This window comes from Lampetra planeri, chromosome 74 (genome assembly GCF_965212315.1).
Source record: "Lampetra planeri chromosome 74, kcLamPlan1.2.h2, whole genome shotgun sequence".
Lineage (NCBI taxonomy): Eukaryota > Metazoa > Chordata > Hyperoartia > Petromyzontiformes > Petromyzontidae > Lampetra > Lampetra planeri.
In genome coordinates this window covers 3,379,330-3,451,418 of record NC_136179.1, presented here as the reverse complement: position 1 = coordinate 3,451,418, position 72,089 = coordinate 3,379,330, and the positions used below count along the sequence as shown (strand labels likewise).

Genomic DNA, 72,089 nt, shown 5'->3' with positions numbered 1-72,089 from the left:
TCATCAGCGAGGCTCATAGGGAAACAGCCAAGTCTGTTTGAAAGCAGTTTTTGTTGCAGTTGGGTATTGTGAACTTGCTCAATACCAAGACACAATGCCACTAATGGTAAGACTTGTTATACATGCTTCACGTCACCTGATAATGCTTTTTGTGTACGTTTCGACAAAAATGGTGTTTTTGCACGAAGGTTCATAACCCTTGCGTGCAGACCAATGAAACACCCACATCAGTGGAACATGTTTGTGCTTATTGGAGATTTCGATACAAAATGCATAATGTCCCTCACCGGCATGAAAACTGTTTTTTGTATACAGACACAGGTGAAAACGTTAAGGATGAAGAACATTTTAAAGTGTTTATTTATTGTCTTTCAGGTAAAAAAAAACTGAAGAATTTAGTTAACAGACCCATGTGCCTAAAGAATTAATTTTACTGAGTCCATAATACCTGATACGAAATTGATTTAATTAAAATGTTTATTATCGTAACATAAAATACAAACTGAATAGTGTACAAATAAGCGTTGAGATATGAATGCTCTTATTAGGAAAGAGAACGAGGAACACATAAATTACATTGGTCAACAAATTAAAAAATAATTCTGGCCTGGACTTTTGCAGCTCTATCACATCTAATTTTTATGCTATCGGCATACCCCATTTTTATTGATTTTACCCGAAATTAACTCTGTCACTTATGAGAGCTAGTTGTTGCGAGTCAGTGACTGCTTTAGTGTTAAAATATGGTGCTGTATTTTTAGGATGGTGTGTTTATAATATCATTTTATGTAGATAACCACATTTATTTAATATTTTTCTTCTGCAGTTTTTATTGAAAAAACTATATTTGATATCTCGAAAACCTGGAATCAGCACCCCAAAATTACCTTAAAATCGTTGGAATACCTTGTGCCAGAAAAAGTGTGTTGACCAGTGTTAGAGATGATATGAACGTGAATGACAACATTCAACTTTGAGTAAGGTAAGTTTGTTTGGGCAGTACACGTCATTCGAACGAACGATGGTCAAGGATTATTAATGGATGGGCAGCCAAGGAATGAAATGCACTGAGGGGATGGAGCTATGCAATCAGTTCCTGTGCAGGTGCTAGGTCGATTATTAGATCACATGATCGTAAGAGGTGGCATTGTGATGCCACCGCCACGAAGCCGCTCGGCGGGCGCCCCATCCCCGACCTCGCCATCACCAAGTGACGGAGCCAACCCCGCGTCCCCCTCACCTCACCTCACATAAACACACTCGCACGCATTCCCCCCCCCCCCCCCCATAGAGCTCTGAGGGGAGGTCACCTGGCTGACCGGTTTTAACCCGAGAAGCCCTTATCGGGATAATCTTCACGGTTTCCGGCGGCCAGGGAATTGGACGACCTCCCCCGGTGCTACTTCGCACAGTGGCGCTGTAACCTGAGTTGAGAATACCTGGTCACGGGGGGGGCCACCCAGCCTCCACGGTTGAAACGCATCCCCACACGCACACGTATCGACGAGGCAGGCAGAGGAGGAGCGAGACGGCTGATTGGCATAACAAAGGCACCGTGCACCGGCGCAGTCAAGCCGACCACCCATTATTATGGGGGGGGGGGGGGGGGCATGAGAATGGGACTAATTAGAATGCGCGCCGCGCACAACCATTGTTATGGGGGGGCATGAGAATGGGACCGATTTGAGTGCGCGCCGCGCGTAAGCGCCGGAGGAGCGAAGAGGGCTCGGGAGACGGGGGCCTGGGACGGGGAGATAGGATAAAACACCTATTGTTATGGGGGGCATGAGAATGGGACTAATTAGAATGCGCGCCGCGCACAACCATTGTTATGGGGGGGCATGATAATGGGACAAATTAAAGTGCGCGCCGCGCGTAAGCGCGGGAGGAGCGAAGAGGACTCGGCAGGTGGGGCCCTGGCACGGGGAGATAGGATAAAAAGCGAACGTAGCGAGGTAGAGAGGGCTCTCACTCCAAGAAGCCAGCGTAAGAGGCGGCTCCCAGCTAGGCCATCCGGACGTCCGTGAGACGTGTCGAGGTGAGCAGCGAGGAAAACCCACGGAACGCTGAGTGCTTCGAACCGTGAGTAAGAAGGGTAAAAGCGTATTGTAAGCAGATAAATCGGGAATAGGCCCAGGGGTATCAGAGTAGGCCAGCCTCGTCGATTCACACTGATTTAACAACAATTCACAGGCAGCCGAGAATAAATCATTAATAGCTGATCGTGGCCTCGTGTGATCTCGCTGAGAAGTGTGAACGCGTGTGGTGCTGAGTATACATTTGCTCGCCACGTGGGAGCGCTGCGCAGAGCGGCGCAAGAGAAGGTGTTTCGTTTGGAGTGCGCGGAGCTATGTGTGTGTGTGCACGTACGTTCACTACGTGTATGATACAAGTGCGCAATTGTAACGTGGTTATTCGACGTGGAGGCGAGTGCTCCACAGGGCTGTAGGTGGGCACACGCTCGCAGCGTGCGAGAGCTGTACGTAGCGGTGTAAAAAGGGGAGGTATCGCGTTTGTTTGAAGGGGAAGTAATACCACTCGGCAACTAGCCATGCCGCTCACGCGAACCCGAGGTGGAGGGGAATCGTCGAGCGACGGCCCCCGCCCCATGGGTGATGAACCCAGCGGAGGTTCGCCTAGCTGCGAGGGGTCGAGTAGTAACGGTATCCCGGCAGTCGGCACTCCCCAGGGAGAGATCTCGGGGGCCAGCGACCCCAACAATTTGGTGTCAGAAGCGGGACGATCCCCCGCACCCCCAAGGGAAAGAGGCCCTCCAACCCAGATTAAAATAAAATGCACATTTCCGGGCAAAGGGATTCTATCATGGAAATCATTTGCCCGCAGCATCAGAGGGGCAAAAAAGGTTAATGGCGGGACAGATGCAGACGCGTTACAGCAGCTAGGGATACATTTGGATGGGCGGGCAGCTGACCTCGTGGAAGTTTTGCCCGCAAGCGCACAAACTCAGTGGGAGGAATTAATGTGCCAGCTCGAATGGCGCTTCGGCACGTATTATGAGGAGGAGGCGCAGGCGGCCTTAGAGGCATGCCGCCGCCAACCCGGCGAGGATTTGCGGGATTACGCCGAGGACGTACGCACGCTGACCCAGCTCACGTACCCGGAGTACGAGGCAAAAATAATTGAGGGCCTCGCCGCTGGGAAGGTCCAGCGATATTTGGCACGCACCCCGTGGTGGCAGCCAAATGTAGACGGTGCACGCCTCTCCTTTAACACCCTTGTCGAGCGTGCGCGTAAATGCGAGTAGCTCTCTGGTGAGCGCGCGCAGCCTCGAGGGAGGGGACGAGAGTACGCCGTAGCGAGCCTACTCTCAGACGAGGAGGAGGAGCTCGCCATCGCAGTAAGGGGATGGGCCAAGGAGCCCCAGAGACCCAGCGAGACAACCCCGGGGTGGGTAGCCGGGCTACAGACCGGCATAGGAGATATATGCGAGGAAGCGAATAAAAATATGAAGACAGTCCAGTCTGAGATGGGTGAACTACGTTCCACAGTAGGGGGGCTGGCCGGGAGGGTGTCCCAATTAGAGTCCGATTTGGGACAATTGCGTACTGGGAGAGGGAGTGGGCAGGGGGCCCACTACGGAGCCGCCACCCCTCCCTGGACGTGTTATGTGTGCGATCGTCGAGGGCATCTCATGAGAGACTGCCCTCAGCTCGCCCGTGCGAGGCAGACGCATGGGTTAAACGCCAACGCCCCCTAGAGCGTGGACCAACTAGGGGTGCAATCGACGCGGTCCCGATACAAATGGACGATAATGGCGAGCGAGTGATCTCCACACAGGTTCCAGCACAACACCCCAGAGCGTGGTGACTCCTGGTGACTGGCTGCATGAGCTGGTGGCGGGAATCACGGGGTCCACGTCGCTGGTGGAGGGGCAGGTCAACGGACGCCGTACCCAGATCCTGCTGGACACGGGGGTGGTAGCCTCGCTCGTGAGCGCGGCGCACTGTAGCATGATCGGGGTCGATGTGAGCCGCCTGCAGGCCCCGGACCGCGCGCTGCACACGGCAAGCGGAGCCGGAATGGGGCTACTGGGGAGAGCCACCCTAGAGGTCCGCATAGGAAGCCAGGTGTGCACCCAGGAGTTCTACGTGTCGAGTGTGTTATGTCACGAGTGTATTACAGGTACCGACCTCCTGGAAAAGCTGGGACTCAACGTGCAACCCCGCCAGCGATGCGCCACCATGGAGAGCAGCGGCGAGCAGATTCCGTTCCTGGGACGAGAGCCGACGCGCCCCCGCTTCGCACCTGTAGCTGCTATCCTGGTGACGGCAGTCACCATCGGGCCGCTCACCGAGATGCTGGTGCCGGTGGCAACACCCCCCACCGACCCCGCGCTCCGACCATCTGGTGAGGTAATGCTAACTCCTCACCCGGAGTAGCAAAACGATATGGGGTCGTGGGATCCGCCACGTTGGTAAACGCAGATGGGGGCCGATTGTTTATGCGGATGTTTAACCCTCACAGTACCCCGGCAATACTGCGACGGCGCACCCCGATAGCCACCATACACCCCCTGCACGCACGCCACTCTGACGACTCTGTGTTCGCACTCTGGGCTGAGGACCCCGGTCGTCCCGAGGGTGAGCAGGACCTGGCCTGGCGAGTCGGCCCAACTCCCCGAGCCGAGGTCGTTCCCCTGCTCGATTTACCTAAGGGGGAGGCCGATCAGCTGCGCGAGTTACTGCAGGAGTATGCCGATGTGTTCAGTGAACACGACTCGGACGTGGGTCGGACCGACCTTGTTAAGCACCAAATTGACACCGGTGCCGCCCGACCCTTCAAACTCCCTGCGTACTGAGTGGGCGCATCCGAACGCGCCCAGATCAAAGAGGCGGTTGGGGACATGCTTCGCGATAACATAATTCAGCCCTCGGCGAGCCCCTGGTCGGCCCCGGTGGTACTAGTAACGAAAAAGGATGGGTCAACCCGGTTCTGCGTCGATTACCATAAATTGAACGCAGTCACCCTCGGCGATGCCTTGCCCATACCCCGCATCGACGACACTTTTGACAGCCTCGCCGGAGCGCGATATTTCTCCACCCTCGATCTCGCGTACGGGTATTGGCAGGTGGAGATGACGGAGGAAGATCGGCCGAAAACCGCATTCACCACCCCGATGGGACTATTCGAGTTTCGAGTACTCCCGTTCGGACTCACCAATGCGCCCGCGACGTTCCAGCGGCTGATGGAGTTGGTGATGTGGGGTTTGCAATGGGAACAGTGCCTGATTTACCTGGATGATGTGAGAGTGTTCAGTAGATCTCTGTCTGAGCACTGGTCCAGGTTACGAGAGGTGTTCCAGCGACTGTGAGCGGCTCATCTCAAGCTCAAGCCGCGTAAGTGTTACATCGCACAGCGCGAGGTGGGGTACCTCGGACATCGCGTCAGCGAGGCAGGGGTGCGCACTGACCCGGAGAAGGTACGCGCCGTAGTGGATTGGCCACTGCCAAGGAATCTGACGGAGATCAGATCATTTTTGGGGCTCGCCACCTATTATCGTCGATTTGTAAAGGGATTCAGCGAGATTGCACGCCCCCTCACCCAACTCACTTCCCCTACGAACCCCTATCAGTGGACGGGGGCCTGCCAGACGGCCTTCACCACTCTCAAAGACCACCTCACCCACGCCAACACCCTCGCTTTCCCCGATTTTACCACCGATTTTATTTTGGACACCGACGCCTGCAGCAGCGGGCTGGGCGCGGTGTTGTCACAGGTGCAGGATGGGACGGAACGAGTCATCGTGTACGCCAGCCGGACCTTGAGTGGGACCGAGCTGAACTATTGCGTGACCCGCCAAGAATTGTACGCAGTGATTTTCGCATGTAAGCAGTTCCGGCCGTATTTGTACGGCAGGAAATGTCGCGTACGCACTGACCATTATGCTCTGCAGTTCCTTATTAGGAGTACAACCTGCAAATCAAGTATCGGGCTGGCCCGACGCATGCAAACGCTGCCGGCAAGCAACGGACCCCCGAGAGGCCGCGACCCCTGACCCCCCCAGCGAGAGAGAGAGTGCGGTGTGCGCCACAGAAACCCTCACAGGTGGCACCGAGGATCCCGTCGACCGCCCGGCAAACGCGGGACCCACGGCTCGGGACCCAGCGGACCACCCCACCCCGATCGGACAGATCCAGGAGGACGTCGGCTGCGCCTTCCCGGGCCTGAACGACGAGCAGCTGAGACAGACCCAGCAGCGGGGATCCGGATCTGGCGGCGGTGGAGGCGGCACTGCGGGAGGAGAAGAGCGCCTTACCAGGACCCTGGAGCAGTTTGTATGCCCGGTTGTGTGTGCAGAACGGGGTGGTACGGGAGTTAACTGAGGCCGGCCAGCCGGGGTGCATCTGTGTTCCTGCCCAGGTGCGACCCCAGCTGCTACGGCTGGTGCATGACCACCCGCTCGGGGGCCATGACGGGGAACGACGCACTCGGGAGACCCTGCGTCGCCAGTATCTCTGGCCCAAATTGGCACAAGACATGGCCGCCTGGGTACAGGGCTGCCGCGCCTGTCAGCAGTGCTGGCCGAAACCGTGCCGGTTTCGGCCCGCTGACGCGGAACGGCCTTAAGGGTACCGCGGAACGGCATTAGGTTTACCTAAGCAGCGAGGAAAACCCACGGAACGCCGAGTGCTTCGAACCGTGAGTAAGAAGGTAAAAGTGTATTGTAAGCAGATAAATCGGGAATAGGCCGAGGGGTATCAGAGTAGGCCAGCCTCGTCGATTCACACTGATTTAACAACAATTCACAGGCAGCCGAAAATAAATCATTAATAGCTGATCGTGGCCTCGTGTGATCTCGCTGAGAAGTGTGAACGCGTGTGGTGCTGAGTATACATTTGCTCGCCACGTGGGAGCGCTGCGCAGAGCGGCGCAAGAGAAGGTGTTTCGTTTGGAGTGCACGGAGCTGGGTGTGTGTGTGCGCGTACGTTCACTACGTGTATGATACAAGTGCGCAATTGTAACGTGGTTATTCGACGTGGAGGCGAGTGCTGCACAGGGCTGTAGGCGGGCACACGCTCGCAAGCGTGCGAGAGCTGTACGTAGCGGTGTTAAAAGGAGAGGTATCGCGTTTGTTTGAAGGGGAAGTAATACCACTCGGCAACTAGCCATGCCTCTCACGCGAACCCGAGGTGGAGGGGACTCGTCGAGCGACGGCCCCCGCCCCATGGGTGATGAACCCAGCGGCGGTTCGCCTAGCAGCGAGGGGTCGAGTAGTAACAGTATCCCGGCAGTCAGCACTCCCCAGGGAGAGATCTCGGGGGCCAGCGACCCCAACAGCATCAGCTTGTGAAGGCCTTTATACACGAGCGGATTGATAATGACAAATCACCATGAAAGAGAAGACCAAATGCACTTGGGAGTAATTCCACTCGCTTCCCAGTATTCATATTAATATTCAAGAATTAATACTTGCATTAGAATTGTATATTTGGCATTGTTGAATAAACTAACTTCAAATTTTGAACGAATATTACGTAATTTTAGATCCATCTGTAATAATATATGTGTTTGTGTAGAGTGTACGTGGTGGTTTTAGTTAATCCGGGAGGCCACCAGCAGATGCTAAATTCACGAGGTTAAAAATACTCGATTATTGCACTGAATTGTATCCCTGAATAGTGCTGAAGGATTAATCCGCTTGGGAATTGCATTACTTCAGCTGTCGCTTGGAGAAGTAAGGTTGCATCCAACAAACTTGTAAATTAATGTTTACTCATTAATTATACATTGTTCATCCTGAACACATCTCATACCTCTAGCCTTAACTCCCCTCTCTATGCCCCACAATGAGCCCACAACGTCACCAGTGAGGTATCTTTACCGGCCTTCCTCACTACGCGTCATCAGCGAGGCTCAAAGGGAACAGCACAGTATATTTGAAAGCAGTTTTTGTTGCATTTGGGTATTGTGAACTTGCTCAATACCAAGACACAATGCTACTAATGGTAAGACTTGTTATACATGCTTCACGTCACCTGATAATCATTTTTGAGAATGTTACGACAAAAGTGTTTTTCCACAAAGTGTCATAACCCTTGCGTGCAGACCAATGAAACACCCACATCAGTGGAACATGTTTGTGTTAAGTGGAGATTTCGATACAAAAGGCCAAATGCCCCACACCGGTATGAAAACAGTTTTTTTTATCGACAAAGGTGCAAACTTTAAGGATGAAGAACATTGTAAAATGTTTTTTAATTGTCTTTCAGGTAAAAAAATGAAGAATTAAACGTAACCCAAAAACCTTCATGATGAATTAAACGTAACAGACCCATGTGCCTAAAGAATACATTTAACTGAGTTCATAATACCTGATAAAAATGTATTTCATTAAAATGTTTATAAACGTAACATAAAATTAAAACTGAAGAGTGTGCAAATAAGCGTTGAGATACGAATGCTTCTAATTAAGAAAGAGAACGAGGAACACATACATTAGAGATGATATGAACGTGAATGACAACATTCAACTTTGAGTAAAGTAAGTTGGTTTGGGCAGTACACGTCATTGGAACGGACGATGGTCAATGATTATTAATGGATAGGCAACCAAGGAATGAAATGCACTGAGGTGATGGAGCTATGCAATCAATTCCTGTGCAGGTGCTAGGTCGATTATTAGATCACATGATCGTAAGAGGTGATTCCAAAGAACACAGGATGATATGTTACTATCCTTTGTGCAAGCACTTCCAAGAGTTCATGAACAGTGAGCCTGGTGAAATTTGGGGAGCGCATCGTCAGTAGTGAACCTTTGGATCCTAGGGTGTTTCGGCCTTTCATACTATACACCCTCCCCAAAGGCGGCCAGCGACAGGGTGATCAATCCTACGCTTGCGTCCCATTCCCAATTAGTCATAGGAGTTGCCTTGTTGTTGATAGCCAACATCCCATGGGACTATGCATGGCAGGGTTGTCCTCCTCCCTGAGTCAAGCATTGTTGACTGCATACCTCCTGGCCCTCTCACTTTGGGGCCCAGCTGGGGTCTTTCCTCTTCATCCAGAGCCACTGACTGCTGCCTTCTGCCGCCTCCGATACAGCTCTGATTGCCGAACGCTGGCTCTGGCCCTTAATTCCCAGGTCTCTAAGCAGTCTGGTTGTAGATGTTGCCACAAAACCTCTGCAGCCCACCTCCACTGGTCGGACTTCTGTGTTCCAGCCATGATGCCGCGCTTCGGCAGCTAGATCGGCATAGCGCAGATGTTTTCGGTGGCATCAGCTTGTGAAGGCCTTCATCCAAAAGCGGATTGATAATATCAAATCATAATTAATGAGAAGACCAAATGCTCCTGGAAGTAATTCCACTCGCTTTCCAGCATTCATATTAATATTGAAGAATTAATACTTGCATTAGAATTGTAAATTTGGCATTGTTGAATCAACTAACTTATATTTTTGAACGCACAATACTTAGTTTTAAATCCATATGTAATAATATATGTGTTCGTCTAGTGTATACGTGGTGGATTTAGGTAATCCGTGAGGCAAATTCACGAGGTTAAAAATACTCCATTATTGTACTGAATTGTATCCCTGAATCGTGATGAAGGATTAATCCGCTTGGGAGGTGCATTATTTCAGCTGTCGCTTGGAGAAGTAAAGTTGTATCCAACACACTTGTAAATGAATGTTTACTCATTAATTATACATTGGTCATCCTGAACACATCTCACACCTGTAGCCTTAACTCCCCTCTCCATGCCCCACAATGAGCCCACAACGTCACCAGTGAGGTATATTTACCGGCATCCCTCGCTACGCGTCATTAGCGAGGCTCATAGGGGAACAGCCAAGTCTGTTTGAAAGCAGTTTTTGTTGCAGTTGGGTATTGTGAACTTGCTCAATACCAAGACACAATGCCACTAATGGTTAGACTTGTTATACATGCTTCATGTCACCTGATAATGCTTTTTGTGTACGTTACAACAAAAGTGGTGTTTTTCCAAAGAGAGTCATAACCCTTACGTGCAGACCAATGAAACACCCACATCAGTGGAATATATTTGTGCTTAGTGGAAATTTATGGGTACAAAATGCCTAATTCCCCTCACTGCATAAACACAGTTTTTTTAATATGAACACGGTAGCAAATGTTAAGGATGAAGAACATTGTAAAGTGTTTTTTTATTGTCTTTAAGGTAAAAAAAACTGAAGAATTAAACTTAACAGATCCATGTGCCTGAAGAATATTTTAAATCAGGGCATAATACCTGATACATTTCAAAAACATGTTTATCAGTGAAACATTAAATTAAAACTGAATAGTGTACAAATAAGCTTGGGGATATAAATGCTTGGTATTAATAGCTCAGCTTATTGGAGAGTATATTTAGTATACTGATGATACTGATGTAGTTTATATTTTAGTTTTTTACGTGGTGGTTTAGTTGCTGCAGCTCCATACCATTAACATTCCTTCCCTTTATTAATGCTAACCCTACTCCATCCCTTTGATGCTGCTAATCCTGCATAATGCACGGTCATAATATGACTTTGAAACCCCCCGCCCACCTCCTACGCATTCCACAAGTAGTGACTAATCCCATATCTGCATTTCCCATAAATATGCTAAATTCCTCTTGATATGCAAATTCCTTTGTCAAGGCACTCTTCCCCCTCCAACCCAGCTTAAATATACGCTGCCAAGCCTGGTGGTGTTCATTCAGACGCTGTCTTTCCGACAGACCTGTTCTTCACCTGAAGACGGTTGCTTGCGTTGTGGGCGAAACGTCGTGAGAATTGTATTTTATTATGTTTTATTTTGATTATTTTGTTATTTCCCTTCTACGTGACTTTACCGAAAGAACCAAGAAGAAAAATGCTTTAATTAGGAAAGAGAACGAAGAACATAGATTAGAAATGATATGAATGTGAATGACAACATTCAAATTTGAGTAAAGTGGGTTTAGGCCGGAAAATCACGAGAACGAACCAAGGCCAATGATATCAATGGATTGGCAGCCAAGGATTGAAATGCACTGAGGTGACGGACCTTTGCAATGAGTTCCTGTGCAGGTGCTAGGTGGATTATTACATCACATGATCGTGAGAGGTGGCATCAGCTTGTGAAGGCCTTCATCCAACAGCGGATTGATGATCACAAATCATAATGAATGAGAAGACCAAATGTGAGTAAGTCTACTACCTTCCCAGCATTCATATTAATATTCAAGAATTTATACTTGCATTAGAATTGTAAATTTGGCATTGTTGAATCAAATAACTTCAATTTTTGAACGCACATTACATAGTTTGAATCCATGTGTAAAAATAGATGTTCACATGTAGTGTGTACGTGATGGATTTAGGTAATCCGTGAGGCCACCAGCAGATGCTAAATTCACGAGGTTAAAAATACTCGATTATTGCACTGAATTGTATCCCTGAATCGTGATGAAGGATTCATCCGCCGGGGAGTTGCATAATTTCAGCTGTCGCTTGGAGAAGTAAGGTTGTATCCAACACACTTATAAATGAATGTTTACTCATTAATGATACATTGGTTATCCTGGACACCTATCACACCTGTAGCCTTAACTCCCCTCTAAATGCCCCACAATGAGCCCACAACGTCACCAGTGAGGTCTCGTTTCCGGCCTCCCTCACTACGCGTCATCAGCGAGGCTCATAGGGGAACAGCACATTATGTTTGAAAGCAGTTTTTGTTGCAGTTGGGTATTGTGAACTTGCTCAATACCAAGACACAATGCCACTAATGGTAAGACTTGGTATACATGCTTCACGTCACCTGATAATCATTTTTGAGAATGTTACGACAAAAGTGTTTTTTTTTTCACTACGGGTCATAACCCTTGCATGCAGACCAATGAAACACCCACATCAGTGGAACATGTTTGTGCTTGGTGGAGATTTCGATACAAAAGGCCTAATGCCCCTCACCGGCATGAAAACAGTTTTTTGTATATCGACAAAGGTGCCAACGTAAAGGATGAAGAACATTGTAAAGTGTTTTTTTAATTGTCTTTTAGGTAAAAATAAAACTGAAGAATTAAAGTAACAGACCCATGTGCCTAAAGAATACATTTAACTCAGTCCATAATACCTGATACAAAATTTATTTCATTCAAATGTTTATGAACGTAACATGAAATTAAAACTGAAGAGTGTACAAATAAGCGTTGAGATATGAATGCTTCTTATTAGGAAAGAGAACGAGGAACACATAAATTAGAGATGATATGAACGTGAATGACAACATTCAACTTTTGAGTAAAGTGGAATTTAGGCAGGAAGAATAACTAGAAAGGACCAAAGCCAATGGATTGGCAGCCAAGGATTGAAATGCACTGAGGTGACGGAGCTTTGCAATCAGTTCCTGTGCAGGTGCTAGGTCGATTTTTAGATCACATGATTGTAGAGGTGGCATCAGCTTGTGAAGGCCTTCATCCAAAAACGGATTGATAATGTCAAATCAAAATGAATGAGAAGACCAAATTCTCCTGGAAGTAATTCCACGAGCTTCCCAGCAATGATATTAATATTTAATAATTACAACTTGCATTAGAATTGTAAATTTGGCATTGTTGAATCAACTAACTTCAATTTTTGAACGCACATTACATAGTTTGAATCCATATGTAATAATATATGTGTTTGTGTAGTGTGTACGTGGTGGATTTAGGTAATCTGTGAGGCCACCAGCAGATGCTAAATTCACGAGGTTACAAATACTCGATTATTGCACTGAATTGTATCCCTGAATCGTGATGAAGGATTAATCCGCTTGGGAGGTGCATTATTTCAGCTGTCGCTTGGAGAAGTAAAGTTGTATCCAACACACTTGTAAATGAATGTTTACTCATTAATGATACATTGGTCATCCTGAACACATCTCACACCTGTAGCCTTAACTCCCCTCTCCATGCCCCACAATGAGCCCACAACGTCACCAGTGAGGTATCTTTACCGGCATCCCTCGCTACGCGTCATTAGCGAGGCTCATAGGGGAACAGCCAAGTCTGTTTGAAAGCAGTTTTTGTTGCAGTTGGGTATTGTGAACTTGCTCAATACCAAGACACAATGCCACTAATGGTTAGACTTGTTATACATGCTTCACGTCACCTGATAATGCTTTTTGTGTACGTTACGACAAAAGTGGTGTTTCCAAAAAGTTATAACCCTTGCGTGCAGACCAATGAAACACCCACATCAGTGGAACATGTTTGTGCTTAGTGGAGATTTATCGGTACAAAATGCCTAATGCCCCTCACTGCATAAAAACTATTTTTTTAATATGGACACGGGTGCAAATGTTCAGGATGAAGAACATTGTAAAGTGTTTTTTTATTGCCATGTAGGCTCAGAGGGGATCATCATAATGTTTAAAGGAGTCGTCTGCGGTCGAGTCATCCAAATGTGTTCAATACCAAACACAATTAAACTCTTGTTAAGACTTGGTATACACGTACGACGTGACCTGGGAATGGTTTGTGAGAATGTTACGAGACAGTCAATGTTTTTTTCTTCCACAGACAAAGGATCACAGTCCTTGCGTGCAGACTAATGAAATTTTTTTTGCTAAGTTTAGATTTTATCGGTACAAAATGCATGTCATGCTCCTCACCCGTACAAAAATAGTTTGTTTTGTTGTAGTATGATTACAGGTGCAATTATTATTGACGAAGTACATTATACATTGCTTTTAAATAGTTTTCAGGCATCATTGAACACATTCAATATTTTTTTTCAAAATTCAGACCAATCGACTTTGTTCCCTTGAGTTGTGATTGCCTAAACAGGACCTACATTTATACCTTTTGAGGTAATGCATAATTTGTAACATTTCTCGTGGAGGCAATATAAATCTAAATTATTTCACCAACGAGTGTGGTGAAAGAGGAACACGTGGATTAGAGAACATGCGGATGTTTATGAGATCAATTAACTTTTGAGAAAGGTAAGTTGGTTTGGGCAGTACACTTTATTAGAAGGGATGATGGTCAAGCATATTAATGGATTTGCAGCCAAGGAATAACATGCACTGAGGTGACGGAGTGATGCAATGAGTTCCTGTACAGTTTCTTGGTGGATTATTAAATCACAGGATTGTGAGAAGGGGCAGCAGCTTGTGGAGGCCTTTATGCAACAGTGGATTGATAATGACAAATTATAAAGAACTAGCGGTTAGTACCCGGGCGTTGCCCGGGCGAAAAAGGCAGACACATGTAGTTACACACGCATATCCATTGATACACACACATAGAATTACACCTGCACAAATTTACTCACACATATATACATATGTAGAGAAGTTCCGATAGACGTACTCGTAGACGGAGGTAAGTTAAGGGCTTCTGCCAGGGTTTATTAAAGCTGTTACAATATTACACAGGGTACACAACTCCCAGGGGCTAGGGGTCCTACTCTGAGTCTGGGTCCCTACCGGCTAGCTCCGGTCTCTCTCTCTCGTGTCGGATCATGGACTCTGCCAACTCCAGACTCCCTATTCGATCCCTCTCTCTACCCCTGGTTCCCTCTTCACCCTGCTTACTTTACCCGTTCCCACAGTGACCCCGCTTACGTCACGGGGTATCCCTTAAGTACCCTAGGAGACGTGACGTCATTGCACTGAACGGCACACTTGACGTCACGTCCCCATTTTACTCCTCTACACATAGACTGAACAATAACCGCCATTCGCCACTAAGTGGCCGTGACGTCACAACAACGCTTGTGCCAGGCTATGTGCACCTTGAGGCCACGTGAAGTGTCGAACGCCCGCTGGCAAGAGGTCACAGGGCAAACCCAGATGGCACAGGTCGACTGACCGAGACGACTGGCTGATGTACCACCTGTGGCCCCTACTTTGGCAACTTTCTGTGCTTTAGCCACCCGGCGCTCCGCTCGTTGTTGTGAGCGTCGCTCCTCCACCCTCCGTTGTTGTTGGAGTGTGACTGCCTCCAACTGGCGATCTTGACACGGCTGGTACCAGTCATCCGCAAGTGGACTCAGCTCCAAGTCCTCCTGTAGCACATCACTCCATGTCTTCTCCAGCCCATGCCGCGCCCGTTTAGCCCCCTCGATCCGGCGGAACAAAAGCTGTTTAGGCATGTGGTGTCTTTAATATATAAAAAAAGATGAGAAAACCAAATCCACTTGGGATTAATTCTTTAATGAGAGAGCGCCATCTAGTGGGCACCAGCGGGTAACTGCACGGGCGCTATCGGCTAAGCGGTAACCAATCCTTTGCGGGGATAACATCTGGGCCAAAGGTGACGGGTGGAGTCAGAGAGAACGTTCGCGAATCATCGGGAAGGTTCCACGAGCAGGCGTGGCTAGAGGTGGAGCTTAGCTCCGCCAGAAAAATATAAGCAGAGGCAGGGGAGGACTCATAGTCCATGTAGGAAGCCTCGGGTCCGGACTGCGGCGTGGTTCAGCCTCTCCTCTCCATCGACCACGTGGCGGATCCCCAGCGGAGCTCGCCTCTTCTCCCCGCCACGCCGCCAGCCAGCGGCGGGATCGGAAGGAGGGTGGCGAACCTCAACGGTGGGACAAAGAGAACGCCTCGCCCACGGCAGTGATAAAAGGGAAAATAACCCAGAGGGGGAAGGAGCGGAGCTGTGCAGTAATTCCGTTACCAAAAAGAAGCACCATTCAAGATTCGTCGTGGAAGTCGTTTATTACAATTCCACTCGCTATCCAGCATGCACTAATGTATTACTATTTGCATTCAAATTTGGAATTGATTAGTCGACTGACAAATTGTTGAACTCACAATGCATAGATTGAATCCACGTGTAATAATATGTGTTCGTGTATTTTGATGGATTCAGCAGATGTTAAATTCACGAGGTTAAAAATATTCGATAATTGCACTGAATTATATCCCTGAATCGTGATGAAGGATTACTCCGCTGGGGAGGTGCATTATTTCAGCTGTCGCTTGGAGAAGTAAGGTTGTATCCAACACACTTGTAAATTAATGTTTACTCATTAATTATATATCAATCATCCTGAACACCTCTCACACTTGTAGCCTTAACTCCCCTCTCCACGTCCCTCAATGCCATCAACCTCACCAGTAAGGTCTCTTTATCGGCCTCCCTGACTACGCATCATCAGAGAGGTTCATTGGGGAATAGCACAATGTGTGTTGAGGAGTGGAGTGATGACGTCAGGTCACACTCGCCTCGGGGGGGAATGCCGTCAAGAAAAAGTGACGTCATGCCACCCGCGGTATTTGAGGGAAGACCCGTGACGTAGAGGGGGTCTTCGCGGGGAGCCAAGAAAGTGAGTGGTAGGGGAGTAGGGGGCTCCGCGATAGAGGGATTGAGAGCCAGGCTAAAGGGCTGTTTTACCCGGCTGGCCGAGTTGGATGAACCCTCGGTCAGTGCTGTGGGAAGAGCCTGATAGCCTGGTAGGGTGTAGGGAACTCCCAGTACCCTTCCCCTGGGGAGATCAGTTGATTACACTGTGTTAACCCCTTCCCCCGAGTTAGGCACAAGCCCCTAAATAAACAGTTCAGCATCAGCCCCTACACGACTGGCTTCAGCGTCGTTCTTCCTACACAACAACTTTGAAATCAGTTTTTTTGCAGTTTCAGGTATTGTGAAATTGCTTAATACCAAAACAAAATGAAACTAATGATAATTGGTATAAATGTGGCACGTGACCTGATAATGTTTTTTGAGAAAATTACGGACACAGTGGGTTGTTTTTTTACAAAGGGTGATAACCCTTGCGTGCGGACCAACGATGCAACCACATCAATGTAACATGTTTGTGCTTAGTTTTGATAGTATCGGTACAAAAGACAGGTAATGCTCCTCACCCGTGTGAAAACATGTTTTTTTTTTATATGGACACAGGTTTGGGTTGAACAACATCGTAAAGCGTTTGTTTAAAAAAAACTATTCAGGCATCCTTGTAACGGTGATAAAAGCTTTGGCGACCATCTACACTTTAATTCGAAAATTGCGTGCCGGCAAATACGTTCAGTAGCAGAAGTCAAATAAATCGGCATTTACCTCTTTGGTCTCTTGTGAATGTGTCCGGACTGCCACGGCAGCACATGTGAAATAAACCACTGCAACGACGATCTGGACTTGTGTCTTATACTGGTAGGAACGAAGTGGACCAGCCTACAATAGATAATATCGTCCGTCCGTCCGTCCGTGTAGCAACATCGCCCCCTACTGCAAACACTTGGCATGACCCTACAAAAACCTTTAGACTCAGTGACGCTTTCCTGGCTAAACAAGTGTAACATTCCCTTACAATTCCCTCAGATAGCTTTTAATTAAAACATTTAAATTAATGAGGCTTTCCTGGCTAAACAAGTGTAACATTCCCTTATAATTCCCTGAGATAGCTTTCAATTAAAACTTGTAATTTAAAATTTAACTCACAGCGGCCTAAAGCCTACAGCTAGGCCTAAAGCCTCGAACAACGCCTCAAACTCTCCCTTCGTATCGTTCCCCCGCGTGTGTGCAAGGGAGTTAATGTTTAACAATGTTACATTCCCTGATGCTTTTAAATAGAAATATTTAAATTTAAAGCTTTTACATAAATAATAAAAACAGTTACTACTGTTTTTATTATTTATGCGCTCCCCAAATTTCACCAGGCTCACTGTTCATGAACTCTTGGAAGTGCTTGCACAAAGGATAGTAACATCTCATCATGTGTTCTTTGGAATCTGAATATCTGGACTTGTCCAGTGACTGCTGAGAAAGATCAGCTGACAACAGGAGAAAGTCCTTGTGGCGGCACGGAGAGACGGCTGACAGGAGGGAATAGACCCCACTGGGACAGTCATGGGTTAGCTTCCCATTTCTGTAGTTTCCCATGCTTCGCAGTATGTTGGAAACACCCGCTTTAGCGACAGAAAGTCAACATACGAGAATACCCCTAGAGTCTGCGAGAGCGGGGGCGGAAGATGACTCATCGGCTGACAACATGGTAACGACTGGACCGGAAACGACTACGAGTAATGAGAGCACAGCACAAGAGAACACCACAGCAACTGTCACAAGTTCCGCTGCAACAATGGGTCACAAACAGATGCAGGAATGTGTCTGTGGTTGGAGGAAAGTTACATCACACCATGGGTTGAGGATCCACCAGGGGAAGAAGGGGTGTTTGGGTAAAGAGAGACAGAGGCCTCGCATTGATTACTTTCTGCGAAAGCGATCAAATCAGTCGAATGAAGCACAGCAACTGGACGCAAACCATAGTTTGCAGTGCATCAGTACCACTGTCATGGAGGACGTAAACTCAAGCACCGAAGTAACAACTGAGGTGGAACCAACAACAGGAGTGGAACTCACCCAGCCTCCCAGACCTGCAGTCGAGAGGAGACTACCAGGGCACAGACTGTATGTGAAGTGGCCTGGCGCCAGTGACAAGAAGTTGTGGGAAACAGTGAATACTGACCTTACCTTGACCCTCGAGAAACTTCGAGGCACAGTGGAGAAGAAGTTGGAGAGGATGGGGGACATCATATATGAGTACGGGGCAGAAAGCTTTGGAGTGCAAGAGGCAAAAGGCGGGAGAAAGGTTCCAACCCCACCAGTTTCCAGGAGGCAACAAGAAATCAAGCGCCTCGTTCAAGAAAGGAGACAGCTTAAGAAACAGTGGAAGAAGGCCTCGGAAGTGGAAAAGGAGGGCATAGAGGCACTTCAGGCTGACATCAAAACCCGGTTGGCATCCCTCCGTAGAGCAGAGAACCTACGGAAACGCAGAAGGAAGAAAGAACAAACTAGAACTCGATTCTATAAAGATCCCTTCAAGTTCCTTAAAAGTCTCTTCACGAAGGAAAAAAGTGGAGCTCTAAAAACAACAAAGAAAGACCTAGAGGAGCACCTGAGAACAACAAACTTTGACTCAAAGCGACATGAACATCTGGCCATCCCATCAGATATCCCACCCATTGAACCCCCGGAACATCATATTGAGACCAGCCCTCCGACATGGAAAGAGGTGGAAAACACAGTTCGACGGGCAAGAACAGCATCAGCCCCGGGGCCAAATGGAGTCCCGTACAAAGTGTATAAGAACGCACCAGACGTCCTGAGGTTCCTCTGGAGGCTTATGAGAACAGCTTGGCAAAAGAAGATAATACCCAAAGTGTGGCGTAGGGCAGGCGGGGTCCTGAACCCTAAGGAGAAGGATGCAGTGAACATCATCCAATTCCGCCCAATCTAATTACTGAATGTCGAGGGTAAAATCTTCTTTAGGGTCATTGCCCAGAGGATGGCCGAGTACCTGCAAAGGAATGCGTACGTCAATACATCTGTACAGAAGGCAGGAATTTCAGGGTTCTCTGGCTGCTTGGAACATTCCAGCATGATCTGGCACCAGATCCAAATGGCCAAGGTGGAGAAAAGGGACCTCCATGTAGTCTTCCTCGACCTCGCCAATGCATTTGGCTCTGTGCCCCATGAACTCCTGTGGTCTGCCTTCAGATTTTTCCACATACCGGACACCATCACAACCCTGGTGAAGTCGTACTTCCAGGATCTGCAGTTATGCTTCACCACCTCAGAGTTCACCACCTCATGGCAGTGCCTGAATGTAGGTATAATGGCGGGATGTACCATTTCTCCGTTGGCATTCATAATGGAAATGGAGGTTATCATCAGATCCTCAAAATGGGTTGCTGGTGGACAGCGAGTCGACTCTGGTTTCCACCTCCCTGCACTCAGAGCCTACATGGACGACATTACAACATTGACCACCACTGTCCCATGCACCAGGAGACTGCTCAGAAAACTCGAGGAGAACATCAGCTGGGCCCGTATGAAGATTAAACCATCCCAGTCACGCAGCATCTCGATTGTGAAGGGAGTACTCTCTGACCTGAAATTCTTCATCGGAGATGACCAAATCCCAACAGTGTATGAGCAGCCGGTAAAAAGCCTTGGAAGGTGGTATGATGCAAGCCTGAAGGACAAAGACAAGGTGCAACAGCTGCGCAAAGACATCAGTAGTAGCCTACAGTCCATCGACAACACCCAGCTACCTGGACAGTTAAAGGCCTGGTGTCTGCAGTTTGGTCTCCTACCCCGGGTGTTGTGGCCCCTAGCAGTGTATGAGGTTCCAATCTTAACAGTGGAAAAGATGGAAAGGGGAGTCACAGGCTACTTAAAGAAGTGGCTCGGAGTTCCACGATGCCTTACCACCATAGGCCTCTATGGAGATGGTGTCCTCAAGCTGCCCCTCACCAGTCTAACAGAGGAATTCAAGTGTGCAAAAACCAGGCTCCAGATGACACTGAATGAATCTCGAGACCCAGTGGTGAGCAACAACGCGCCGACCTTGGCAACTGGGCGCTAATGGAGGCCAGGAAAAGCAGTCCAGGAGGCAACAGCAGCCCTCAGACATGCTGACATTGTGGGTCATGTTCAGCAAGGGAGAGGAGGCCTTGGGCTAACTAGCCGTGCTGCTTGGAGTAAGGCCACTGCACTAGAGCGGCGGAAGATGGTAGTGCAGGAAGTACGCCATCAAGAGGAGGCTGCAAGGTGGGCCAAGGCAGTCTCTCTTGCCAAACAGGGACAGTGGACTCAATGGGACAGTGTGAAGAAGAGGAAGATCAGCTGGAAAGATCTGTGGGCCATGGAAGCGAGGCGGTTGAGCGTTTCCATCAGAGCAACATATGACGTCCTTCCAACACCAGTTAATCTTCACCAATGGTATGGTGAAGATCCGGACTGTGCCCTCTGTTCCATGCCAGCCAACCTCAGGCACATTCTAACAGGGTGTAAAACAAGCCTCACCCAAGGACGCTACACTTGGCGTCACAACCAAGTCCTTAAAAACCTTGCGTCCGCCCTGGAGGACAAGCGAGCTGCCACCAACTCCCTACCACCCCCAGCAGCATCACACCCCTTACGGACGACCTTTGTCCGCGATGGGGCTAAACCACCGAAGAAAGGCTCTACACCATTAGAGCGAGACCAACTGCGCTTGGCCCGCGACTGGAAAATGCTAGCTGACATTGGCCGGCAACTTGTGTTTCCTCCGGAGATCGCAACCACCACCCTAAGACCTGACATGGTGCTCTGGTCCCGTTCGCTCAAGAAGGTCTTCATCATTGAGCTCACAGTACCCTGGGAGGACTCAGTAGATGAGGCTTATGAGCAAAAACATCTGCGCTATGCCGATCTAGCTGCCGAAGCACGGCATCATGGCTGGAACACAGAAGTCCAACCAGTGGAGGTGGGCTGCAGATGTTTTGTGGCAACATCTACAACCAGACTGCTTAGAGACCTGGGAATTAAGGGCCAGAGCCAGCGTTCGGCAATCAGAGCGGTATCGGAGGCGGCAGAAGGCAGCAGTCAATGGCTCTGGATGAAGAGGAAAGACCCCAGCTGGGCCCCGAAGTGAGAGGGCCAGGAGGTATGCGGTCAACAATGCTTGACTCAGGGAGGAGGACGCCCCTGCCATGCATAGTCCCATGGGATGTTAGCTATCAACAACAAGGCAACTCATATGACTAATTGGGAATGAGACGCAAGCGTAGGATTGATCACCCTGTCGCTGGCCGCCTTTGGGGAGGGTGTATAGTGTGAAAGGCCGAAACACCCTGGGAACCAAAGGTACACTACTGACGATGCGCTCCCCAAATTTCACCAGGCTCACTGTTCATGAACTCTTGGAAGTGCTTGCACAAAGGATAGTAACATCTCATCCTGTGTTCTTGGAATCCCTTCTACGTGACTATAACGAAAGAACCAAGAAGATCAGTTGACATAGCAAAAGGTATTGAAAATAATACTATTTGTGTTATGCAGAAATGCATGAATTAATGTTCAATCGCAACTTAGAGGTGTGAAGCCAGCCAGGCTCAGATCTGACTTCAGCTGCATGTGTGTGCTGTGTTAACTTCTTGACTGTTTCCATTCTTATAAAGAGTTCCAGAGGAAAACAAAAAAAACTATTGTTGTGATATAACCTCCGTGTTCAATAGAGTTAATAGACTTAACTGCAAACACAAACTTTACACTGTCACACACTGGCATGGTTCACAGGTGGTGGTGTGTCCAGACCCATGCCTGGCTACCTTCATCCGCTCAGTATTAATGCTTCCTTATTCATCCAAGTAATTAATTGAGGATCAATCAACATCGCCAAGGCTGTGTGTCTCTCTCTCACCCCGTAGTGAGATGTTAACTACCTCTCTTGGCATACAGGAAGTCGTGGGTTCAATAGCGACCCTGACGCCTGCTGTATATTTGGAGTTTGCGTCTCTCTCTCTCATCCCGTGGTCGCGTGGATTTCCTCCAGATCCCCCGGTTGTCCCCACTCCACATGCAGAGAGCGAACACCGCCACGCATCCAGAGTGAACACCGCCACGCGTCCAGAGTGAACACCGCCACGCGTCTAGAGTGAACACCGCCACGCGTCCAGAGTGAACACCGCCACGCGTCCAGAGTGAACACCGCCACGCGTCCAGAGTGAACAGCACCACACGTCCAGAGTGAACACCGCCACGCTGTTGACGAGCCTCACCCTGTTGTTGTTGTTGTGGGCAGGTCGCTTCTGAAAACAAGAGCGGTATAGCAGCTCAAGCGGGCTTGTCCTGGTAAAAATAAAAACTGTGTTAATATTTAAAGTTAAACAAAGTTACAAAGTGGCGAGCCGGGTGAAGACAAATTCAACTTAAGCGAGAGAATTGAAGCAAACGCGATCAGGCGAGGGCAGGAGGCAAGGCCCCGCGTTGTAAAGTTCCAACCTGGACATCGCTTCCATGCTCGCTGCTACTCAATTGACATCCCTACGAGAGCTAGGCTCTACCTCGGTAAACAACAACCACCACCACCACAACCACCACTACAACCACCACTACAACCACCACAACAAACCACAACCACCACAACAACCACCACCACTACAACCACCACTACAACCACCACTACAACCGCAACCACCACCGCAACCACCACAACAACCACCACTACAACCGCAACCACCACCGCAACCACCACAACAACCACCACCACTACAACCACCACTACAACCACCACCTCAACCACCACCACCACAACCACCACCACAACCACCACCACAACCATCACCACAACCACCACCACAACCATCACCACAACCACCACCACCACCACAACCATCACCACAACCACCACCACCACCACAACCACCATCACACCCACCCCCACAACCACCACCACCGCAACCACCACAACTACCACCACAACCACTACCACCGCAACCACCGCAACCACCACCACCGCAACCGCCACCACCACCACCGCAACCACCACAATCACCACAACCACGACAACCACCACCACAACCACCACCACAACAACAACCACCACAACCGCGATGAGAATTTCTCACCTCGGATTTCAGTTCACGGGCGGAGCGGCAACTTCCTGGTTCCTCGCGACGTCACGCGCCAGCAGGTGACATGACGTCAATTGCGGGGTACGATGACACAATGAGCGGCTCGAAACTCGCGACTGCTTTCACGATACATTATGTTAATGCATCGCCAGTTACCGGGCGTGGCTTTGCCCAAATACGGATTGGCACTGGAACAGATATCGGCAGCGGCCGAGCAGAGATGACATCACGCTCAAGAGCGCAGTGGTGGGGAGGTGGGTGACATGACGTCACTAGCGAGGAACACCTCCCCCTGGCGTTTGACGGCGATGAGGTCACGCTGAGCGGTGACGTCAGAGAGTGGGGTCGGAGTTCAAGTTTGTTGACAGAAGGGGAGCGGCAGTGTCGTGGTGAGCGCTGCGCTCCGCACCGACCAGCCGAGTTCCATTCCCGCTCGTGACCAACACCGCCAGTGACGACTTTCTGAACCGGTCCTGAGCCTCCCCTACGTCGACTCAGCCTCAAACGAGTACCCGGTGCGGTGTGTCAACATCGCCACTGGGGAGACAAAGGCGGCCGGGCGTGGTGCTGGCCACCCACCCCCTCGTGCGCCGTCCCACCCTTAATAGGTGCTCGCGAACAGCACTTGCCCCTACAGTCTGTTAAGGCTATACGGGGGATCTTTGTGTGTTGGGAGCAAGTTTGAGTGGCGTGTAGCCGTGGGAGTTGAACGGGCGCCTGCTGCTACTGACAGTCGTTGACTCCGGTTGGACAGACGCTGATAGACAGACACACACAGACAGGACAGGCGGACAGACACAGACAAGAGGAACACAGAGAGAGACAGAGACGACATAGACACAGAGACAGGCAGAGAGACACACACAGAGACAGACGGACAGAGAGATGTTGAATCGAACTCACTGAACTCGCTCCATTGAAAGAGTTTCCTCGATCTTTGCCCATTCCCGGAAGTCGTTCTAGTTTCTATTTATTTCATTGTGTGTGGTGTGAACGTGTAAGCAATGTGGGATATCGATGTACACAGATATGAACAAGATCAGCAGACAAGACGTCTTTCATACTCTTTGGTTCTTTCAGTAAAGTCACGTAGGTAGAAAAAATAAAATAATAAATAAATCACGACGTTTCGATCGCAACACGAGCGGTCGTGCTCAGGCGAAAACATCCAGACATGAGGACCGCCTGTATGAAAACCAGCATGGAAGGGGCCCAGTGTGGGGCCGGCTATGCTAATGGCATAGTCCCGTGTGTGTGTGTGTGATGTGAGGTCTCATGGCAGCAGTCATTCTCCGTTGAAGTCCTGGCATCTGCTGCTCAGCTTCATTCCCCAGCTGTGGTCCCAGTGGCACCGTCTCTCTGCGGAACCGTGTGGTGTGTGTAGCGAGTATCACGGGGTGGGTAGTGTGGTGATAGTGGTCACGGTTAGCACCGATGCACGACCACCGCCACCACCCCTACTGGGCGGTGGACCTGCCACTACAAAGCAGCACGCGGCGGAGGAGTGAGGCGATCGCTCTCGCCACGCGAGCGAGGCCCCCTCGCTTCCTCTTCTTTTCGTGCATCTCCACCTGCACCTCTTCCATCTTCTCCATCTCATCCTCCTCCATGCCCTCTTCTTCATCTTCCACCACCATCTTCTCCTCTTCCTGCGCCACCTCCATCTTCTCCATTTTCTTCTCCTCCGCTAGCAACAGCTCTTCCTCCACCATCTCCACCACCGTCTTCTCTTCCTCCTCCACCACCATTGTTTCCCCTTTGTCCGTCGTCTCCATGTCCTCCTCCACGACCATCTGTTCATCCTTTGTTGTCTCCTTGTCCTCCATCTCTGTATTGTCTTTCTCCTCTCCCTCCGTGTTCTCCTCCATTGTCACCATCACAATCTCGTCCTCCTTTGCCTTCTCTTCCTCCGATTTCTCCTCCTCTGTCTCTACCTCATCCTCCATCATCTCCTTCACATCTTCCTTCGTCTCCTTCTCCACAACTCCTGTCTTCGCTTCAAAGGCCTGGACGAGTGAGGAGGAGGGCTGCGCTGGCTCAGATCTGTGAAGAGACAACACGACACCGTTCCACCTTGCTGCTACGGCAGACATCGCCATCTTCCCATCGTCCGTGGGTGGAATGTGTGGCGGATTAATTCGAGCTGAATAGAAACAGCAATAACGACATGGCCAGTGAGTGTGCTTAGTATTGGTGCTGTCATTCTCATGGCGCCAGGCTATCCTTGAGATAGGTGCATCTGTGTCTCACACAGACTGCTGTAGTTTCACAGTAGTGGGTGGCGTTGCTGTGCAAATTTAGCTGAATAATTTGAAGTGACATTTTTTTGGTTCTTTCGGTAAAGTCACGTAGGTATAAAATGAAAGAAATTAAATAACAACGTTTCGATTGCAACACAAGCAATCATCATCAGGTGGGAAAACCACAGCAAGAAACTTTCTTGCAATAACGACATGGCCATCGAAACGTCGTGATTTAATTTATTTTATTTCATACCTACGTGAATTTACCGATATAACCAAAGAGTATGGATCCCTGTAGTCACGACAACTTCAAATCTAGATTGACATTTTTCTATTTGTATATTCTAATTGACCCCTTGCACATAATGTCCTAAGCATTTCAAATGGCATCGATAGAGATCCTGAACGTCCACTGTGATGGAATGGGTGTGGATCTGTGTGGTCAATGCAGCAGCAATAATAGCCAGGGCGGGAAGCAAGATCTGAACTGTAAGCGGAGAAGAATGAGTGCACGAGCATTTGGCCGCTTCAACACATCCACGATTTCAAAAAAGTATCCGTCAGTGATTTGCGGTCGAGAGAGCAACCTCCCTTGACGTCGAAGGCATCTCAGAGTGCATTGCATGCGATGAGCCTCTCGCATATCTCATCTCATCGCGTTTTAAATTGGACACCCCTCTCAGTGGTAGCTGTCGCTGTGCATTACGAGGCGACTTGGCAGCTGGCCTGGAAACAGGCGATAGACAGCGAAAATCTCACGGTGGATGGAGGGTTACATGGTGAAGATATGCCACTTCGTTATGTGGTCTAACCCAGAAACCAGTTATGAAAAATAAATCTGTCCACAGTATAGCGGAATGTACACGTGGAGTTTGCAGTGTCTGTGAATTTTGAGAGCGCGACAAGGCTTGAGCACCTGTGCGTCACAGCAACATTGACCTGGGTTTGATTTCCACGTTTGGCCACATTCTCCATGTGGATTATGCAGCCACCTGTTCTGGGAAGGTTCTGCAGCTTTCTCCCTGTTACTGAACCCACACAAGCAATGCAAATCGTTCAATTTGGATCTCTAACAGTCGCAACTTTCTTGCAAAATGCGAGCAAACTTGGCAGGATCCTCCTGAAAAAAGTCTTGAGACCGAGTAAGGCTGATGCTGCGTGAGAAGCATGGCAATTAATAACAAAAAAAACACACACACAGGGCGCACACGCAGAGTGGTTTACCGTGGTTCAGCGACTCCGGAGTTTGCTTTATTTTCTTGGAAGCCCTCTTCTCCAAAGCTCGGAGCTATTGGGCCCCACACAGGATTGGAGGACGTGGCAGCGATGGTGGTGGCGGCGGCGGCGGTGGAGGTGGTGTCAGTGGTAGTGCTGCTGCTGGTGGTATCGGTCTGGAGCCATTGTCGCTCCATCTTGGCGAGGCGCTGCTCCTCCTCGAGGTGCTTTTGCTCCACAAGACGCTTCTCCTCCATCAAGTGCTCCTCCTCCTCCTCTTGACGCTTCACCTCAACGAGGCGCTTCTCCTTCATGAGACGTTTCTCCTCGAGGAGCTTCATCTTGCGAAAGCACCTCTCCTCAAGTCGCTTATTTTTTTTCTCAAGACGCTTCAGCTCTATGAGACGCTTCCATTACATCCAGCCATCTATCGGGATCCAACTGCATGGGATCGAAGGTGGAATTATCTTCAGGAATCATTGCAGCACCTTGAATTTCAGCTTTTGATTTCAGTTTCCTATCATGATGCCTGTCCATGCTTGATGACCATGCAAATTCCTTCCCACACACAGAGCAGAGGAATGGCTTCTCGCCCGTGTGTGTTTTCTGATGGTGTTGAAGAGTTGACGATTGTGCAAATGCCTTCCCACACACAGGGCATAGGAATGGCTTCTCGTCCGTGTGCGTTCTTTGATGACTCTGAAGAGTTGATGCCCGTGAAAAGGACTTCCCACACACAGAGCAATTGAATGGCTTCTTGCCTCCGTGTGCGTGGGGCTGTGGAGAGCGTCTCTGCTCCATGTGAGCGTAGTAACAGCAGCGGTGTTATTGAGTCAAAAGTACGCTATCGACCGCAAGGATGTTTAGCGTTGAGTTTTAGATTTCGTTACACACACGTTCCCACTGCTAAACAAGATCACGCGAGGCCACGCTTCGCTATTAATGATTTATTATTCGCTACCTGGTAACTAATGTTATCAGTGAGTCGACGAGGCTGGCCTATTCCACTAAACCTGTACCTATTCCTTATCTATCGGCTATTATCCTACTTCACCTTCTTACTCCCTGTTAGATGCCCACGGCGGTTCGTTGATCCCGTACTCGCAGCGTGCCTCGATGCGTCTCACGGACGTTCGGGTCGCTGGACTGGAGAGCGTCCTGTCGCCTGGCGCTGGAGATAAGAGAGCCCGATCTCTCATTTTTTTTATCCTCCCTACATCAAAGGGATGCGGCTCCTTTCCCTCCCTAACATTCGTGCCTGCGCGCTCAAGCGTAATTATCCCAACCATCCGTGACTATGCGCAAGAGCCCATGCGGTCCCGCTACTCATGCTGTCCCGTCCCTCCCCTGCTTGCCGATCGGGGTGCGCCGTCGCAGTATCGCTGGGGTATTGTGCGGGTTAAACATCCGCATAAACAATCGGTCCCCATCTGCGTTTACCAACGTGGCGGATCCCACGACCCCATACCGTTTTGCCAACTCCGGGTGAGGAGTTAGCATTACCTCACCTGATGGTCGGAGCGCGGGGTCGGTGGGGGATGTTGCCACCGGCACCAGCATCTCGGTGAGCGGCCCGATGGTGACTGCCGTCGCCAGGATAGCGGCCACAGGTGCGAAGCGGGGGCGCGTTGGTTCTCGTCCCAGGAACGGTATCCGCTCGCCGTTGCTCTCCATGGTGGCGCATCGCTGGCGGGGTTGCACGTTGAGTCCCAGCCGTTCTAAGAGGACGGTACCTGCGATACACTCGTGACACAACGCACTCGACACGTAGAACTCCTGGGTGCACACCTGGCTGCCTATGCGGACCTCTAGGGTGGCTCTCCCCAGCAACCCCATTCCGGCTCCGCTCGCCATGTGCAGCGCGCGGTCCGGGGCCTGCAGGTGACGCACGTCGACCCCGATCGCGCTGCAGTGCGCTGCGCTCACGAGCGAGGCCACCGACCCCGTGTCCAGCAGGATTCGGGTACGCACTCTGTTTACCTCCCCTTCCACCAGCGACGTGGCCCCCGTGATCCCCGCCACCAGCTCCCGTAGCCAGTCGCCATGAGTCACCGTTTCCGTTGGCATTGTTGCTGGAACCTGTGTGGAGATCACTCGCTCGCCATTATTCTCACAGCTTGTTTGTGTCGGGGCTACGTCGATTTGACCCCCCGGTGGTCCCCTCTCTATGGGGGCCTTAGTGTTTGACCTTAGCTCTTGTCTAGCTCGGGCGACCTGAGGACAGTCCCTCCTGAGATGCCCTCGCCGATCGCACACATAACACGCCCGGGGAGGGGTGGCGGCTCCGTAGTGGGCTCTTTGCCCACTCCCTCCTCCCCCAGTGCGCTGCTGCTCATACTCTGCTTCTAGTCGGGCTTTCCTTCCAGTTAGCCCTCCTACCGTGGAGTCTAGTTCCCCCATCTCGGATCGGATGGTCTCAACGGAGGATTGCAGCTTGGTCATATTCTCACCTACGTTGGTTATCTTACCGTCCATATCTCCTATGCCGGTCTGTAACCCGGCTACCCAACCCGGGGTTGTTTCGCTGGGTCTCTGGGGCTCCCTTGCCCGTCCCCTTACTGCGATGGCGAGCTCTTCCTCCTCGTCGGAGAGTAGGCTCGCTACGGCGCTGGGGAGATGTCGTTTGGGTGAGGCGCTGTGACTGGAGTTAGGTGATGTGACTGGGTGATCACACGGATTCCGAAAAGCAGAGGAGACGATACGATCCACTGCGCTCCATCTGACCACGTAAAATACGACACTCAGTTTAAATAATTCATGTGTATTGTATATAAGTTACAATGTATGATTGTTTTACTCTTTGTATGTGTATATATACTGTATATATCTATTCGATCATATTGATTCGACACATTCATCCAACAGTGAACAGTGTGATTCTAATACGACTAGCGGGATTTGAATGATTGTAATTCGATTCTATTCCTGCATATCCCACCCCCGGGTTCGCATATTCACTTACTATACGGAAATCCACAGTGTGATTCACTGAATATTCGCGTTATGATCGCGCACCTGTATCACACACGGAGTGAACACACGCGACACCCACTCTCGCACCGCTCTGCGCAGCGCTCCCCCGAGGCGAGCCGCAGAACTACAGAACCACTGTGTACACACGCTCACCCACGTGCTCAGCTCCGCGCAGCGCTCACTCACGTGGCGAACCAGTGTGTACACACACAATTGCTGTGTCGACAGTTAGGCGACTTTGCGTCCGGAGAGTTCGTGGCGACATCTTCAGACGGGTTTCAGACACCGATATACCGTGAATCTCCAAGTAAGTGTCTATTTTTGTGGATACACTCTTAAACGTGTTCGTCGTCAAATTAGCGGGAATTTTTTGCGTCTCGGTTAGACGCGAGTGTCGTTCTTGTTTTAGCAGTTAACAAAATCCAAAACTCAACGCTAAACACTTTAAATCGAGGCCGATTGCGTACTTTTGACTCGATAACACCGCTGCTGTTACTACGCTCACATGGAGCAGAGACGCTCTCCACAGCCCCACGTACACGGAGGCAAGAAGCCATTCAATTGCTCTGTGTGCGGGAAGTCCTTTTCACGACCATCACTTCTTCAGAGACACCAGAGAACACACAAGGGCGAGAAGCCATTCCTGTGCCCTGTGTGTGGGAAAGCATTTGCACAGTCATCAACTCTTCAAACTCATAAGAGAACACACACGGGCGAGAAGCCATTCCTGTGCCCTCTGTGTGGGAAGACATTTGCACACTCATCACATCTTCAGAGTCACCAGAGAACACACACGGGCGAGAAGCCATTCCTGTGCCCTGTGTGTGGCAAGACATTTACAAAGTCATCACATCTTCAGAGTCATCAGAGAACACACACGGGTGAGAAGCCATTCCTGTGCCCTGTGTGTGGGAAGGCATTTGCACACTCGTCAACTCTTCAAGACCATCAGAGAACACACACGGGAGAGAAGCCATTCCTGTGCCCTGTGTGTGGGAAGGCATTTGCACAGTCATCACATCTTCAGAGTCATCAGAGAACACACACGGGTGAGAAGCCATTCCTGTGCCCTGTGTGTGGGAAGGCATTTTCACACTCGTCAACTCTTCAAAACCATCAGAGAACACACACTGGTGAGAAGCCATTCCCGTGCTCTGTGTGTGGGAAGGCATTTGCACGGTCATCAACCATGAACAAGCATCAGAAGGTCCACAATGATAGGAAACTGAAATCAAAAGCTGAAATTCAAGGTGCTGCAATGAGTCCTGAAGAAGTTTCCACCTTCGATCCCATGCAGTTGGATCCTGAGAGATGGCTGGATGTAATGGAGTGGCTCGAGAGTCAACCAGAGAGCTCGGGGTGACTGAAAAAATATTATGTCATGTGGTTATACCTATTAATCCGTATCGAGTATTTTTGTGTGTAATTTTAGCCATTTTAGTTTTACAGTTTTGTGAGTTTAATGACGTGCACAGTTGTGGTTTGTAATGTTATCGGATTACTTGCCGAAGTGGTGTAATGAGCACTGGTTGTGAGAGGGTTCAATTGTAGTCGTTAAGTGTTCCTGTTGTGCTAAAGTTAGAATGCATCTGTAGGTACATCTTTGCTCAATATTTTAAAAAAAATTTTGTCAAGTGTACAGCTTTTTTTGATTGGTATTAATCGATTTTAGATAGCTGATTTCAGGATGTACATTGATGACGCGTTCGTTGGATATATGGCCTTGACTTCAACATAGACGCACAGTGAACAAATGTGGTGAACTTATAAGGAAATCATGGGGAATGATACTTTAACGCTTTGGTATTCCTGGAACGGATATGGTTTGCATTGTACTGGAAATGTGTGAACATAGGACATAATAAATATCTCCTTCGAGTTTTGACGTAAAAATGATTGCAGATGAATAAAAACGTATTTTTAACAAATGTTTGTCCGGTCTTTATTTTATAATGTTCCTATGTCAAGAGAATTTCAGGTGGAGGATCTCCGTCACACAAGTGTGCCCTTAACTGGCAGCATCTTGGCTGTCTACACGATTAACACGTGTTCCTTGAGGGGAAAGATCCCCGTAGTTAATCGTTCATCAACGTAACAGTCCCTAATCCTGAAGTATGTCGGGGATAAACTGTACTCTATAACATGTAAACTGTAATACTATAAACGATAACACTAAACATTAAACGATTATAAACTAGTGTTTAATTTATAACTATGTAAACGTAGGTAAGGTATTACAATGTCATTAGAAGAACACTGGTTGTATAAGAATCGCACTCTGCTCATATGTATGTATAGTGTACTGCTAGATGTCATCGAAAAACAAAAGACGGAATATATTTATATAAATACACGCACAAACCCATTATAAACTCATGACATTATGAATCGTTACAATTATTATGACAATCACAAATTGTGACAAAGCGAAATTCCCACAAGCAAAACACCACGCTCACGTGACGAATTCTTAAACAAACTGCAACACTCAAGTGACAGAACGCCGCAATAAAAACAACATCAATGGACAAATCGTAAAAACAGACAACACAGGCACGTTAATAGCTGTTAGAAGAAGACAACACCTAACACCTTCAACTATACACATCATACAGCCAACTCGTAAATGGGGCGGTATATGACAGCCTTCGCTGCTGTCGACGGGGCCAAGCAGCGAGTGTTTAACTCCATTGTTTCAGAATCCGTGTCATCACCCGGCGACAACGACTTAGCCAAACTACATCTCCCCAACAAGGCAGCCTTCCCTATGCTGTGTATTTTAGCACTATATTTACGGACGCACTTGAAGATAACAATTCGTCTAGAAAAGGCAGGCGACTTGTTCTACCAACAGGATTTCAATTTAAATCCGAAAGAAGTATGAGTGCATTCATGAGTAGTATTCACTAAGCCCCGATGGCACTAACCTACACACAGTTGTGATTAATCAAAGTAAACATTAGTCGCTCATCCCAGCTCAAACATGATCATACCAATTATTTCCAAATCCGTGTCGGGTCCCACGAGAATAGGGCACGTCCACAAACTCTCAAATTGTAAACTCACATTGCATACTCTAACATTATAACCTCTAAGAATATAACCTTTAAACTATGAGCTATACATTTCAACGCTTTAAAATAACACTACAAACTAGTGTTATAGTAAACTATAATGTTGTGAACTCGTATTACAGATTAGAACACCGTACATTGAATTGTGATATTCGAATCTCATTCGAATTCTTAGCTTCACACTCGTGAGTATGTAACATGTATGTAATATGCATGAATGTAATGTCTGTATGTAACATGTATGCATGTAATATGGACGTGCGAACCAAGGGTGGGATATGTGAAATGGAAGGTGCAGGATCAGGATGGGATTAAAATTATTTGAATAACCCTTTGGTGGTATTAATATCAAGCTGTCCACTAATGGATGAATGTTTCATCTAAATGGAATCAAATAACAATATTCAGTATGAATATGTAACATAATCGCACAAACCCAATATTAGCCCGTGAAATAATGAATCATTACAATTGCAATGACTCCGGACTCACACTGCAGAGGGTTATTTTATTTAGCCTTTAACGCGGTTTCAGACCCCAGGCGTCACGATATAGCGACGACGACGACGAGACAGCAACCAGCCAAAACAGCCCCAAACCTCGTTCCTCCCCCTCTCTCATTCTCGGCGTGAACCTCCGCCCACACTTGGTCTCGCCTTTCCTTCTCGAACTCTCTCTTTCTTGTCCCTTTGTTGATGCACTGTCTTTAGATCACCCACCTCTATGACCTCTACCTGACCCCGCCATGGGCGGAGCAACTTGGGGGACATACAGATATGTATGTAAATTATCTGTTCAATCGAACCGGGGGTCGGATATGTGAACTGTGGGGGGGGGGGGGGGGGTACAGGGCAAGAATCGCATTCAATTTTTAGAATAACAATATGGTCGTATTAGCATTTTAATGGACTTAAATATATGTTACGTGCAAATGCAAATCATTAGTCGTAAATGCGAGGGAGGGGTTAAGAGGTGCACGTTAAATCCAGCGTTAACATTTATTTTAGCATCATATTTAAGGACACTGTTGTTGATAAGAATTCGTCTGGACATGGCACGTGCCTTGTTCTACTAGATCAACCAAAATTAGTACAACATTAGTACAATGTCGGTTATTCAGGAGTGTGATTTCATTCAAGAGTAGTATTCACAGAGCCCCGATGACACTAACCTACCTAAAGTTATGGTTAAACAAAGTAATCTTGAGTTACTTAATTCTCAGCTCAGACATGATCATCGCAATCATTTCCAAAGACGTGTGGGGTCCTGCGAGAGCAGGTCCCGACTACAAACAGCTGGGCAGCAGAATCGGAAGTAGCTGCGTCGCCCTCGAAATGTGATGTTGCTGCTGTTGTTGTCGCTGCTGTTGTTGCTGCTGTAGTTGCTTCTGTTGCTGTGATATACGCAGGGTGGTGATGTTCCGTGATGGGATGACGCCTTTGATTCAAGCCTCTGATCAAACTCACCCGATTGACGCCCTTGATCGTCGCATTTGATCAACTCTGATATTGTCTACTCTCACATATTAAGCTCTATCATAGTGAAACATAATATTATAACCTATGAACTACAACCTATCCATTGTAACGCTGTAAAATAATATTACCTATTGGGGTTCACTCCCTCGTCGAGAAGGCGCTCTCTTCCTTTTCTAAAGTTACATGCTAATTTCTCTGCATTCACTTTAAATCGAGGACAAAGCTTTTCGATTTATTCAAAATAGGCGCACAATTACACACTGAGATGCACTTACATATTCATGCATGAAGCACAATGGGCACATTACCCTTCGGTATGTTAATAGACATGCGGATTGTACCTTCCAAAATTAACAATCGAATGCAAATATCCTGAAAGACAAAGGATTGGATCCTAGGGGGGGAGTTATAAGGCGGCTCAGAAGCAGAGCTCAATGCCATTTCGAGAGGGAAATTGATGAGGTTGGACGCTCGACTCGTCGCTCTGCTGATCGCCCTTCAACCGCGAGACAACGCAGCCTGGCGAGCACAATTGCTGTGTCGACAGTTAGGCGACTTTGCGTCCGGAGAGTTCGTGGCGACATCTTCAGACGGGTTTCAGACACCGATATACCGTGAATCTCCAAGTAAGTGTCTATTTTCGTGGATAAACTCTTAAACGTGTTCGTCGTCAAATTAGCGGGAATTTTTTGCGTCTCGGTTAGACGCGAGTGTCGTTCTTGTTTTAGCAGTTAACAAAATCCAAAACTCAACGCTAAACACTTTAAATCGAGGCCGATTGCGTACTTTTGACTCGATAACACCGCTGCTGTTACTACGCTCACATGGAGCAGAGACGCTCTCCACAGCCCCACGTACACGGAGGCAAGAAGCCATTCAATTGCTCTGTGTGCGGGAAGTCCTTTTCACGACCATCACTTCTTCAGAGACACCAGAGAACACACAAGGGCGAGAAGCCATTCCTGTGCCCTGTGTGTGGGAAAGCATTTGCACAGTCATCAACTCTTCAAACTCATAAGAGAACACACACGGGCGAGAAGCCATTCCTGTGCCCTCTGTGTGGGAAGACATTTGCACACTCATCACATCTTCAGAGTCACCAGAGAACACACACGGTCGAGAAGCCATTCCTGTGCCCTGTGTGTGGGAAGGCATTTGCACACTCGTCAACTCTTCAAAACCATCAGAGAACACACACTGGTGAGAAGCCATTCCCGTGCTCTGTGTGTGGGAAGGCATTTGCACGGTCATCAACCATGAACAAGCATCAGAAGGTCCACAATGATAGGAAACTGAAATCAAAAGCTGAAATTCAAGGTGCTGCAATGAGTCCTGAAGAGGTTTCCAACTTCGATCCCATGCAGTTGGATCCCGAGAGATGGCTGGATGTAATGGAGTGGCTCGAGGGTCAAACACAGAGCTCCGGGTGACTGAAAAAATATTATGTCATGTGGTTATACCTATTAATCCGTATCGAGTACTTTTGTGTGTAATTTTAGCCATTTTAGTTTTACAGTTTTTGACAAAAGACAAATAGTTCACTGCTTTAGCCGATCATAATCCTGCACCCCCCAATTCGCATATCCGACCACCGGTTCGCATGTCCAAAGGCCATAGATGCATATTACATGCATACGAGCACAGTTCGCTTGCACGTACGCTATACATACATATGCGCAGAGTGTGATTTTAATACGATCACGTTGAAACTCTACTGCTTGTAATGAGATTATAATACCGTACCTCTGTTTTTGCTGTTATAAATGATGAAACTAGTTTATAGTAGTTTAATGTTTTGTGTTATCGTTTTTAGTGTTACAGTTCACATGTCTTAGCGTACAGGATTCCCTGTATACTTGATGATTAGGGACCGTAACGTTGTGAATCGATAAATAATGGGGCCCTTTCCCCTCCAGGAACTCATGTTAATGGGGAGACAGCCAAGATGCTGCCGGTTAAGGGCAGATGTGTGACGAAGATCCTCCACCTGAAACTCGCTTAAAACACGTTGTTGATATGAATAAATAAACGGACACACATTTGTTAAAAAAACGTTTCTATTCATCTGCAATCATTTTTAAGTCAAAACTCGAAATGTATTATGTCCTATGTTCAAACAGTTACAATACAATGCAAACTATATCCGTTCCAGGAATACCAACGCGTTAAAGTATCATTCCCCATTATTTCCTTATTAGTTCACCACATTTGTTCACTGTGTGTCTATGTTGAAGTCAAGGCCATATATCCAACGAACGCGTCATCAATGTACATCCTTAAATCGGTTATCTAAAGTCGATTAATACCAACCAAAAAAAGCTATATGCTTGAAAAAACCCGTTTAAAATGTTGAGAAAAGATCTAACTAAAGATGCATTCCAACTTTAGCTCAACAGGAAGACTTAAACACTACAATATTGTCCGGAATTGAATCATATCACAACCACTGCTCATCACGCCACTTCGGCAAGTAATCCGATAACATTACAAACCACCATTGTGCACGTCATTAAACTCTCACAAAAACTGTAAAACTAACAAATATTACCTGACGTAATATTTGTTCAGTCATCCCTCACTCTCGGTTTGATCGTCGAGCCACTCCATTACATCCAGCCATCTCTCGGGATCCAACTGCATGGGATCGAAGGTGGAAAATTCTTCAGGACTCATTGCAGCACCTTGAACTTCAGCTTTTGATTTCAGTTTCCTATCATTGTGGACCTTCTGATGCGTGTTAAGATTTGACGACTGTGCAAATGCCTTCCCACACACAGGGCACAGGAATGGCTTATCGCCCGTGTGTGTTCTCTGATGGTCTTGAAGATTTGATGACTTTGCAAATGTCTTCCCACACACAGAACACAGGAACGGCTTCTCGCCCGTGTGTGTTCTCTGGTGTCTCTGAAGATGTGATGGCCGTGGAAATGACTTCCCACACACAGAGCAATTGAATGGCTTCTTGCCTCCGTGTGCGTGGGGCTGTGGAGAGCGTCTCTGATCCATGTGAGCGTAGTAACAGCAGCGGTGTTATCAAGTCAAAAGTACGCTATCGGCCGCAAGGATGTTTAGCGTTGAGTTTTGGATTTTGTTAACTGCTAAAACAAGAACGACGCTCGTGTCAAAACGAGAGGCAAAACAAATCCCGCTAATTTGACGACGAACACGTTTAAGAATTTATCCGCGAAAATAGACACTTACTTGAAGATTCACGGTATATCGGTGTCTGGAAGCCGTCTGAAGATGTCGCCACGAACTCTCCCGACGCAAAGTCGCCTAACTGTTGACACAGCAATTGTGCTCGCCAGGCTGCGTTGTCTCGCGGTTGAAGGGCGATCAGCAGAGCGACGAGTCGAGCGTCCAACCTCATCAAGTTCCCTCTCGAAATGGCATTGAGCTCTGCTTCTGAGCCGCCTTATAACTCCCCCCCTAGGATCCAATCCTTTGTCTTTCAGGATATTTGCATTCGAAAGTTAATTTTGGAATGCACAATCCGCATGTCTATTAACATACCGAAGGGTAATGTGCCCATTGTGCTTCATGCATGAATATGTAAGTGCATCTCAGTGTGTAATTGTTGCGCTTATTTTGAATAAATGGAAAAACACGTTCCCCATGCCCTTGTTGGGGCCACTGGTCCCCGAAGTCCCTCCCTGCGCCGTGCCTATGGCAGGGGCTCCGCCGTGCGCCGACCCCTCGCTGATCTGCGAGCAGCTGCTGCCGTCGCTGGGCTCATCGCCCGACGGCTCCCCTCCCTGGTCCGTCCCTCCGCGAGCTCGTGTGAGAGGCATAGCTCGCCGCACGCCCTCGTTCACCTGCAGACGCTGCGGTGTCTCTCCACGGATCACGCGCTATTAAACGGGGGTCAGGGGTCGGAGGGCGAACGACGCTGCCCTCACACTGCGCGAGTCCCGGCGGCGACAGACGGAGCGGGGGCCGGCGGACGCACCGACCCCTTCCCCCACACTACGAGCGCACACACCTATACACACGCGACACCCACTCGTGCGCCGCTCTACGCAGCGCTCACTCACGCGGGGAACCACGGTGTACACACGCGCACCCACACGTTCCCACTGCTAAACAAGATCACGCGAGGCCACGCTTCGCTATTAATGATTTATTATTCGCTACCTGGTAACTAATGTTATCAGTGAGTCGACGAGGCTGGCCTATTCCACTAAACCTGTACCTATTCCTTATCTATCGGCTATTATCCTACTTCACCTTCTTACTCCCTGTTAGATGCCCACGGCGGTTCGTTGATCCCGTACTCGCAGCGTGCCTCGATGCGTCTCACGGACGTTCGGGTCGCTGGACTGGAGAGCGTCCTGTCGCCTGGCGCTGGAGAGAAGAGAGCCCGATCTCTCATTTTTTTTATCCTCCCTACATCAAAGGGATGCGGCTCCTTTCCCTCCCTAACATTCGTGCCTGCGCGCTCAAGCGTAATTATCTCAACCATCCGTGACTATGCGCAAGAGCCCATGCGGTCCCGCTACTCATGCTGTCCCGTCCCTCCCCTGCTTGCCGATCGGGGTGCGCCGTCGCAGTATCGCTGGGGTATTGTGCGGGTTAAACATCCGCATAAACAATCGGTCCCCATCTGCGTTTACCAACGTGGCGGATCCCACGACCCCATACCGTTTTGCCAACTCCGGGTGAGGAGTTAGCATTACCTCACCTGATGGTCGGAGCGCGGGGTCGGTGGGGGATGTTGCCACCGGCACCAGCATCTCGGTGAGCGGCCCGATGGTGACTGCCGTCGCCAGGATAGCGGCCACAGGTGCGAAGCGGGGGCGCGTTGGTTCTCGTCCCAGGAACGGTATCCGCTCGCCGTTGCTCTCCATGGTGGCGCATCGCTGGCGGGGTTGCACGTTGAGTCCCAGCCGTTCTAAGAGGACGGTACCTGCGATACACTCGTGACACAACGCACTCGACACGTAGAACTCCTGGGTGCACACCTGGCTGCCTATGCGGACCTCTAGGGTGGCTCTCCCCAGCAACCCCATTCCGGCTCCGCTCGCCATGTGCAGCGCGCGGTCCGGGGCCTGCAGGTGACGCACGTCGACCCCGATCGCGCTGCAGTGCGCTGCGCTCACGAGCGAGGCCACCGCCCCCGTGTCCAGCAGGATTCGGGTACGCACTCTGTTTACCTCCCCTTCCACCAGCGACGTGGCCCCCGTGATCCCCGCCACCAGCTCCCGTAGCCAGTCGCCATGAGTCACCGTTTCCGTTGGCATTGTTGCTGGAACCTGTGTGGAGATCACTCGCTCGCCATTATTCTCACAGCTTGTTTGTGTCGGGGCTACGTCGATTTGACCCCCCGGTGGTCCCCTCTCTAGGGGGGCCTTAGTGTTTGACCTTAGCTCTTGTCTAGCTCGGGCGACCTGAGGACAGTCCCTCCTGAGATGCCCTCGCCGATCGCACACATAACACGCCCGGGGAGGGGTGGCGGCTCCGTAGTGGGCTCTTTGCCCACTCCCTCCTCCCCCAGTGCGCTGCTGCTCATACTCTGCTTCTAGTCGGGCTTTCCTTCCAGTTAGCCCTCCTACCGTGGAGTCTAGTTCCCCCATCTCGGATCGGATGGTCTCAACGGAGGATTGCAGCTTGGTCATATTCTCACCTACGTTGGTTATCTTACCGTCCATATCTCCTATGCCGGTCTGTAACCCGGCTACCCAACCCGGGGTTGTTTCGCTGGGTCTCTGGGGCTCCCTTGCCCGTCCCCTTACTGCGATGGCGAGCTCTTCCTCCTCGTCGGAGAGTAGGCTCGCTACGGCGCTGGGGAGATGTCGTTTGGGTGAGGCGCTGTGACTGGAGTTAGGTGATGTGACTGGGTGATCACACGGATTCCGAAAAGCAGAGGAGACGATACGATCCACTGCGCTCCATCTGACCACGTAAAATACGACACTCAGTTTAAATAATTCATGTGTATTGTATATAAGTTACAATGTATGATTGTTTTACTCTTTGTATGTGTATATATACTGTATATATCTATTCGATCATATTGATTCGACACATTCATCCAACAGTGAACAGTGTGATTCTAATACGACTAGCGGGATTTGAATGATTGTAATTCGATTCTATTCCTGCATATCCCACCCCCGGGTTCGCATATTCACTTACTATACGGAAATCCACAGTGTGATTCACTGAATATTCGCGTTATGATCGCGCACCTGTATCACACACGGAGTGAACACACGCGACACCCACTCTCGCACCGCTCTGCGCAGCGCTCCCCCGAGGCGAGCCGCAGCACTACAGAACCACTGTGTACACACGCTCACCCACGTGCTCAGCTCCGCGCAGCGCTCACTCACGTGGCGAACCAGTGTGTACACACACAATTGCTGTGTCGACAGTTAGGCGACTTTGCGTCCGGAGAGTTCGTGGCGACATCTTCAGACGGGTTTCAGACACCGATATACCGTGAATCTCCAAGTAAGTGTCTATTTTTGTGGATAAACTCTTAAACGTGTTCGTCGTCAAATTAGCGGGAATTTTTTGCGTCTCGGTTAGACGCGAGTGTCGTTCTTGTTTTAGCAGTTAACAAAATCCAAAACTCAACGCTAAACACTTTAAATCGAGGCCGATTGCGTACTTTTGACTCGATAACACCGCTGCTGTTACTACGCTCACATGGAGCAGAGACGCTCTCCACAGCCCCACGTACACGGAGGCAAGAAGCCATTCAATTGCTCTGTGTGCGGGAAGTCCTTTTCACGACCATCACTTCTTCAGAGACACCAGAGAACACACAAGGGCGAGAAGCCATTCCTGTGCCCTGTGTGTGGGAAAGCATTTGCACAGTCATCAACTCTTCAAACTCATAAGAGAACACACACGGGCGAGAAGCCATTCCTGTGCCCTCTGTGTGGGAAGACATTTGCACACTCATCACATCTTCAGAGTCACCAGAGAACACACACGGGCGAGAAGCCATTCCTGTGCCCTGTGTGTGGCAAGACATTTACAAAGTCATCACATCTTCAGAGTCATCAGAGAACACACACGGGTGAGAAGCCATTCCTGTGCCCTGTGTGTGGGAAGGCATTTGCACACTCGTCAACTCTTCAAGACCATCAGAGAACACACACGGGAGAGAAGCCATTCCTGTGCCCTGTGTGTGGGAAGGCATTTGCACAGTCATCACATCTTCAGAGTCATCAGAGAACACACACGGGTGAGAAGCCATTCCTGTGCCCTGTGTGTGGGAAGGCATTTTCACACTCGTCAACTCTTCAAAACCATCAGAGAACACACACTGGTGAGAAGCCATTCCCGTGCTCTGTGTGTGGGAAGGCATTTGCACGGTCATCAACCATGAACAAGCATCAGAAGGTCCACAATGATAGGAAACTGAAATCAAAAGCTGAAATTCAAGGTGCTGCAATGAGTCCTGAAGAAGTTTCCACCTTCGATCCCATGCAGTTGGATCCCGAGAGATGGCTGGATGTAATGGAGTGGCTCGAGAGTCAACCAGAGAGCTCGGGGTGACTGAAAAAATATTATGTCATGTGGTTATACCTATTAATCCGTATCGAGTATTTTTGTGTGTAATTTTAGCCATTTTAGTTTTACAGTTTTTGTTAGTTTAATGACGTGCACAGTTGTGGTTTGTAATGTTATCGGATTACTTGCCGAAGTGGTGTAATGAGCACTGGTTGTGAGAGGGTTCAATTGTAGTCGTTAAGTGTTCCTGTTGTGCTAAAGTTAGAATGCATCTGTAATAAACGACTGGACCACGATGTCTGGCTCAGTGTCCTTTATTCGGTTCGTGCTGTACACCCACACGGCTGTCTTTACTCTGTAGCTTCTCCACGGTGCTGACTCCAATGTCGGCCCGATCCACAACAGCAGCCCCGCTGCTGTTTCTCTCACACAGCCCCCCTTGGCTGTACTCGCTGCAACTCCTCTCTCTCCACAGCTCTGACAGCCTCGTGCTGTCTCCCTCTCTCCCTCCGCAGCTCTGACAGCCTCGTGCTGTCTCTCTCTCTCTCCGCAGCTCCTCCTGGCAGCCACACCGCTGCCTCTAACACGCAGCCCTTCTGGCTGTCTCCTCTGCAGCTGCACACCACTCCGCAGCTTCCTCTTGTCTTCGGGGTTGGCTCCCGATGGCCGTCGGCGCCCCCCCCTCTCCACACTCGCCCGCGTGGCCTCACTCTTTTCCGCTCACACCCCGACTGCCTTCCCCTTCCGGTTTACCCGCTTAAGGACCCGAACCTTCCACCCACGTCACATGACTCCACCCCCCGTGACGTCACATCCGGAAGGTCGCTTACGCCCGCATTACACCACCCTCCCCCGTAGAAAAATCCCAGCCGACCTCGGCTGACCAATAGCAAATCGTAATGCGGCGAACCGAGCTTCCCCCCCTAAAGGACACTAAGCATACAATGTAACAGCAAGAACAACAACAACAACGCAATTAACATCAACGAACGTACAAAAAGCATGCAATAAATACAACTGTAAGAAAAAAAAAATAACAAGACAGCAACAATCAACGAAACGTAAGCGATTTGGAACGTGTGCGGGTCGCCGGCCCGTCCCGGACGGTCGGCGGCCCACTCGCAGAACGGGAACGCGATGAAAGTCGAGGAATGACAGGGGGTAATCCCCCTGTCGCAGCTGGAAGTCCACCGACGTCCCGTGTCCCTAAAGAGTTAGTCTTGGGCTTGTCCTGTGACCGTGCCCGCAGCTGGGTCGGAAGGGCTGCAGGGCTCGAAGGTCCCGCAGACCTGGCAGGCGTCCTCCGAGCAGGGCCCCTCGTCCCCCGCAATGTCACGGCCGGCCTGTCTGGAACAGGTACGACAGGCGCTCTAGCAAGATCAATGGACGCAGGCAGGGGAGAGTCAGCAGCAACAGACCCCGGCAAGGCAACATTGGGGGATGACGCATCATGTAAGGGAGCAACATATGGTTTCAAGCGCGACGTATGCACAACCCAGCGACGAGACCCAATCTGGACGCGTGCTGACTGTGGGTTGGGAACCGCAATGAGGCGTACGGGACCATGCCAGGGTTTGTGCAATTTCGGCGAGGTCCCTGGACGTACCTGTGGACAATGAAGCCAGGCTAGGTCCCCAACCTTCCAAGGGCACTCCCCCTCAGACCGTCGCGCATATCGCTCGTTCCGGGCCTGAGCTTTGGCCGTAGCCACGCGGGCATTCTCCCGCGCCTCCGTGACTCGGCGAACCGTGTCCTGAATGTATTCAGGAAGTGGTTTACGAGGTCCCTTCACCCCAGTTCCCAATTGCACATCCACCGGCGGCACGTTTTCCCGACCATACATAAGGTAAAACGGCGAATATCCTGTAGCCGCATGAGGCGTCATCCTGTACGCCGAAAGCACCCCGGGGATGTGCAGATCCCAATCTGATTGTTGTTCACTCACGGTATGGCAAAGCATGGCAGACAATGTCCTGTTCAGCCGTTCAACCATACCATCCGTCTGCGGATGGTATGGGGATGTCCGTACTTTCTTAGTCCCAAGGCCCGCGCACACTTCCGCCAATAATTTAGAAGAGAAATTCCTGCCCTGGTCCGTGAGGAGTCTCTCAGGCGCCCCCTTATCCATAATATACCCAAACAAAAAGGCGTCGGTAATGGCCGCGGCCGACTGATCGGGCAACGGCCAGGCCATCGGCCAACGGGAGAGGTACTCAACCCCTACCAGCAAATATTTATTACCCCTCGCCGATGGTGGAAAAGGTCCCAATATGTCCAGTGCCACCAATTCATTGACTCGAGACACCTGAATCGACTGGAGAGGCGGCACGTAGGGATGTTTCGGCGGCTTACGTCGTGCACACGCAGGGCACGCGCGCACGTGCCCTACGACATCTGTCGCCATGCCGTGCCAAAAATAATGACGTTGCAACGTCAACAAGGTCTTCTGCACCCCTAAATGTAAGAGAGTGTCACAATGGAGGGTTCTAATCAACTCGAATCGCAAGGACGTTGGTACCACCAGGCGCCAACGTTCCTGGAACCCCTCCCGCCACATAAGCAGACCATCTCGGAGAGCGGTTTGCGGCCCCATAGCCGTACTCGGACTCCCATTGTCCCTAGCAGACCGCTTCCGCAAGGACACCAATGACTCATCCATCATCTGTTCCCGGATCCAGACAGACCGCGGCAGATTCAAAACCCCGTCAGCCGGTCCCGGTTCCATCGGAGTGTCCGACTTCTCGACGGCCAACGTAAGCGGCTGAGGGGGGTTTGGAATCGGCGAACACCTATGCGTCCCCGACTCACATTTGCAAGGGGCGCGCCGCGGTAATCTGGAAAGTGCGTCAGCGTTCGCATGGCGCACTCCCTTCCGATGTTGAATTTGGAAGGAAAATTCCTGTAGCGTGTCCAACCAACGTGCCAACTGTCCGGATGGCTGGTCAATTTTAAGGGCATATTGCAAGGCCGCATGATCCGTACGCACAATAAAAGAACGACCGTAGAGGTATGGTCGAAATTGCCGTAGGAAAAAAACAACCGCCAATAGTTCTCTGCGAGTGACACAGTAGCCTGTTTCCGCAGGAGACAAGACTCGGCTACCATACGCCACGACACGCTCTACACCCCCTTTAGACTGTGATAACACCGCCCCAATACCTGTGTCACTCGCATCCGTATCAAAAATGAATGGGTGATCGAAATCGGGATAATCCAATGTTGGGGCCGTGGCCAATAGATCACGCAGACTCCGAAAGGCCGCCTCCTCCGGCTGTCCCCAAACAAACTTCCGTCCTTTACCCGTAAGGAGATGCAAGGGCCTCGCAATCGTCGCAAAACCCGGCACAAATCTTCGGTAATACGAGGCAAATCCCAAAAACCGCCGAACATCCCCCACGGTGGCCGGAGTCGGCCAATCCCGGACGCACGCCGTCTTTTCCGGATCCGTGGACACTCCCTCGGCACTCACAATGTGCCCCAAATAGCGGACGGACCGTTGCAGTAGGTGACATTTCTTTGGTTTGAATTTCAATTTGGCAGAACGCATCCTCGTGAACACTGTCTCCAGCCGCGTCAAATGTTCATCAAATGTGCGGCTGAAGACAATAATATCGTCCAAATATATAAGACACGTCTCCCACTGCAACCCCGTCAAAACGAGCTCCATCAATCTTTGAAATGTAGCAGGAGCCGCATTCAATCCCATCGGGAGACAGTTGAATTGAAATAACCCCTGCGGCGTACGGAATGCGGTTTTCTCCCGTGAGGACTCGTCAAGGGGAAGCTGCCAAAATCCCGAAGAGAGGTCCAGTGTGGAAAAGAACTTAGCCCCCGACAATGCGTCGAGGGAGTCATCCATACGCGGCAGGGGGTACGCATCTGCCACCGATATCTTATTCAATTTGCGGAAATCAACACAAAATCGCAATTTGCCATCCTTCTTCTTAACCAAGACGACTGGAGCGCCCCATGGGCTGTTAGATGGCGATATAATGTCCGCAGCCAACATGTCTTCCACTGCCCCCCGTACGTGTTCTCGCTCCGCAGGACTCATCCGATGCGAATTTAATCGAATAGGGGCAGCATCGCCCGTCTCAATGTGATGGTAAAGCAACAAAGTGCGGCCCAAATCCAAATCATCGGAGCTGAACACATCGGAATATGTCAACAACAATTTACGCAGCGCACCACGTTGCTCCATGGACAGGGAAGAATTTCCGTCACATAAATGAGCAACCCAACGATCATCCGAACTCCTTGGCTCGGAAACCCCAGCAACAACTCCCCGGCTATGTGGACAATCATGGGTCGCAAACGCCGTAGTGGCATGTGCCACAACCGTGCCGGCCGGGACACGGACGTTTTCTCCCCCCACATTAAGCACCTGTAAAAACGGTAATTGATCCGGCCGGACGATGGTCTGTGCCCCCACTAACGCCAACCCGGTTGTTATTGTGGCGGACGGTGACAACAAGACCCCTACTGCTCCTAGCCGATCAGGCAGGGGCTTCCGATACCGCAAGGGTATAAGCATCTGTGTACCAGGTGGGATGTCCACAGATGCGATGGACAGCGCCTGCACTTGTACGGCCGAAGCAGGTCGCCCCCAGGGCGACGGCAGAAACGAGATTTGACGGCCCCCCGGCAGTTCAATACAATTCTCATTGATTTTGATCAAAATGGGCATCTTAGCCAAAAAATCGGTGCCTAACAAACAAGGAACCGCCAAAGATCTCGATATCAACACAACACCCGAGGCCGACACATCCCCAATAGATATCTTAGCATCCACCTGACCCACGATACCCATGCTACCCCCGTTCGCAGCGACGCACGACCCATAAACCGGACGCACAGCCCCCGGCGGGATGCCCAACAGATGGAAAATGACATCCGAAATAATAGTCGCAGACGCGCCGGAGTCGACCAAAATGCGTACGTCCACCCCTTGTATAGACCCCGGTACAGTGGACGAGCCCGTAGCGGCCGCGACGACTCTCCGTGCCAACTTGCGCCACTGCGTGACCGAGCGACAAGGCCCCGTCGAAGGGCATGCTTTAACCACAACGTTAGGATGGCGCATCGACGGTGATGGGTGAGGTGTAAAGCCTTGCCGAGTGTCTGGTGCGTGCCGACATGCCTGTTTCGGAGGATCTTTAGCCGACTTGACCGGTGCCGAGGCCTCCTGCTGCGGCGGAGCCGGGAAGCGGGCCCAGCAGTCTCTGGCGTAGTGGCCCCTACGCCTGCAGCGGAAACATTCGGCCTCGTTGCGCCGAAGCGCAGGCCTCGCCTCCTGACGGCCCCGTTCTGGTAGCGCCGCGCGCGGTCTCGGCCCGCCGCGTCCCGTCCATGGAGCGGAGGCGGCCGTCAGTTGTTGAGGGCCCCGGTCATCCGGAACATAGACAGCCTGCGCAGGGTTCCACCCCAGCGCATCCCCTTCTTTGACGGGCCCCCCCGTCCACGCCGTCACTTGTTTCCAGCGACGGAGGTTGAATTGCGCATCGAGACACTTAGCAGCCGTCCGGGAAGTTAGCTTCTCATGCCCACACACAGGCATGGGGATCCCTAGATCCCGAGACAGCTCCAACATTTTCCCTAATATGAGAGGCTCGAGCAGGTCCTGTGGCGTCTCAGGATAAGCTGCCATGGCCAGCTCCAGCACCGCACCCCTGAACGCCACGGGCGACTCCTCTGGTGCTCGTTGTCGTTGAGCGAATCGCCGATGCGCATCATCTGGTGGCTCATAAGCATCGGCCATTTCTTGAAAAACACCACATAAAGTTGCCTTCTTATCGGTCGTTATGGAACGGAAGAATCGGACAGATTCGTCGTCCAGGAGAGTCGGCAACACCTCCAAAGCCTCCGCATCGGTCCATCTTGCTGTGCGTACCGCCGCCAAGAAGCGGCAGGCGAACGCGCTCCAGTCCCCACCGACGGAAAATTCTTTAACCGTTGTAAGGTGGCGACTCCGACTCCTCTTCCCGCCGTCTTCCAATGGTGGTGGTTGTGATGGCAAATTCAAAATGGCGTCGGCCCGCGGCGTGGCCAAGATGGCGGTTTGGCGCCACGGAGCGCGCAAAATGGCGGCCTCTTGCCGCGTGGGCAATGGCGGCGGCAGGACAGGCAACGTGGCGGCCCGCGGAGCACCAATTGCATCATCCATCGTCCCTGGCGCGACGAGATGGCATAGATGCGCCAGGACGTCCTGAAGTGCCTCCAGTTGTACCGCCATCGCTTGCCATCGTTGATCCGCGTCTGATGATGTCGACGGACCCGCCACCGCGCCAACATCCTCCACTCCCGTTCCCGTGGTCGCCTCAGCCGGGCTCTCCTCCACCACCCCAACAGGATCCGTGGTTGGAGGGAGTTCGTCGTCGTCGGACGAAGAAGCCGATGCAGGCGCCGGATTAACTTTCTTCCTCACTTGTTTCGACATGCCGTTGCACTTCCGACACCAGTGTAATAAACGACTGGACCACGATGTCTGGCTCAGTGTCCTTTATTCGGTTCGTGCTGTACACCCACACGGCTGTCTTTACTCTGTAGCTTCTCCACGGTGCTGACTCCAATGTCGGCCCGATCCACAACGGCAGCCCCGCTGCTGTTTCTCTCACACAGCCCCCCTTGGCTGTACTCGCTGCAACTCCTCTCTCTCCACAGCTCTGACAGCCTCGTGCTGTCTCCCTCTCTCCCTCCGCAGCTCTGACAGCCTCGTGCTGTCTCTCTCTCTCTCCGCAGCTCCTCCTGGCAGCCACACCGCTGCCTCTAACACGCAGCCCTTCTGGCTGTCTCCTCTGCAGCTGCACACCACTCCGCAGCTTCCTCTTGTCTTCGGGGTTGGCTCCCGATGGCCGTCGGCGCCCACCCCTCTCCACACTCGCCCGCGTGGCCTCACTCTTTTCCGCTCACACCCCGACTGCCTTCCCCTTCCGGTTTACCCGCTTAAGGACCCGAACCTTCCACCCACGTCACATGACTCCACCCCCCGTGACGTCACATCCGGAAGGTCGCTTACACCCGCATTACACATCTGTAGGTACATCTTTGCTCAATATTTTAAAGATTTTTTTGTCAAGTGTACAGCTTTTTTTGATTGGTATTAATCGATTTTAGATAGCTGATTTCAGGATGTACATTGATGACGCGTTCGTTGGATATATGGCCTTGACTTCAACATAGACGCACAGTGAACAAATGTGGTGAACTAATAAGGAAATCATGGGGAATGATACTTTAACGCTTTGGTATTCCTGGAACGGATATGGTTTGCATTGTACTGGAAATGTGTGAACATAGGACATAATAAATATCTCCTTCGAGTTTTGACGTAAAAATGATTGCAGATGAATAAAAACGTATTTTTAACAAATGTTTGTCCGGTCTTTATTTTATAATGTTCCTATGTCAAGAGAATTTCAGGTGGAGGATCTCCGTCACACAAGTGTGCCCTTAACTGGCAGCATCTTGGCTGTCTACACGATTAACACGTGTTCCTTGAGGGGAAAGATCCCCGTAGTTAATCGTTCATCAACGTAACAGTCCCTAATCCTGAAGTATGTCGGGGATAAACTGTACTCTATAACATGTAAACTGTAATACTATAAACGATAACACTAAACATTAAACGATTATAAACTAGTGTTTAATTTATAACTATGTAAACGTAGGTAAGGTATTACAATGTCATTAGAAGAACACTGGTTGTATAAGAATCGCACTCTGCTCATATGTATGTATAGTGTACTGCTAGATGTCATCGAAAAACAAAAGACGGAATATATTTATATAAATACACGCACAAACCCATTATAAACTCATGACATTATGAATCGTTACAATTATTATGACAATCACAAATTGTGACAAAGCGAAATTCCCACAAGCAAAACACCACGCTCACGTGACGAATTCTTAAACAAACTGCAACACTCAAGTGACAGAACGCCGCAATAAAAACAACATCAATGGACAAATCGTAAAAACAGACAACACAGGCACGTTAATAGCTGTTAGAAGAAGACAACACCTAACACCTTCAACTATACACATCATACAGCCAACTCGTAAATGGGGCGGTATATGACAGCCTTCGCTGCTGTCGACGGGGCCAAGCAGCGAGTGTTTAACTCCATTGTTTCAGAATCCGTGTCATCACCCGGCGACAACGACTTAGCCAAACTACATCTCCCCAACAAGGCAGCCTTCCCTATGCTGTGTATTTTAGCACTATATTTACGGACGCACTTGAAGATAACAATTCGTCTAGAAAAGGCAGGCGACTTGTTCTACCAACAGGATTTCAATTTAAATCCGAAAGAAGTATGAGTGCATTCATGAGTAGTATTCACTAAGCCCCGATGGCACTAACCTACACACAGTTGTGATTAATCAAAGTAAACATTAGTCGCTCATCCCAGCTCAAACATGATCATACCAATTATTTCCAAATCCGTGTCGGGTCCCACGAGAATAGGGCACGTCCACAAACTCTCAAATTGTAAACTCACATTGCATACTCTAACATTATAACCTCTAAGAATATAACCTTTAAACTATGAGCTATACATTTCAACGCTTTAAAATAACACTACAAACTAGTGTTATAGTAAACTATAATGTTGTGAACTCGTATTACAGATTAGAACACCGTACATTGAATTGTGATATTCGAATCTCATTCGAATTCTTAGCTTCACACTCGTGAGTATGTAACATGTATGTAATATGCATGAATGTAATGTCTGTATGTAACATGTATGCATGTAATATGGACGTGCGAACCAAGGGTGGGATATGTGAAATGGAAGGTGCAGGATCAGGATGGGATTAAAATTATTTGAATAACCCTTTGGTGGTATTAATATCAAGCTGTCCACTAATGGATGAATGTTTCATCTAAATGGAATCAAATAACAATATTCAGTATGAATATGTAACATAATCGCACAAACCCAATATTAGCCCGTGAAATAATGAATCATTACAATTGCAATGACTCCGGACTCACACTGCAGAGGGTTATTTTATTTAGCCTTTAACGCGGTTTCAGACCCCAGGCGTCACGATATAGCGACGACGACGACGAGACAGCAACCAGCCAAAACAGCCCCAAACCTCGTTCCTCCCCCTCTCTCATTCTCGGCGTGAACCTCCGCCCACACTTGGTCTCGCCTTTCCTTCTCGAACTCTCTCTTTCTTGTCCCTTAGTTGATGCACTGTCTTTAGATCACCCACCTCTATGACCTCTACCTGACCCCGCCATGGGCGGAGCAACTTGGGGGACATACAGATATGTATGTAAATTATCTGTTCAATCGAACCGGGGGTCGGATATGTGAACTGTGGGGGGGGGGGGGTACAGGGCAAGAATCGCATTCAATTTTTAGAATAACAATATGGTCGTATTAGCATTTTAATGGACTTTAATATATGTTACGTGCAAATGCAAATCATTAGTCGTAAATGCGAGGGAGGGGTTAAGAGGTGCACGTTAAATCCAGCGTTAACATTTATTTTAGCATCATATTTAAGGACACTGTTGTTGATAAGAATTCGTCTGGACATGGCACGTGCCTTGTTCTACTAGATCAACCAAAATTAGTACAACATTAGTACAATGTCGGTTATTCAGGAGTGTGATTTAATTCAAGAGTAGTATTCACAGAGCCCCGATGACACTAACCTACCTAAAGTTATGGTTAAACAAAGTAATCTTGAGTTACTTAATTCTCAGCTCAGACATGATCATCGCAATCATTTCCAAAGACGTGTGGGGTCCTGCGAGAGCAGGTCCCGACTACAAACAGCTGGGCAGCAGAATCGGAAGTAGCTGCGTCGCCCTCGAAATGTGATGTTGCTGCTGTTGTTATCGCTGCTGTTGTTGCTGCTGTAGTTGCTTCTGTTGCTGTGATATACGCAGGGTGGTGATGTTCCGTGATGGGATGACGCCTTTGATTCAAGCCTCTGATCAAACTCACCCGATTGACGCCCTTGATCGTCGCATTTGATCAACTCTGATATTGTCTACTCTCACATATTAAGCTCTATCATAGTGAAACATAATATTATAACCTATGAACTACAACCTATCCATTGTAACGCTGTAAAATAATATTACCTATTGGGGTTCACTCCCTCGTCGAGAAGGCGCTCTCTTCCTTTTCTAAAGTTACATGCTAATTTCTCTGCATTCACTTTAAATCGAGGACAAAGCTTTTCGATTTATTCAAAATAGGCGCACAATTACACACTGAGATGCACTTACATATTCATGCATGAAGCACAATGGGCACATTACCCTTCGGTATGTTAATAGACATGCGGATTGTACCTTCCAAAATTAACAATCGAATGCAAATATCCTGAAAGACAAAGGATTGGATCCTAGGGGGGGAGTTATAAGGCGGCTCAGAAGCAGAGCTCAATGCCATTTCGAGAGGGAAATTGATGAGGTTGGACGCTCGACTCGTCGCTCTGCTGATCGCCCTTCAACCGCGAGACAACGCAGCCTGGCGAGCACAATTGCTGTGTCGACAGTTAGGCGACTTTGCGTCCGGAGAGTTCGTGGCGACATCTTCAGACGGGTTTCAGACACCGATATACCGTGAATCTCCAAGTAAGTGTCTATTTTCGTGGATAAACTCTTAAACGTGTTCGTCGTCAAATTAGCGGGAATTTTTTGCGTCTCGGTTAGACGCGAGTGTCGTTCTTGTTTTAGCAGTTAACAAAATCCAAAACTCAACGCTAAACACTTTAAATCGAGGCCGATTGCGTACTTTTGACTCGATAACACCGCTGCTGTTACTACGCTCACATGGAGCAGAGACGCTCTCCACAGCCCCACGTACACGGAGGCAAGAAGCCATTCAATTGCTCTGTGTGCGGGAAGTCCTTTTCACGACCATCACTTCTTCAGAGACACCAGAGAACACACAAGGGCGAGAAGCCATTCCTGTGCCCTGTGTGTGGGAAGGCATTTTCACACTCGTCAACTCTTCAAAACCATCAGAGAACACACACTGGTGAGAAGCCATTCCCGTGCTCTGTGTGTGGGAAGGCTTTTGCACGGTCATCAACCATGAACAAGCATCAGAAGGTCCACAATGATAGGAAACTGAAATCAAAAGCTGAAATTCAAGGTGCTGCAATGAGTCCTGAAGAAGTTTCCACCTTCGATCCCATGCAGTTGGATCCCGAGAGATGGCTGGATGTAATGGAGTGGCTCGAGAGTCAACCAGAGAGCTCGGGGTGACTGAAAAAATATTATGTCATGTGGTTATACCTATTAATCCGTATCGAGTATTTTTGTGTGTAATTTTAGCCATTTTAGTTTTACAGTTTTTGTGAGTTTAATGACGTGCACAGTTGTGGTTTGTAATGTTATCGGATTACTTGCCGAAGTGGTGTAATGAGCACTGGTTGTGAGAGGGTTCAATTGTAGTCGTTAAGTGTTCCTGTTGTGCTAAAGTTAGAATGCATCTGTAGGTACATCTTTGCTCAATATTTTAAAGATTTTTTTGTCAAGTGTACAGCTTTTTTTGATTGGTATTAATCGATTTTAGATAGCTGATTTCAGGATGTACATTGGTGACGCGTTCGTTGGATATATGGCCTTGACTTCAACATAGACGCACAGTGAACAAATGTGGTGAACTAATAAGGAAATCATGGGGAATGATACTTTAACGCTTTGGTATTCCTGGAACGGATATGGTTTGCATTGTACTGGAAATGTGTGAACATAGGACATAATAAATATCTCCTTCGAGTTTTGACGTAAAAATGATTGCAGATGAATAAAAACGTATTTTTAACAAATGTTTGTCCGGTCTTTATTTTATAATGTTCCTATGTCAAGAGAATTTCAGGTGGAGGATCTCCGTCACACAAGTGTGCCCTTAACTGGCAGCATCTTGGCTGTCTACACGATTAACACGTGTTCCTTGAGGGGAAAGATCCCCGTAGTTAATCGTTCATCAACGTAACAGTCCCTAATCCTGAAGTATGTCGGGGATAAACTGTACTCTATAACATGTAAACTGTAATACTATAAACGATAACACTAAACATTAAACGATTATAAACTAGTGTTTAATTTATAACTATGTAAACGTAGGTAAGGTATTACAATGTCATTAGAAGAACACTGGTTGTATAAGAATCGCACTCTGCTCATATGTATGTATAGTGTACTGCTAGATGTCATCGAAAAACAAAAGACGGAATATATTTATATAAATACACGCACAAACCCATTATAAACTCATGACATTATGAATCGTTACAATTATTATGACAATCACAAATTGTGACAAAGCGAAATTCCCACAAGCAAAACACCACGCTCACGTGACGAATTCTTAAACAAACTGCAACACTCAAGTGACAGAACGCCGCAATAAAAACAACATCAATGGACAAATCGTAAAAACAGACAACACAGGCACGTTAATAGCTGTTAGAAGAAGACAACACCTAACACCTTCAACTATACACATCATACAGCCAACTCGTAAATGGGGCGGTATATGACAGCCTTCGCTGCTGTCGACGGGGCCAAGCAGCGAGTGTTTAACTCCATTGTTTCAGAATCCGTGTCATCACCCGGCGACAACGACTTAGCCAAACTACATCTCCCCAACAAGGCAGCCTTCCCTATGCTGTGTATTTTAGCACTATATTTACGGACGCACTTGAAGATAACAATTCGTCTAGAAAAGGCAGGCGACTTGTTCTACCAACAGGATTTCAATTTAAATCCGAAAGAAGTATGAGTGCATTCATGAGTAGTATTCACTAAGCCCCGATGGCACTAACCTACACACAGTTATGATTAATCAAAGTAAACATTAGTCGCTCATCCCAGCTCAAACATGATCATACCAATTATTTCCAAATCCGTGTCGGGTCCCACGAGAATAGGGCACGTCCACAAACTCTCAAATTGTAAACTCACATTGCATACTCTAACATTATAACCTCTAAGAATATAACATTTAAACTATGAGCTATACATTTCAACGCTTTAAAATAACACTACAAACTAGTGTTATAGTAAACTATAATGTTGTGAACTCGTATTACAGATTAGAACACCGTACATTGAATTGTGATATTCGAATCTCATTCGAATTCTTAGCTTCACACTCGTGAGTATGTAACATGTATGTAATATGCATGAATGTAATGTCTGTATGTAACATGTATGCATGTAATATGGACGTGCGAACCAAGGGTGGGATATGTGAAACGGAAGGTGCAGGATCAGGATGGGATTAAAATTATTTGAATAACCCTTTGGTGGTATTAATATCAAGCTGTCCACTAATGGATGAATGTTTCATCTAAATGGAATCAAATAACAATATTCAGTATGAATATGTAAAATAATCGCACAAACCCAATATTAGCCCGTGAAATAATGAATCATTACAATTGCAATGACTCCGGACTCACACTGCAGAGGGTTATTTTATTTAGCCTTTAACGCGGTTTCAGACCCCAGGCGTCACGATATAGCAACGACGACGACGAGACAGCAACCAGCCAAAACAGCCCCAAACCTCGTTCCTCCCCCTCTCTCATTCTCGGCGTGAACCTCCGCCAACACTTGGTCTCGCCTTCCTTTCTCGAACTCTCTCTTTCTTGTCCCTTAGTTGATGCACTGTCTTTAGATCACCCACCTCTATGACCTCTACCTGACCCCGCCATGGGCGGAGCAACTTGGGGGACATACAGATATGTATGTAAATTATCTGTTCAATCGAACCGGGGGTCGGATATGTGAACTGTGGGGGGGGGGGGGGGTACAGGGCAAGAATCGCATTCAATTTTTAGAATAACAATATGGTCGTATTAGCATTTTAATGGACTTTAATATATGTTACGTGCAAATGCAAATCATTAGTCGTAAATGCGAGGGAGGGGTTAAGAGGTGCACGTTAAATCCAGCGTTAACAATTATTTTAGCATCATATTTAAGGACACTGTTGTTGATAAGAATTCGTCTGGACATGGCACGTGCCTTGTTCTACTAGATCAACCAAAATTAGTACAACATTAGTACAATGTCGGTTATTCAGGAGTCTGATTTCATTCAAGAGTAGTATTCACAGAGCCCCGATGACACTAACCTACCTAAAGTTATGGTTAAACAAAGTAATCTTGAGTTACTTAATTCTCAGCTCAGACATGATCATCGCAATCATTTCCAAAGACGTGTGGGGTCCTGCGAGAGCAGGTCCCGACTACAAACAGCTGGGCAGCAGAATCGGAAGTAGCTGCGTCGCCCTCGAAATGTGATGTTGCTGCTGTTGTTGTCGCTGCTGTTGTTGCTGCTGTAGTTGCTTCTGTTGCTGTGATATACGCAGGGTGGTGTTGTTCCGTGATGGGATGACGCCTTTGATTCAAGCCTCTGATCAAACTCACCCGATTGACGCCCTTGATCGTCGCATTTGATCAACTCTGATATTGTCTACTCTCACATATTAAGCTCTATCATAGTGAAACATAATATTATAACCTATGAACTACAACCTATCCATTGTAACGCTGTAAAATAATATTACCTATTGGGGTTCACTCCCTCGTCGAGAAGGCGCTCTCTTCCTTTTCTAAAGTTACATGCTAATTTCTCTGCATTCACTTTAAATCGAGGACAAAGCTTTTCGATTTATTCAAAATAGGCGCACAATTACACACTGAGATGCACTTACATATTCATGCATGAAGCACTATGGGCACATTACCCTTCGGTATGTTAATAGACATGCGGATTGTACCTTCCAAAATTAACAATCGAATGCAAATATCCTGAAAGACAAAGGATTGGATCCTAGGGGGGGAGTTATAAGGCGGCTCAGAAGCAGAGCTCAATGCCATTTCGAGAGGGAAATTGATGAGGTTGGACGCTCGACTCGTCGCTCTGCTGATCGCCCTTCAACCGCGAGACAACGCAGCCTGGCGAGCACAATTGCTGTGTCGACAGTTAGGCGACTTTGCGTCCGGAGAGTTCGTGGCGACATCTTCAGACGGGTTTCAGACACCGATATACCGTGAATCTCCAAGTAAGTGTCTATTTTCGTGGATAAACTCTTAAACGTGTTCGTCGTCAAATTAGCGGGAATTTTTTGCGTCTCGGTTAGACGCGAGTGTCGTTCTTGTTTTAGCAGTTAACAAAATCCAAAACTCAACGCTAAACACTTTAAATCGAGGCCGATTGCGTACTTTTGACTCGATAACACCGCTGCTGTTACTACGCTCACATGGAGCATGATTGCGATGATCATGTCTGAGCTGAGAATTTAGCGACTAAACGTTACTTTGTTTAATCATAACTGTGTGTAGGTTAGTATCTGGGGGCTCAGCGAATACTACTCATTAAATAACTCGTACTCCATTATGACCGACATTGTACTAATTTTGGTTGATCGAGACGAACAAGGCACGTGCCATGTCCAGACGAATTGTTATCAACAATTTGTCCTTAAATATAATGCTAACACTGGATTAACGTTAACACTGGATTCGCATTCAAATTATTAGAATTACTCCGTGGTCCTCTTAGAATCACACTAATGTCGTAAGTCAAGGGCTCGCACCACAGCCTTGAAGGATTAGGCAGGTCCCTGGCTTCTTTTGAAGAATTTGACTGAGCTCCAGGCACCGGTTCCTCGCACGTGGCGGATCCTTGAGGCACCCCGGGCCTCAGGGGCTCAGAAACTGTGGGCGCCACAACACATTTCCTTTGGCGTACGGTTTCCGTTGCCGAGTGCCCCACCACGTCGGACACACCAGACTTGGGCTGTACAGGACATGGGGATGAGCTGTCTGGGTGGGGACGGACATAACTACATGGGTACACACTGCGGCCATTTCACCTCTATGACTTCAACAAGACCCCGCCATGGGCGGAGCAACTTGGTGGACGTACCCGGTGTCACCTGTGGGCAATACAACCTGTCTACGACCGCCCATGGAAGCACGTGTTCCCGCCACCCCGTGTTCTTTTAATTAGCGGCTTGCGCTCTGGCAGGGAAAGTTCCTCGTTGTAAATCGTTTCACAACGTTCTGGTCCCGAAACCCGAAGTTTTTATGGGGATCACCTGTACTCTATAACATGTAAACTGATAACACTATGAACAATAACACTAAACATTAAACGACTTTAATTTTTTTTTTTATATAATAGATTCCACCATAAACGGAGTTACGGTATGAGAATGTCATTAGAAGCATTTTAATCGCTCATATGTTTGTAAAGTATACGTTCAATCGAATCGGGGGACGGATATGCGAACTGTGGGGGTTTGCAGGGTTAGAATCGCATTAAAATTATTCTAGTAACAATATGTTCGTATGCGCATTTTACTGTGCTTGAATATATGTTATGTGAAAATGCGAATCGTTAGTCATAAATGCGAGGCACTGTTTAAAATGTGCATGTTTAATCCAGTATTAACGTTAATCCAGTGTTAGCATTATATTTAAGGGCAATATTGTTAATATCAATTCGTCTGGACATGGCACGTGCCTTGTTCGTCTCGATCAACCAAAACTAGTACAATGTCAGTCATAAAGGTGTGTGAGTTCATTCATAAGCAGTATTCGCTGATCCCCGATGACACAGACCTACACACAAACAAAGTACTCTTTATTAAATTATTATCAGCTCAGACATCATCATCTCAATCATTTCCAAAGACGTGTGGGGTCCCGCAAGAGCAGGGCCTGGCAACAAATATCTGAGCAGCGGAAGCAGCAGAATCAGAAGTAGCTGCGTCGCCCTCGAAATGTGATGTTGCTGCTGCTGTATTTGCTTCTGCGTCGATTAAGATTGACGCTCTTGATCGTCGCATTTGATCAACTCTGACATTGTAAACTCTCACATGTTAAACTCTAACATAGTGAAATATAATATTATAGCCTATGAACTACAACCTATCCATTGTTACGCTTTAAAATACGATTAACTGTTATAGTGCAGAACCACATAATTGGAGGTATGGGATTATAATCGCATACTAATCATTAGAATCGCACTGAGCTAATTAGAATCACACTGTGGTTGTACGTATGGTAAGTTAATATGCCAACCGGGGGTAGGATATGCAGGATTAGAATCGAATTACAATTATTCGAATCCCAATAGTCGTGTTAAAATCACACTGTCCACTGTTGGTTGAATGTGTCGTATCAATGAGTATACCAATCACACATTATAACATTTATACAATACACATGATTAAAAAAACGTATTTAAACATTTCTATTCATTTTTTTAAAACTGAGAATGTCGTTGTCCATGTGGGGAGATGGAGCACAGTGGATCATATCGTCTAAGCTGCTTTTAGGAATCCGTGTGAAAACCCAGTAACATCGCCTAACTCCAGTGACAGCACCTTACCCAAACTACATCTCCCAAACAAGGCAGCCTTACCGATGCTGTGCATTATGTTTATGGGATAACAGAGGTGTGTATTTTCCCATACGCCTTGCCCAAAAAGACTGATTGTCCGCTTAACAGCCTAGCCTGTAAACCACCATTGGTGATAGTGTTGTTTGAGAGCAGCTATTAAAGTCGCTTTGGCGACTTTAATAGCTGCTGGTGGCTGGCCAAACCATGCCTCGCTGTTTGTCTCCAGAGTGATGACGGATACAAACCAGACCAAGCGGAGACCATGTACCAGATCGGATTTTGGTAACTGATGTTAGAGTGATTGTATTGCAAGTGTGGTCACTACGCGTCTGTACGTGCTCACTCCCGAAGCTCGGCGATTTTTGGGAACGCAACGGGGCTGCATTCACTTTAAATCGAAGACAATGGAGGGCATGGGGAACGTGTTTTTCCATTTATTCAAAATAAGCGCACAATAACACACTGAGATGCACTTACATATTCATGTATGAAGCACAATGGGCACATTACCCTTCGGTATGTTAATAGACATGCGGATTGTGCCTTCCAAAATTAACAATCGAATGCGAATATCCTGAAAGACAAAGGATTGGATCCTAGGGGGGAGTTATAAGGCGGCTCAGAAGCAGAGCTCAATGCCATTTCGAGAGGGAACTTGATGAGGTTGGACGCTCGACTCGTCGCTCTGCTGATCGCCCTTCAACCGCGAGACAACGCAGCCTGGCGAGCACAATTGCTGTGTCGACAGTTATGCGATTTTGCGTCGGGAAAGGTCGTGGCGACATCTTCAGACGGGTTCCAGACATCGAAATACCGTGAATCTCCAAGTAAGTGTCTATTTTCGCGGATAAACGCTAAACATCCTTGCGGCCGATAGCGTACTTTTGACTCGAAAACACCGCTGCTATTACTACGCTCACATGGAGCAGAGACGCTCTCCACAGCCCCACGTACACGGAGGCAAGAAGCCATTCAATTGCTCTGTGTGCGGGAAGTCCTTTTCATGGCCATCACATCTTCAGAGACACCAGAGAACACACACGGGCGAGAAGCCGTTCCTGTGCTCTGTGTGTGGGAAGGCATTTGCACAGTCATCAACTCTTCAACACCATCAGAAAACACACACGGGCGAGAAGCCATTCGTGTGCCCTGTGTGTGGGAAGACATTTTCAAAGTCATCAAATCTTCATAGTCATCAGAGAACACACACGGGCGAGAAGCCATTCCTGTGCCCTGTGTGTGGGAAGACATTTGCCGACTCATCAACGCTTCATAGTCATCAGAGAACACACACGGGCGAGAAGCCATTCCTTTGCCCTGTGTGTGGGAAGACATTTTCAAAGTCATCAAATCTTCATAATCATCAGAGAACACACACGGGCGAGAAGCCATTCCAGTGCCCTGTGTGTGGGAAGACATTTGCAGACTCATCAACCAGGAACAGGCATCAGAAGGTCCACAATGATAGGAAACTGAAATCAAAAGCTGAAATTCAAGGTGCTGCAATTGGTCCTGAAGAAGTTTCCACCTTCGATCCCATGCAGTTGGATCCCGAGAGATGGCTGGATGTAATGGAGTGGCTCGAGAGTCAACCAGAGAGCTCGGGGTGACTGAAAAAATATTACGTCATGTGGTTATACCTATTAAGCCGTATCGAGTACTTTTGTGTGTAATTTTAGTTTAACAGTTTCTGTGAGAGTTTAATTACGTGCACAGGGGTGGTTTGTAATTTTATGGGATTACTTGCCGAAGTGGTGTGATGAGCACTGGTTGTGAGAGGGTTCAATTGTAGTCGTTAAGTGTTCCTGTTGAGCTAAATTTGGAATGTGTCTGTAGTTAGATCTTTACTCAACATTTTAAAAGGTTTTTTTTTCAAGTATAAACTTTTTTTTGGTTGGTAATAATCGACTTTAGATAGTCGATTTCAGGGTGTACATTGATGACGCGTTCGTTGGATATATGGCATTGACTTCAACATAGACGCACAGTGAACAAATGTGGTGAACTAATAAGGAAATAATGGGGAATGATACTTTAACGCGTTGGTATTCCTGGAACGGATATGGTTTGCATTGTATTGTAACTGTTTGAACATAGGATATAATACATTCGGTTCGAGTTTTGACTTAAAAATGATTGCAAATGAATAAAAATTTTTTTTTAACAAATGTGTGTCCGTTTATTTATTCATATCAACAACGTGTTTAAAGCGAGTTTCAGGTGGAGGATCTTCGTCACACATCTGCCCTTAACAGGCATCATGTTGGCTGTCTCCCCATTAACATGTGTTCCTGGAGGGGACAGGGCCCCATTATTAATCGATTCACAACGTTACGGTTCCTAATCATCAAGTATACAGTGAATCCTGTACGCTAAGACATGTGAACTGTAACACTATAAACGATAACACGAAACATTAAAATACTATAAACTAGTTTAATCATTTATAACAGCAAAAACAGAGGTACGGTATTATAATCTCATTACAAGTATTAGAATTACAACGTGATCGTATTAAAATCACACTCTGCGCATATGTATGTATAGCGTACGTGCAAGCGAACTGCGCTCGTATGCATGTAATATGCATCTATGGCCTTTGGACATGCGAACCGGTGGTCGGATATGCGAACGGGGGGGTGCAGGATTATGATCGGATTAAAACGATTATAATAAAACTTTGGTAGTATTCGAATAACACTGAGCTAGAATGTATGTTAAATGTAGATGCACATCGGGAGTCGTAAATGCGGCCTGGGTGGTACCAGATTTAGAATCGCATCAAAATTATTAAAATCGCACCATGGTCGTATTAGAATCAAGCTGCCCACTGCTGGTAGAATGAATAGCAATATACACTATTGATATTTTGCGTGGAGCCTACAAGCGCAACCTTGCGCATTTTGACCTGGTTCTCGACGCCCGTCTCTCGCCCATGTTAGAATCTTGTGCATTTCGGGGCGTCAAGGGTTCGCACCGCAGCCTTGAAGGATTAGGCAGGTCCCTGGCTTCTTTTGAAGAATTTGACCAGGATCCAGGCACCGGTTCCTCGCAGGATCATCTCTATTATTTCCATGAACGTGTGGGGTCCCACGAGAGCAGGGCCGGCCACAAACATTCGGGCAGTAGTTTGAGCAGAAGCAGAAGTCGCTGCTTTGCCATCGAACGGTTTCGTAGCTGCTGTAGTTGCTTCTGTTACTGTTATATACGCAGCATGTTGGTGTCCCGTGATGGGATAACGCCTTTGATGAAAAACTCTGATCCAACAAGTCACCTTCCTTGTCGAGACGCATTCTAAACACAATACTGTACTTAAATGTTGCTAAAATAACGTCTACACCCGATTCAACATGCAGTTCCACCTCGGCCATGAGCAACCCACAGCACGCGCAGAGGGAGGAGACCACGAGGGAGACGGCCTCAACTTGAAGAGAAAGTTGACAAACTCACGGATGCCATCACCCAGCTGCTGCAACGCCTGTCGGATGAGATGCTGCGTCCCGCGGCACCAATCCGCCATCACTCCGGAGACCAACAGCGAGGCATGGTTTGGCCAGCCACCACCTCGTTTGCCAAAACGACTTTAATAGCTGCTCTCAAACAACACTATCACCAATAGTGGTTTACAGGCTAGGCTGTTAAGCGGACAATCAGTCGTTTTGGGCAAGGCGTATGTGATAATACACACCTCTGTTATCCCATAAACACAATGCACAGCAGCGGTAAGGCTGCCTTGTTGGGGAGATGTAGTTTGGGTAAGGTGCTGTGACTGGAGTTAGTCGATGTGACTGGGTTATCACGCGGATTCCGAAAAGCAGCTTAGACGAAACGATCCACTGCGCTCCATCTCCCCACATGGACAACGACATTCTAAATTTTTAAAAAATTTAAAACATATTTTTAAATACGTATTTGAAATAATGTGGTGTATATATGTTACCATGTGTGGTTGTTAAGATTTTTGTATGTGTATATATACTGTATATAGCATTTCGATTGTGTGTTGTAATTTTTATCATTTTTATCCGATCCTTGCACGGAGACTATACATACATATGAGCAGAGTGTGATTCTAATACGACCACACCGATTCTAATGCTTCTAATGAGATTATAATACCTTACCTCCGTTTATATGGTTCTAAATTTAAACACTAGTTTATAATCGTTTAATGTTTAGTGTTTTCGTTTATAGTGTTACAGTTTACATGTTATAGAGTACAGTGTATCCCCGGCATACTTCGGGATTAGGGAATGGTAGGTTGAGAAACGATTAACAACGGGGACCTTTCCCCTCAAGGAACACGTGTTAATCGGGTAGACAGCCAAGATGCTGCGGTTAAGAGCACACTTGTGTGACGGAGATCCTCCACCTGAAACTCGCTTAACACGTTATTACTAGGAACATTTTAAAATAAAGAACGGACAAACATTTGTGAAAAATACGTTTTTATTCATCTGCAATAATGTTGACGTTAAAATTCGAACCGAATATTTATTATGTCCTATGTTCAAACAGTTACAGTACAATGCCAACCATATCCGTTCCAGAAATACCAAAGCGTTAAAGTATCATTCTCCAATATTTTCTGATTAGTTCGTCACGTTTGTTAACCTGTGCGTCTATGTTGAAGTCAAGGCCATACATCCAACGAACGCGTCATCAATGTATATCCTGAAATCGGTTATCTAAAGTCAATTAATATCAACCAAAAGAAACTATATACTTGAAAAAAAATCCGTTTAAAATGTTGAGTAAAGATGTACCTACAGACGCTTTCCAACTTTAGCTCAACAGAAACACTTAACGACCTGTGCTCATCACGCCACTTCAGCAAGTAATCCGATGACATTACAAACCACCACTGGGAACGTCACGAAACTCTCACAAAAACTGTAAAACTAAAATGGTAAAAAATACGCACAAAAGTACTCGATATGGTTTAATAGGTGTAACCACATGCAATATTATGTTTCAGTCACACCGAGCTCTCTGGTTGACCCTCGAGCCACTCCATTACATCCAGCCATCTCTCGGGATCCAACTGCATGGGATCGAAGGTGGAAACTTCTTCAGGACTCATTGCAGCACCTTGAACTTCAGCTTTTGATTTCAGTTTCCTATCACTGTGGACCTTCTGATGCCTGTTCATGTTTGATGACTGTGCAAATGTCTTCCCACACACAGGGCACAGGAATGGCTTCTCGCCCGTGTGTGTTTTCTGATGAGTTTGAAGATGTGATAACCGTGCAAATGCCTTCCCACACACAGAGCACGGGAATGGCTTCTCACCAGTGTGTTCTCTGATGACTCTGAAGATGTGATGAGTTTGCAAATTTCTTCCCACACACAGGAATGGCTTCTCGCCCGTGTGTGCTCTCTGATGAATCTAAAGATGTTATGACTGTGCAAATGCCTTCCCACACACAGGGCATAGGAATGGCTTCTCGCCCGTGTGTGTTCTCTGGTGTCTCTGAAGATGTGATGAGTGTGCATATGTCTTCCCGCACACAGAGCACAGGAACGGCTTCTCGCCCGTGTGTGTTATCTGGTGTCTCTGAAGATGTGATGGCCGTGAAAATGTCTTCCCACACACAGAGCAATTGAATGGCTTCTTGCCTCCGTGTGCGTGGGGCTGTGGAGAGCGTCTCTGCTCCATGTGAGCGTAGTAACAGCAGCGGTGTTATCGAGTCAAAAGTACGCTATCGGCTGCAATGATGTTTAGCTTTGAGTTTTGGATTTTGCTTAAACAAGAACGACACTCGCGTCTAACCGAGATGCAAAAAAATCCCTTCAATTTGACGACGAACACGTTTAAGAGTTTATCCGCGAAAATAGACACTTACTTGGAGATTCACGGTATATCGGTGTCTGAAACCCGTCTGAAGATGTCGCCACGAACTCTCCCGACGCAAAGTCGACTAACTGTCGACACAGCAATTGTGCTCGCCAGGCTGCGTTGTCTCGCGGTTGAAGGGCGATCAGCAGAGCGACGAGTCGAGCGTCCAACCTCATCAAGTTCCCTCTCGAATGGCATTGAGCTCTGCTTCTGAGCCGCCTTCAAACTCCCCGCCTAGGATCCAATCCTTTGTCTTTCAGGATATTTACATTCGATTGTTAATTTTGGAAGGCACAATCCGCATGTCTATTAACATACCGAAGGGTAATGTGCCCATTATGCTTCATGCATGAATATGTAAGTGCATCTCAGTGTGTAATTGTGCGCTTATTTTGAATAAATCGGATTAGCGCTGGAGAAACACGTTCCCCATGCCCTCCATTGTCCTCGATTTAAAATGAATGCATTCCTCAATTATTCCAAGCTGCACAATTCACGGTTGCAGACTGCTTTTAACTGCCAAATGTTATCGCAGTAAACAATTCGGACCACAGCAGGACACTCAATCTCGAGCGCCTGCGAAAGAACGATATGAGGGGGCTAAGACGCAATTCTTTTCGAGTGTTCACGTTATTTTAGCAATATAGTAAATTGCGATGATCCTATCGGAGTTTACATTTGAGCGACTAAAGTTTGCTTTGTTTAAACATAACATTGTAGATTAGTGCCATCGGTGTTTAGCGAATACTTCCGGACCACAGCAGGACACTCAATCTCGAGCGCCTGCGAAGGAACGATATGAGGGGGCTAAGACGCAATTCACTGTAACACTAGTTTATGATCTTATCACATACATGTACTTAAGAATTCGTCGACATGGCAGGTGTCTTGTTCTCCCTAATCAACCCAAATTATGCCAAATTACGTCATAAATATGTGAGTTAATTCTTTGGAAGTATTCGCTAAACACCGATGGCACTAACCTACACTGTTATGTTTAAAATGTTATGTTTAAACAAAGCAAACTTTAGTCGCAATTATTTATTATTGTAGAGTATATTTAGTATACTGATGATACTATATAGTTTATACTTTAGTTGTTTACGTTGTGGTTTTAGTTACTGCAGCTACATACTATTAACACTCCTTCCCGTCCCTTTGATGCTGCTAATCCTGCATAATGCACGGGCATAATTAGTACTATTCACATACCTGCATTTCCCATATCCACTCCCTTTGATGCTGCTAATCCTGCATAATGCACGGGCATAAGTAGTACTAATCACATACCTGCATTTCCCATATCCCCTCCCTTTGATGCTGCTAATCCTGCATAATGCACGGGCATATGTAGTACTAATCACATACCTGCATTTCCCATATCTCCTCCCTTTGATGCTGCTAATCTTGCATAATGCACGGGCATATGTAGTACTAATCACATACCTGCATTTCCCATATCCCCCTCCCCTTGACACGTGTTCCTTGAGGGGAAAGGTCCCCGTAGTTAATCGTTTCTAAACGTACCAGTCCCTACTCCCGAAGTGTGCCGGGGATAAACTGTACTTTATAACAAGTAAACTCTAACACTATAAACCATAACACTAAACATTAAACGACTATAAACTAGTGTTTTAATTTAGAACCATATAAACGGAGGTAAGATTAGAATCGCACTCTGCTCATATGTATGTATAGTGTACGTTCAAGGATCGGATCAATATAATTACAATTACACTACGGTCGTTATAGAATCACGATTTTCACTGTTGGATGAATGTTCCAACTCAATAGACAGTTTTCTATTTTGATAAATGCACAACCATATTTCGAACCAGGCTTATCAATCGTTACAATTATTATAACAATCACAAATTGTAACAAAGCGAAATTCTCACGAAGCAAAACATCACCATCACATGACGTAATTCTCAAACAAACTGTAGCACTCAAGTGACAGATCTCAAGAAAAAAAGCCTTAATAAAAATAACAACAATGGACAAATCCTAAAACCAGACAGCACACGCACGTTAGTAGCTGTTAGAAGAAAACACCTAGCACCTTCAACTATACACTTTGTACATTCCCAAAAAACAACTCGTAAATGGTTTTCGATTAATGAAGACCTTAATTAAGACCTTCTTGGCAAATACTATCGCTTTCGCTCGTAATTTGCCTCCTAATTATTGGCCTCAGTTTTCGAAAACTAACTAAATAGATGTAATATCCTCAATTATTCCAAGCTGCACAATTCACGGTTGCAGACTGCTTTGAACAGCCAAATGAATGACAGTAAACAATTTGGACCACAGCAGGACACTCAATCTCGAGCATCTGCGAAGCAACGATATGAGTGGGCTAAGACCTGCAAATTTATTCGAGTGTTGACGTTATTTTAGCAATATAGTTAAGTACACTGTATATGATAAGAATTCGTCGACATGGTAGGTTTCTTGTTCTCCTTAATCAACCAAAATTATGACAAATTTTGTCATAAATGAGTGTGAACTAATTCTTCGGTAGTATTCGCTAAACACCGATGGCACTAACCTACACTAAGTTATGTTTAAACAAAGTAAACTTTAGTCGCTCAAATCTCAACTCAGATAGGATCATCTCAATTGTTTCCATAGACGTGTGGAGTCCCACGAGAGCAGAGTCGGCTGCAAACAGCCGGGCGGCAGTTTGAGCAGAAGCAGAAGTCGCTGCTTTGCCATCGAACGGTTTCGTAGCTGCTGTAGTTGCTTCTGTTACTGTTATATAGGCAGCATGTTGGTGTCCCGTGATGGGATAACGCCTTTGATGAAAAACTCTGATGCAACCTACCAGATCGAAGCCATCGATCGACGCCTTTTGATATACTGTTACATTGTAAACTCTCACACTGTGAACGTTAACATTATGAATTCCAACAATATAACTTAAACATTAACATATACATTTGAAGAATATACAAAATACTGTAAACTAGTGTTATAGTAAACTCTAACAGCCAACACTGGTATAAACAGTGACCACGAGTCCATTCATCCCACAGTGACTTGCGCACAAACAACATAACAAAGAGCGGCGTAATCGTATCTAATTCATTTACCCACCCAGCAGTATAACAAAAGCAGTAATTGACCACTTCACAACTCCTCCTCCCCCGCTGCCCTTCCTGGCTCCTCCCCCCTTAACCACTATATAAGGTACAGATATTTTGCTGTGACGGTTTCACCTGAAGACGGAAGCTTGTGCTGCCTCCGAAACGTCGTGATTTTTATTGTTTTATTTTTATTAATTTTAATTTCATTTTTACCTACGTGACTTTACCGAAAGAACTAAGAGTATAGACTATGAGCTATACATTATAAGGCTATACAATAGCATTATTAACTAGTGTTATAGATTAGAACAACCTACATTGAAGTGTGATATTCGAATCGCATTCAAATTATTCGAATCACTCCGTGGTACTCTTCCAATCAGACTACGGTCGTAAATACGTAACATGCATGCATGTAACATCTCTGTATGTAGTAAGTATATGTGCATGTAGCATGTCTGTTTGTAGTAAGTATATGTGCATGTAATATGTCTGTACGTAACATGTCTGTATGTAGTAAGTATGCATGCATGTATCATGTCTGTATTTAACATGTCTGTATGAAGTAAGTATATATGCATGTAACATGTCTGTGACTGCAGGAATCCATACTCTTTGGTTCTTTCGGTAAAGTCACGTAGGTAGAAATAAAACCAAATAAATCACGACGTTTCGAACGCAACACAAGCGCATTCAGATGAAAATCGCGTTGTCCGCGATGTGTTACGTCCGATACGTCGTGATTTATTGTTTTATTTCTACCTACGTGACTTTATCGAAAGAACCAACGAATAGACATATTCTAATACAATATTTGAATATAATTAGAAGTATTAGAATCGCAATGTGATCGTTTTGGAATCACACTGCGCATATTTATGTATAGTGAACGTGCAAGCGAACGCTGCTCGTATGTATGAAAACGCACTCCCTTATGACCGACATTGTACTAATTTTTGTTGATCGAGTAGAACAAGGCACGTGCCACGTCCAGATGAATTCTTATCAACAATAGTGTCCTTAAATAGTATGCTAAAGTAAATGTTATAACTGGATTAAACATGGACCTCTTAACCCCTCCCTCGCATTTATGACTAACAATTTGCATTTGCACATAACATACATTCAAGCACAGTAATTTGCTATTCTAAAATTTGAATGCGATTCCTACCCTGTACCCCCCACAGTTCACATATCCTACCGCCAGTTCGATTGAACTGACAATTTACAAACATGTGTAGAGTGTCATTATAATACTTCTAATGAAATGAAAATACCGTTCTTCCGTTTATGGTGGTATAAACTATAAAACCAGTTGATATTTATTTTGTCGTTAAATGTTTAGTGTTATTGTTTATAGTGTTATCAATTTACATGTTTTTTAAGTACAGGTAATTCCCGGTATACTTCGGTATTCTGGACCTGAACGTTGCGAAACGATTCATAACGAGGACCTTTCCCCACCAGAGCGCAATCCGCGAATGAAAAGAACTCGGGGCGGCGAGAACACGTGCTTCCATGGGCAGTGGGGGACAGGGCATGGTGCATTGCCTCCAGGTGCCACCGGGAAAATCCCCCAAGTTGCTCCCCCCATGGCGGGGTCAGGTAGAGGTCATAGAGGTGGGTGATGTAAAGACAGTGCATCAACTAAGGGACAAGTGGTGTCGTTATTGCTGTTTCTATTCAGCTCGAATTAATCTGGCACATATTCCACCCACGGACGATGGGAGTATGGCGATGTCTGCCGTAGCAGCAAGGTGGAACGGTGTCGTGTTGTCTCTTCACAGATCTAAGCCAGTGCAGCCCTCCTCCTCACTCGTCCAGGCCTTTGAAGTGAAGACAGAGGTTATGGAGGAGACGAAGGAAGAGGTGAAGGAGATGATGGAGGATGAGGTAGAGACAGAGGAGAAATCGGAGGAAGAGAAGGCAAAGGAGGACGAGATTGTGATGGTGACAATGGAGGAGAACACGGAGGGAGAGGATAAAGACAATACGGAGATGGAGGACAAGGAGACAACAAAGGATGAACAGATGGTCGTGGTGGAGGACATGAAGACGACGGACAAAGGGGAAACAATGGTGGTGGAGGAGGAAGAGAAGACGGTGTCGGAGATGGTGGTGCCAGAAGTTGAGGAGGAGATGAAGGAGGAAGAGATGGTGCTAGCGGAGGAGAAGAAGATGGAGAAGATGGAGGTGGCGCAGGAAGAGGAGGAGAATAAGATGGTGGCGGAGGATGAAGAAGAGGGGATGGAGGAGGATGAGACGGAGGAGAAGATGGAAGAGGTGCAGGTGGAGATGCACGAAAAGAAGAGGAAGCGAGGGGGCCTCGCTCGCGTGGCGAGAGCGATCGCCTCACTCCTCCGCCGCGTGCTGCTTTGTGGTGGCAGGTCCACCGCCCAGTTGGGGTGGTGGCGGTGGTCGTGCATCGGTGCCAACCGTGACTATCACCACACTACCCGCCCACCCCGTGATACTCGCTACACACACCACACGGGTCCCCAGAGAGACGGTGCCACTGGGACCACAGCTGGGGAATGAAGCTGAGCAGCAGATGCCAGGACTACAGCGGAGAATGACTGCTGCCATGAGACCTCACATCACACATGCACACGGGACTAATCCATTAGCATAGCCGGCCCCACACTGGGCCCCTTCCATGCTGGTTTTCATTAAGGCAGTCCTCATGGGATGACCTTGCCATGGTTTCCAGGACATGGTCGCATTAGCATTTTATTGTGCTTGAATTTATGTTACGTGCAAATGCACATCATTAGTCGTAAATGCGAGGGAGGGGTTAAGATGTGCACGTTTAATCCAGTGTTAACATTTATTTTAGCATCAGATTTAGGGACACTGTTGTTGATAAGAATTCATCTGGACGTGGCACGTGCCTTGTTCTACTCGATCAACCAAATTTAGTACAATGTTGGTCATACAGGAGTGTGATTTCATTCATGAGTAGTATTCACAGAGCCCATATGACACTAACCTACCTAAAGTTATGGTGAAACAAAGTAATCTTGAGTGACTTAATTCTCAGCTCAGACATGATCATCGCAATCATTTCCAAAGACGTGTGGGGTTCTGCGAGAGCAGGTCCCGACTACAAACAGCTGGGCAGCAGAATCGGAAGTAGCTGCGTCGCCCTCGAAATGTGATGTTGCTGCTGTTGTTGTTGTTGCTGTTGTAGTTGCTTCTGTTGCTGTGATAAACGCAGGGAGGTGATGTCCCGTGATGGGATGACGCCTTTGATTAAAGCCTCTGATCAAACTCACCCGATTGACGCCCTTGATCGTCGCATTTGATCAACTCTGATATTGTATACTCTCACATGTTAAGCTCTAACATAGTGAAACGTAATATTATAACATATGAACTACAACCTATCCATTGTAATGCTGTAAAAGAATATTACCCATTGGGTTTCACTCCCTCGTCGAGAAGGCCGTTCTCTTCCTTTTCTAAAGTTACATGCTAATTTCTCTGCATTCACTTTAAATCGAGGACAAAGTTTTTCCATTTATTCAAAATAAGCGCACAATTACACACTGAGATGCACTTACATATGCATGCATGAAGCACAATGGGCACATTACCCTTCGGTATGTTAATATACACGCATATTGTACCTTCCAAATTAACAATCGAATGCAAATATCCTGAAAGACAAAGGATTGGATCCTAGGGGGGGAGTTATAAGGCGGCTCAGAAGCAGAGCTCAATGCCATTTCGAGAGGGAACTTGATGAGGTTGGACGCTCGACTCGTCGCTCTGCTGATCGCCCTTCAACCGCGAGACAACGCAGCCTGGCGAGCACAATTGCTGTGTCGACAGTTAGGCGACTTTGCGTCGGGAGAGTTCGTGGCGACATCTTCAGACGGGTTCCAGACATCGATATACCGTGAATCTACAAGTAAGTGTCTATTTTCGCGCAAAAACTCTTAAAC

The 72,089-nt window shown here is 47.7% G+C and overlaps 2 protein-coding genes across 2 annotated transcripts; both read left to right on the top strand.

The window, feature by feature from the left end:
* The first annotated feature begins 30,287 nt into the window (after nt 1-30,287).
* On the top strand, nt 30,288-36,169 carry LOC144737832 (uncharacterized). Its single transcript, XM_078620707.1, has 3 exons — nt 30,288-30,989; nt 35,183-35,651; nt 36,156-36,169. The coding sequence occupies exons 1-3, from the start codon at nt 30,288-30,290 to the stop codon at nt 36,167-36,169; spliced, it is 1,185 nt and encodes a 394-aa protein (XP_078476833.1).
* A 4,816-nt stretch (nt 36,170-40,985) lies between these two features.
* LOC144737831 (uncharacterized) lies at nt 40,986-62,587 on the top strand. Its single transcript, XM_078620706.1, has 3 exons — nt 40,986-41,825; nt 60,180-60,711; nt 62,571-62,587. Exons 1-3 carry the CDS (start codon nt 40,986-40,988, stop codon nt 62,585-62,587), a joined length of 1,389 nt encoding a protein of 462 aa, XP_078476832.1.
* The last annotated feature ends 9,502 nt before the right edge of the window (nt 62,588-72,089 follow it).

Excerpts from the sequence above, each read along its gene's own strand:
- LOC144737832 (XM_078620707.1), top strand. The coding sequence starts at position 30,288 with ATGGAGCAGAGACGCTCTCCACAGCCCCACGTACACGGAGGCAAGAAG. Across the intron at positions 30,990-35,182 it reads CCATGAACAAGCATCAGAAG|CCCCACGTACACGGAGGCAA; the intron begins GTCCACAATGAT and ends CGCTCTCCACAG.
- LOC144737831 (XM_078620706.1), top strand. The coding sequence starts at position 40,986 with ATGGAGCAGAGACGCTCTCCACAGCCCCACGTACACGGAGGCAAGAAG. Across the intron at positions 41,826-60,179 it reads TGGAGTGGCTCGAGAGTCAA|AAGCCATTCAATTGCTCTGT; the intron begins CCAGAGAGCTCG and ends CACGGAGGCAAG.